At 35.8% G+C, this 72,089-nt stretch overlaps 1 protein-coding gene, 1 long non-coding RNA gene and 3 pseudogenes across 2 annotated transcripts; 4 read left to right on the plus strand and 1 right to left on the minus strand.

The window, feature by feature from the left end:
* Positions 1-4,961: 4,961 nt before the first annotated feature.
* On the minus strand, positions 4,962-5,883 carry LOC146882204 (uncharacterized). Its single transcript, XM_085667323.1, has 2 exons — positions 5,628-5,883; positions 4,962-5,518 (listed from the first exon to the last, which is right to left on the minus strand). The coding sequence occupies exons 1-2, from the start codon at positions 5,881-5,883 to the stop codon at positions 4,962-4,964; spliced, it is 813 nt and encodes a 270-aa protein (XP_085523449.1).
* Positions 5,884-9,798: 3,915 nt separating this feature from the next.
* LOC146882205 (uncharacterized) lies at positions 9,799-17,513 on the plus strand (annotated as a pseudogene).
* A 17,846-nt stretch (positions 17,514-35,359) lies between these two features.
* Positions 35,360-42,539, plus strand: LOC146882206 (uncharacterized; annotated as a pseudogene).
* Positions 42,540-42,662: 123 nt separating this feature from the next.
* Positions 42,663-43,979, plus strand: LOC146882207 (uncharacterized; annotated as a pseudogene).
* Positions 43,980-43,985: 6 nt separating this feature from the next.
* LOC146882208 (uncharacterized) lies at positions 43,986-45,366 on the plus strand. The gene is made up of 4 exons (XR_014985063.1): positions 43,986-44,124; positions 44,211-44,414; positions 45,072-45,188; positions 45,278-45,366. It is a non-coding gene; the product is annotated as an uncharacterized LOC146882208 (long non-coding RNA).
* Positions 45,367-72,089: the final 26,723 nt, after the last annotated feature.

A 72,089-nucleotide genomic window follows, 5' to 3' on the forward strand; every position in this document is an offset into this window, starting at 1 on the left:
TTCTTTTTTTATATTCATAGAGTTCTAAACTTCTTGGGTTGATTCCATTGTAATTTCTTAATTGGATTCTGAGGTTAGATCAATTAATTTCTTTGTTCTTTTTATTATTGTTGAGGTTTTAATTCATCTATGTCTTTTATCTTTGAATCACGTAACAAGTAATGATTTTAAATCTATATGCATGTTGATCATATGAGTTCAAGGGTTTTTAAATTTAATTTAGACTTTACTTTGATTTTATTTAGAAACTTTCATGAGATTAAATGAGTTTTTACCAATAATTGAGACTTTACTTTGGTTAAAGGTATTTACTCTAACAAAAAGTAATCGAGACTTTACTTTGATTAATTAAGCTTTTTATTTGGTGAGAAGATAAAAGAATAGACATGATTAGGCATAGTAAAATTTGATTGAGACTGTACTTTGGTTGAATTTACTATGGATAATCTAAAAGTTCTCACTTTTAATTGAGACTGTACTTTGGTTAAAAGTGAGAACGCCAACAAATTAATTAAGACTTTACATTGATTAATTTGTAAATCTATAACAATAATTAATTGAGCAATAATCTTTAGATAACCGATGATGAATCTATTTTGAAAAAGCAATGGAATCAATCTATTTTCTTTACTATTGCTTTTATTTCTTTTTATCTTTTCTATTTCTTTCTTTGTTTATCTTAATCCTTTCGTATTTTTATTATTTTATTTCACTAACCGTTTTGTATAGATTTTATAAGAACTAACTTGTTAAAAATCAATTCCATGTTCGTTGGGAGACGACTTTGGGTTACTTTACCCTTACTATTTTGTTGACTACTTTCTTAACAATACGAAAGTTGTTATAGATAAGTATTATTAATTTGATCGTGTCAACGACAGTGTTATCACTTGTCCATTGGTTTGTGGGTGTTAAACAGAGTTAGTTACATGTTTGATGCCTAGGCCAGTATAGAATTTAGTAAGTTCTTTGTCTATGAACTGTCGGCCATTGGTGGTGATGATTGTGTGTGGGATGCCATACCGGCATATGATATCCTTCCAAAAGAATTGTTGGACTTGTTGGGCTGTAATGGTGGCTAATGGTTTGGCTTTTATCCACTTGGTGAAGTAGTCGATGGCTATTATCAAGAACTTTACTTGACCTTTGCCGGGGGAGAAAGGGCTGAGGATGTTCATTCCCCACTTTGCGAAGGGCCACGGGAATAATATAGAGTGTAGCTGCTCCTGTTTTTGGTGGATGAGGTTTCCATGTTTCTGGCATGGTATGCATTTTTTGACGAAGTCGTGGCAGTCTACCTCCATGGTCGGCCAAAAGTAACCGGTGCGAAGGATTCTAGTAGTCATGGTGCGTACGTCGGAATGATAGCCACATATGCCTTCATGTAGCTCTTTAATGATGTACTGATCTTGTTATGCAGTGACGCATTTGAGAAGTGGTTGGCCGTATCCGCGTTTGTACTGATCTTGTTATGTGTTGGATGCGGACTTGTTCGAAGGCGGACTGGACGACTTTCCGGACTAGGTGATAGTATTACAGGAGGGTAGGGTCTTTGATCTGGAACTCGTCATTTAAATGGCCTACGCTAAGCTTGGAATCAGTTTTGCACATTAGTGACTTGACACCAACCTCACAGGCCAAGGATAAGCCGGCGAGGATGCCTTCGTACTCGGCTTGGTTGTTAGACGTCTTGAAAGATAAATAGAGGGATTTTTCGATGAGGATATCACTAGGGCCTTCTAGTACGATGTCGGCACCTGCCCCCTTTGGGTTTGACGAACCCTCAACATAAAGTGTCCATTGGTCCTCTTCAGGAGTACGTTGGAGATCGTTGACAAAGTCTAGAAGGCATTGAGCTTTGATGGGCCGTGAGGTTCGTAGCGGATGTTGAATTCGAATAACTCAACGGCCCAGGACGACATCCGCCCCACAAGGTCTGGTTTCTGCAATATCTTCTGGATCAGGTAGTCGGTTTTGACAAGGATGTTATGATTTTGGAAATATGGGCGTAGGCGGCGGGCTGCGTGTACCAGCGATAGGGCTAATTTTTCCACCATTTGGTACCTGGTTTTGGGATCTTGTAGGGTTCTGCTGACGAAGTAAACAGGATGTTGGGTGCCACCGACATCTTGAACCAGCGCGGCGCTTATGGTTTGATATGTGGCGGTGATATAGACCAATAAGGGTTGATGAGTATTCAGTTTTTGGAGGATGGGTGGTGAGGTGAGGGTGGTTTTAAGCTTCTGGAATACTTGTTCACAATCATCATTCATGTGAACTTGGCGGATTTTTTGAGCAGTTGAATGAGGGGTTGGGTTTGTTCGGCTGGTTCAAACCCAACTATGACTACTAGAATCCTTCGCACTGGTACTGGCCACAACCTATCTGTACTAAGTAAGGAGGGCAATCTGTCTGACCCATCCGTACTGGCCACAACCAGCACACTCACACCGAAAACACTCGCCAACCCGAGCTCAAGTCAAGGGTTCCTCGTGTTCATCCGCCATCCCGAGTTCAACTCGAGGGATGCCATTCCGAGCTCAACTCGAGGAATGTACATGCTTAACCCCTATCTCGAGCTCAACTCAAGGGATACGTTCCGAGCTCAACTCAAGGAACCCAGTAATCTTACCTTTGAGGCTTCACCAAAAGCCTTGTAGATCACCCTACAAACTCCAATACTTAGGACTTACAGCAGCCAAATCGCCTAGCGGGGGACACGTACCGTTAGGCGCTATCCGCTTCCAGACCGCTTGGCGGGGGACACGTACCGCCAAGCGCCAAACGCCTCAAAATAATTACACAATTTACAACAACCGCCTGGCGAAATCATCCCCATCGCCAGGTGGACGCTGCTTCAGAGACCACTGTTCCCGCCGCTATCGCCTGGCAGAACCTCCCCCTCCGCTAGGTGCCACCGAGTCCAGAACCCCACTGATCCCTTGCTATCGCCTGGCGGTTCAATATCCCCGGCAGGCGCCATACCAGTATTACGAGCTGTATTGATCTTCCTACACTTATCCATTTTTAAAATCCATTGGCATGCACACTCACTTAAATAAATAATAGGATTCCCTTATCGTCCTGTGTGATTTTACCTGATTTCACTCTCATGTGATTTCTCCACTCCATCATAGACAGGGTTGGTTTCCTCAAACTCTCCATACTCATCTCATATATAATTTCTGCACCTCTTAAAAGCTTATGACTAACATCTCCATCAATGGGTGGTAACCTATTAGGTCCATCCTTGCCATACCACTACTATATCATACATTGTAATCTATTACACTATGGGTTTCTTATACGAATGTTGCTACTCTCGCTAATTCAATCCTCAATTTAGCTAGCTAAAATTAGTGAAACTTGTACTAACCTATGTCAAGTATTTCAACCCAACCAATTTAAGATCACAGATTTCCCGTCACATATTTGTTCTCATTTTCTTCCCTTTCTAAGTTACTCATCAGCTCCCAAGTTATTACCAAAAATGATATTTTCACTTTTTGTTCAATGTTGTCCCTCTTCATGGTTACCATAATATTCAGATCAGACCCAACATCCCCAAACATCTCAATCTGGTTTCTGCTCTCACGTCATCGCCTAGTCGGCACTCTATAGGCCGTCAGGCGGCACACCAGTTTTGGAACCTATATCCAGTTCTGTTGCGTCAGCTATCCTATTCCCGCACTCTTCCCTTTCTCACACATGTTTCAGTCTGATGCCCCCATGTTTCAACCTGGAGCCTAATAACAATAGTACATTGATTAACTCTAACCATTTTCAGGTTAGATTACAGTTCAATTTCACAATAATTACCCATCTCTTTCAATTTTCCTAACCTGTTAACCCTAACATATAGTTTATATTGTTCCATTCATTTCCTCCCGTAACTACATTAATTTCAATGAATCACTGCGTCAAATCATCCTTTAAGAGCTAACCCGTGATTTTCCCCCGATCAAAATCATGCCAGAACGTGCAGAACAGTGGAAATCAAATCACAGATTCGCGCCGCCTGGCAGATTAAAGAATACCGCCAGACCCTTCATCCAAAAACAACCCAGAACTGATACAGGCTTTGAGTCGCCTGGCGGTACAAGGCCTCACCGCTAGGCACTGCATCCAGCAACACAAAAAACACATGTAAAAATGGATGAGCCGCTTGGCGGCTATGTATAGCCCATTAGGCGGTTTCTGGAAAATTTCCAGAATTTCAGCAGAAACACAGCGCAAGTAACAACCATACATAATTTACGTATAATGATCATTCAATTCAAACCACAACATCAGATTAACGTAAGAAGCTCCCCTGACCTGGATCCTTTAGTTTAAACCTTGACAATTGGGAAATTCTCCTTTGATCACCAACCCTCCTTGGTTCCTCTCTATTCAGCCCCTCAACTCTCACTCAAACCTCACACAATTCCAGAATTTTCGTGCTCTCTCTATAGGTATATTTTCCAGCTTGCCAAAACCCTTCCCTTTACCTCACGTTGGCCTTTTAATGGTGATGTTTATTGCCATTCATGGACCCCTTTATGATCCGTTTTTCAGCCTCCCCCCCCTTGGCTGCCATTTCTCTAGGGTTTACGTTAACCCTTCACCTTCATGCCAAAACCAAAAATTACAAAAAAATGTTCAATTTAGGTTCACCAAGATTTGAACCCCTCACCATGCCAAAGCTAAATCAATACCAAACCATCAGACCAATTCATATTTCATGCTAACAATCACGACCCAATTATCATATTATTTCACAACATGATTATCATATATTTAAAATAAAAATAAATAATAACACAAAATGGCATACATAGGACTCAAACCCAAGTCCTCTCACATAATCAAAGTACTCTCAACCACTTGAGCTAGTACTTTTCCACATCATCCCACTCATAATTTAATGTCATAATTAATTCTCCCACCCGTATTTATTAATTAATTATTTAATTAATTAATTAAATTCCACGGGTCTTACAGGTTGCTCCTGCGTTTTTGAGACCAAATGGCATGACCTTGTAGAAGTAGTTGGCGTCGTCTGTGATGAAGGTGGTTTTGTTCATATCGGATGAGGCCATGAGAATTTGGTTATAACCGGAGTATGCATCAAAAAAATTGAGGACCTTGTTACTAACTACTACGTCGTCAAGTCGGTTAATATTGGGTAAGGGGTAGGTGTCTCTAGGACAGGCTTTGTTAAGATCCGTGTAATCAACACACATTCGCCACTTTCCATTGGATTTCTTGACCAGAACCACGTTAGAGAGCCAAGTGGTGTAGTGGGCTTCTTCGATAAACCTCGCTTTTAGCAATTTCTCGGCCTCAACCTTGGCCGCGAGGCATCGTTCTTCACCAAGTTTACGTTTTTTCTTGGAGACATACCGAGCCTCCTTGTAAATGGACAACTTTTGGGATGCCACGTGAGGGTCAACTCCAAGTAAGTCAGCAGTTGACCAAGCAAAGAGGTCCGTGTTATTGACAAGGGTGGGTGTTAGGATGTCACGTTGTTCAAGTTCTAACCAATACCGAGTTTGATAGTGCGGCCATTAAGGAGCTCTAGGGGGTGGTTTCTTCAACAGGTTCGAGGCAGATATCCCAGCCCACTCTAGGGTGTAGATCGTCACCAGATAAGGCGATCTCAAAGTCGGGAGGTCGCTCAATATGATTGGTTTGAAGGATGGGAAGCTGTGGGCGTAGGCTGGCGATGTAGCATTCGCGTGCAAGGCGTTGGTCGCCATGAATGGTGAGGATGTCGCTAGATGGGGAGGGGAACTTCATAGCCAGATAAGGTGTGGAGACAACAGCGCCAAGAGTGTTGAGTGAAGGGCGGCCGAGGAGGACATTATAAGATGTAGGTGCGTCGACGATAAGGAAGCGCATATGAATTGTTTTAGTCTGGGCGCCATCGCGAAAAACGGTGTGGAGGTCAATGTAGCCGCGGGTGGAAACTTTTCCCAAGAGAATCCATATATTGGTTCATCGTTTGGGACCATGGCGGTGTCAAGGAGTTGGAGTTTCTGATACGTAGCCCAATAGACAATGTCGACGGAGCTGCCTTGGTCGACGAGGACTTTCTTGACGGCATAGTTTTCTATCTCAACGGTGATGACCATAGGGTGATCTTACTGGTGATCAAGGTCATGAAAATTGTCGTCTGTGAAGGTTGTGAGGGGCATGTGACGTCTGTGATGAGAATGGGTGATGTGGTTGATGGATTGGATATGGCGGAGGTGTCTTTTCTTGGCGGATGAGGTGGATCCGCCACTAGCAAAGCCACCAAAGATTGTGTTAATAGTGTCGCATAGGGGAGGGTGGGCAGAGGTGACGTCGGTGCGAGCCGGTTGGGGGTCAAGGTTTGCGGGTTGGCTTGGGTGTTTGTCATGGCGAGAGTCACGGGAGGCGTCGATGGTCAGAACGAGGTTGGTGATTGGATCGGGGAGGGTGGTCTTCTCTGCGGACAAAACAGCGGAAATGGTTAGCACGAACCAATTCTTCAATTTTATCTTAGAATGCTTTACATTCCTCTGTGGTGTGGTCGTGATTTCGATGATAGCGGCAGTATTTAGTCATGTCAACGTTGGGAGGAGTGGTCGTCATGTGTGGTGGTGGGATGAGGTCGGCCTGTAAGGCCTCGTCAAGGAGACGGGATCTAGGGACATTTAGAGGGGCATATCTGCTGAAGTGGGGTAGTCGGGGTTCTTGGGGTTTCAGGTCAGGTCAGGAAGGTTGTGGAGGGGGGGTTGCTGTGGATGGTGTGTAGTCATTGCAGAATTTTGTTTGGAGAGTTTGCATTTCCTCCATGCAGACTGATGAGTTCAAATTTTTGCCCTCATTTAATATTTAAATTTGGGGATTTAATTGAATTTTCTGTGCTTAAAGATTGATTTAATTAGGATTTGTGATTATTAGATTTATTTTGTAAGTTTGGTAAAAGTGGCATAAAAATTGATTTTAGTTGCATAAAATATTATTGGATATTCTAACGTTTGTTAATGCAGCTGGAATTTATTTTTGGTCAATTAATAGTGTGATTTTAAAATATTCAAAGTTACAAAATAAGTCCAAAATCAAGAAATTCTGAAAAAGAATAAATCAGGAGCTAAATGCACCCCCAGTTTTTACTTGCACACTCCTTTTAAAGTGGACCACCAAAAACCTGTTCTGCACCCCTAGTTTTCACTAAGTTGCACCCCTCCTACCACTTAAACTCCACTAAACCAGATCATGCCATGTGGCAATCCCCATCTTTTAAGATTAGCCAACCATAAGCTGCCACGTGTCATAATCCTCCACTCACCAAATTGACCACTCAGATCTTGCCACGTCATCATCTCCTCCATCTCACACATGAAACCCTAACCCTAGTTTCCCTACCACCCTCCACATAGCCGCCGCCGCCAACCTCGCTGGCCACCACGCAACTGCAGTAGTGCCGCCCCTGCTCTGCCACCACCGTCCCTGCACTACGCCGTCAACGCCTTCACTACACCAGAAGCGGCGCGACCACCATCATTTTCTCGCCTCCATCGCAGCTCCACCACAACACCACCGCGAGGACGCATTCAACCACCACCGCGCCTCCGTCTTCTCCACAGCGCATCCTCATCGCCAAGCCGGAAACCACCGCGACGAGCACCACATCCTTCGCGTACCACCAGCAGTGAGGAACAGATCGGAATCGCGCAAGCTCCGCCGCACCACGCACCACCATCTGCGCGAACCAGCGCCGTCACGCCGCAACAACCTTGCTCCGCCATCTTCTTCCTCGCGCACAACCATAACAGCGTCGCCGGAGAAGAAGAAGAAGCCAACCGCCATTGCCATCAGCCGCGCAACAAGGGGAGGAAGGAGGAAGGGGCAGAAACCCTAATTCTGGAGAGAGAGTACTCTGCGTCACGTGTCAGCGTCTGATAGGACAGTCAAACTGGTCAACTGGTCAACTCTGGTCAACTGGTCAAAGTCAACAGTTAATTCTGGTCAATTTTGTAAAAATGCTTAAATGCGAAGGGCAGAATTGGAAATTGGACAGGAATTAAGTTGCTAATTAATTAAATAAAAATAAAAGATTTTAGCAACTGACAGATAAAGCCCAAAGTCCAGTGGAAGCCTATATAAAGAGACTTAAGGGAGCAGAAACGGGGACGGACATTTTTTTTACAGCTGACAGCTTAGACACTTAGAACTCTCTGGTTTTGGCAGATACCGTCTCCACCACATCTCTCATTCTTTCTTTTATTTTCTTTCCTTTATTTCATCATGTATTCCATCAAAGCCATGGAGGGCTAAGCTTTAAGGGTTGATTCCACTGTAATTTCTTAAATGGATTCTGAGGTTAGATGAATTTATATATTTTGTTATTTTGATTATTGTTGTGGTTTTTGTTTATCTATGTCCTTTGCTTCTTAATCGAATAGAAAATAATGATTTTAAATCTACATACATGCTAATCATATGAGTTAAAAGGTTTTTAAATTAAATTGAGACTTTACTTTGATTTTGTTTAGAAATTTTCATTTGATTAAATAAGTTTTTGCCAATAATTGAGACTTTAATTTAATTAGAGGTAATTACTTTAACTAAAATTAGTCAAGACTTTACTTTGATTAATTAAGTTTTCTATTTGGTAAAGAAACAAAGGAATAGACATGATTAGGCATAGTAAAATTAATTGAGACTATACTTTGATTAAATTTACTATGGACAATCTAACAATTCTCACTTTTAATTGAGACTGTACTTTGATTAAAAGTGAGGATGCCAACAAATGAATTGAGTCTTTACATTGATCTATTTGTAAATCAACAATAATAATTAATTTAACAATAATCTCTAGATAACCAATGAAGAATCTTATTTAGAAAAAGCAGTGGAATTGACCTATTTACTATTACTGTGTTTACAATCTTCCGTGTCATTTTCTTTGCATATCAAAACCCCCCTATTTTTATAGTTGCTAGTTTTAAATTGCATTTTTGAGAATCAGATATTTGAGATCAATTCCGTATTCGTTGTGAGACGACTCAGGGTTATCTTAACCCTAACTATTTTCTTCACTACAAACTGGCAATACTGAAGTTGCTAAAGTAGTGGTAATTTGATCGCCTAACGACAGCGATATCAAATTTGGCGCCGTTGCCGGGGAATACGGTTAGTATTTCTTTTATTTTGATTCTGTTTTTATTTATTTATTTATTTATTTTATTTATTTTTATTTTTATTTTACGCATATACGTTTGATATAGTTTGTTATTTTGTAGTATCTAGTTTTCTGTTAATATACTCCAAGTAAAGTTCTATTTTTGTTTTGATTAAGAATTTCTTTTAAGAAATTTTTGAGACTAGTTTGGAAAACTCTATCTAGGAAAGACTTGGTATTTAAGTTGTCCATTGTGACGCACCTCTCTTTCCTGGGAGTAGACCCAACGACATCTTAACTCATTTCTTTCTTGAAATCTTTCTCCAAAACAAGAATAGGAAGAAAAAAAAACACACAGGGAAACACTTTCAGGTGGACTTGCATAGTGCATGACTCGGGCCAATCCGGGTCAATTTTATCAACTTTATTCAGAACTTGAAAGGAACTTGCGTAAATCACGTAGGAGACTTGAACTCAGGTGTTCTACTGAAGGAGCACCATCATCATCTGAACCTACCACTGAAAGTGTACCGCTAGAATCACCTCCGGTGATTAACATATCTTCTGATCCATCACCTGAACCAGAAATTCAAGAAGATAGAATGGAAGAAAGAACAATAAGAGAGTTGGCTTTACCGGATGCAGCAATTACTCAAAACATGTGCATCCAATATCCAGATGGAGAATGTGAGCTTAAGTCTGGGTTAATCCATCTTTTACCCAAATTCCATGGATTAGCAGGAGAAGACCCGTACCATCATTTGAAGGAATTTCATGTTGTTTGTTCATCCATGAGACCTACAATAGTGACAGAGGAACATATCAAGCTTAAGGCTTTTCCATTCTCACTGCAAGATGCCGCTAAGAATTGGTTATACTGCCTTCCGCCAGGATCCATCAATACCTGGGAGACTCTGAAAAGATTAATTCTGGAAAAGTTTTTTCCAGCATCTAGAGTTGCTGCTATTCGCAAAGATATTTATGGGATAAGGCAACAAGAAAGAGAAAGTCTTCACGAGTATTGGGAAAGATTCAAAAAGTTATGTGCTTCATGTCCTCATCACCAAATAAACGAGCATCTCCTCATTCAATACTTTTATGAGGGATTGAGTATCATGGATAGACAAATGATAGATGCTGCAAGTGGAGGGTCATTAGTGGACAAAACGCCAACAAATGCAAGACAATTGATTGAAACTATGGCGTCAAACCATCAACAATTTTCCACAAGGAGTAATTCTATAACTCTATTGAAGGGAACCCATGGAGTAGAAGCTTCATATGTTGCAGATCACAAGAAATTAGAAGGGAAGTTGGATGACTTAGCAGCCATGGTAAGGACCTTGACAGACTTACAGAAAAAGCCTATCCCTTCTACTTTATGTGGAATTTGTGCTTCTACTAATCATCCTACAGAGGCTTGTTCTATGTTAAAAGAGACAGGGACGTTAGACAATGAACAACCTCAGGCATATGCTGCAAACATCTATGGCAATAATAGACCACCTCGGCAGCAATACAACCATGATTTGTCCTCCAACAAGTACAACCCAGATTGGAAGGAATATCCCAGCCAGAAATGGGGAAATCAACAGCTTCAACACCAACAAGTCTATGTTCCACCTCAACAGAGGCAACAACCACAACCAGCGGCAACCTCTGGTGATTCAAACATGGAGGCAATGATGAAAATGATGGCTGACATGATGAAGGGACAAATCAATGAGTTGAAACAAACGATGGAAGCAACCAATCAGAATTTGCAAAATCAGATTGGACAAATGGCAAATGAGTTAAATCAGATGAAGTCTCAACAAGGCTCAAGCAATTTGCCTGCACAAACTGTAATCAACCCGAGAAATGTAAGTGCTATTACTTTAAGATCGGGTAAGCAAATACAAGGTCTTGGGGATGCCCAAGAAGATGAAGATAAGGACAATGAAGTTGTACCTAATGATGAAAGAGGAAGATCAGATGAAGCAACACAAGTAACATCTGAGATGCCTACACCCAGTGATAACTCCAAGTTGGTATCCCCTAATACTTCCTCTGAAAATCCTTCTCCTTATTCTCCTCCTCCTCCCTATCCAAACCGTTTGAAACCAAAAACTAAAAAGATGGAGGAGTTAGACAAAGAAATCCTGAATACTTTCAAGAAAGTGGAGATAAACATTCCTTTGTTGGATGCTGTGAGACAAATTCCTAAATACGCCAAGTTTCTCAAAGAATTATGTACACATAAAAGGCGTATTATGGACAAAGAGGTAGTGAACATGGGAAGAAACGTCTCTAGCTTAATCAAGAAGCCTGTAGTCAGAATGCCGCAAAAGTGTAAGGATCCAGGTATGTTTTCTGTTCCCTGCATCATAGGAAGTACTAAGTTTGATAATGCTATGTTAGATTTAGGAGCTTCCATTAATGTAATGCCTTTATCTGTTTTTACTTCACTTCATCTTGGACATCTTAAGTCTACTGGTGTGGTCATTCAATTGGCCAACCGTAGCACAGTTAACCCTGCAGGTGTGCTAGAAGATGTGCTTGTCCGTGTGGACAAGTTAATTTTTCCTGCAGATTTCTACATCTTGGATATGAAGGATGATGAAGGAATGAGTTCAACCACAATCATCTTGGGAAGACCATTCATGATGACAGCACGTACCAAGATAGACGTGCATGCAGGATCCTTGACTATGGAGATAGGAGATGAGAAGGTGCAGTTCAACGTGCTAGAAGCCATGAAGCACCCAATTGAAGACCATTCTTTGTTTTGTATTGATTTATTGAGTAATGTAGTGAACAATTATGCTTTTGGACTTTTGGACGTTTTATCTGGTTTTTCTTCTTCTTTGGATTTTTCTTTTTCGAATGTTTCGGGCTCAATTTTAGACGAAAGAGAAAATTATAAAACAGGTGATGTTGAGGACGCGGTGTCACTATTTGATACCTCTGTGGCGTCCAAGTGTGATGCTGAAGTGGCTGAAATTACCTTAGGCAATAAAATGTTGCCATCTGTGGAACAGCCACCCACTTTGGAGTTGAAACCTTTACCATCTCATTTGAAATATGTTTATCTTGAAAGGGATGGGAAACTCCCTGTTATTATATCTGCCTTGCTTACTGACGACCAGGAACAAAAGCTATTGCAGGTTATCAAAGATCACAAGCGAGCAATAGGCTGGACTTTGGCAGATATTCCTGGTATTAGTCCTTCTTTCTGCATGCACAGAATACTCTTGGAGGAGGATGCTAAGCCAGTAAGGCAACCTCAGAGGAGATTGAATCCTCAGCTGATGGAGGTTGTGAAGAAAGAAGTCACCAAGTTGCTACAAGCAGGTATTATATATCCCATTTCTGACAGCACTTGGGTGAGTCCTGTACATGTGGTCCCCAAGAAATCTGGGATCACAGTGGTCAAGAATGAGAAGAACGAGTTGATTCCTACTCGTATTCAGAATAGCTGGAGGGTCTGTATTGATTATAGAAGACTAAACCAGGCTACCAGGAAGGACCACTTTCCTTTACCATTCATGGACCAGATGTTAGATCGATTGGCAGGTAAGTCTCATTACTGTTTTCTTGATGGATTCTCTGGGTATTTTCAAATTTTATTGCCCTAGAGGATCAACATAAGACTACTTTTACTTGTCCATTCGGTACATATGCTTATAGGAAAATGCCATTTGGCCTTTGCAATGCTCCTGGAACATTTCAGCGATGTATGATGAGTATTTTTACAGATTTGTTGGAGCATTGTATTGAGGTTTTTATGGATGATTTTAGTGTATATGGTTCATCTTTTGATCATTGCTTGTCTAATCTTGCTAGAGTCTTGGAGAGATGTGAAGAAACTAACCTTGTTCTAAATTTTGAAAAATGTCATTTTATGGTGGAACAAGGTATAGTTTTAGGTCACGTTGTTTCCAAGAATGGTATATCTGTAGATCCTGCTAAAATTGATATTATTTCACAATTGCCTTACCCCTCTTCTGTGAAAGAGGTTCGATCTTTTCTTGGACATGCAGGATTTTACAGGAGGTTTATCAAGGACTTCAGCAAGATAGCCAACCCTCTCTCCAACTTGTTGCAAAAGGATGTAGTATTTGACTTTGGAGAGAGGTGCAAAGATGCATTTGATACATTGAAAAAGGCGCTTACCACCACTCCTATCATCCAGCCACCTGACTGGACATTACCGTTCGAGTTGATGTGTGATGCATCAAACTTTGCAGTAGGAGCGGTGCTTGCACAAAAAGATGGGAAGCTATCACATGTGATATATTATGCTTCCAGAACGTTGGACACAGCGCAGGCTAACTACACCACGACTGAGAAGGAATTATTGGCTGTTGTGTTTGCCTTGGACAAATTCAGACCGTATATACTTGGTTCCAAGGTAATTGTTTATACTGATCATGCAGCATTAAAATTCCTTCTGAAGAAAGCAGATTCGAAACCAAGGTTGATCAGATGGATGCTACTGCTCCAAGAGTTTGACATTGAGATTCTAGACAGAAGTGGAGCACATAACTTAGTAGCCGATCATCTTAGCAGAATTGAAAATGGAGAAGATAACATTCCTATTAAGGATGACTTTCCTGATGAAGTCCTCCTAGCATTGACTGCTGTGAAAGGTATGTTTCCTGAACCTTGGTTTGCTGACATTGTTAATTATTTGGTTGTTTCTGCTATTCCTCCTTCTTTCTCCAAATATGAAAGAATCAAGCTAAAAAGTGAGGCAAAATACTACATCTGGGAAGACCCAATCTTATGGCGCATTGGTAGTGACCAAGTCATAAGGAGGTGTGTTCCAGATATCGAGATACCTCATGTGCTTGAGTTCTGTCATTCGTCTCCTTTTGGTGGACATTATGGCACACAACGAATAGGTAGGAAGGTGTTGGATTGTGGATTATATTGGCCTACCGTTTTTAAAGATGCACAGAGGGTATATGAAAATTGTGAGCAGTGCCAAAGGGCAGCCAGATCCATTATAAGAAGGGATGAAATGCCTCAACAACCCATGCTATATTGTGAGGTATTTGATATTTGGGGTATTGATTTTATGGGTCCTTTTCCTCCTTCTTTTGGGTTTTCATATATTTTGCTTGTTGTAGACTATGTCTCCAAATGGGTGGAAGCCATAGCTACAAGGACTAATGATTCTCGAGTTGTTATGAGTTTTGTCAGGTCTAACATTTTCTGCAGATTTGGGATACCACGAGCCATCATCAGTGACCAGGGGACTCATTTCTGTAATAGGCTACTTGAGAACATGTTGAAGAAGTATGGGGTGACACATCACATTGCTACACAATATCACCCCCAAACCAATGGGCAAGCAGAGATCTCTAACAGAGAGATTAAAAAGATACTAGAGAAAGTAGTGAAGCCTAGTCGAAAGGATTGGGCAACAAGATTGGATGATGCACTTTGGGCACACAGGATAGCCTACAAAACACCTATAGGTATGTCACCTTTCAGGGTGGTTTTTGGAAAGGCTTGTCATCTACCTGTGGAGATTGAACATCGGGCCTATTGGGTCGTGAAAGCATGCAACTTGGATTTGGAAGAAGCAGGAAATGAGCGAAAGCTTCAGTTGCAAGAACTAGAGGAGATTAGGCTAGCAGCTATGAAAATTCAAAGTTCTACAAAGAGAAAACCAAGAAGTTCCATGACCAAAAGCTTGTGGCTAGAAAGGATTTCAAGGTAGGCCAGAAGGTGTTACTATACAAATCCAAGCTTGGTCACATGAGTGGTAAGTTGCGTTCTACTTGGGAAGGACCATACATTGTTACAGAAGTCTTCCCTTATGGAGCAGTGGAGATCAAGGAAGAATCCTCAACAAGAACTTTTAAAGTTAATGGGCATCGTCTTCGAATATTCAATGAAAATCAAGATATGCTGAACAAGACGATGGATGGGATGAACTTGACTTCTCCCTCATACCTTCCACCTTGAGGAGGTAAGTAGACTTCATACTTTTTCTTTGCATTTTATACATATTGAATACATTGAGGACAATGCATGGATAAAGTGTGGGGGTGTGGGGAGATTTCCCCCTTTTCTGTTTTTGTTTTCTATTTGTTTTGTTTTTCCTTTTCTAATTTTGTTTTCTGTTTGTTTTTATTAAAAAAAAAAAGTTTCTGTTTTCAATAAAACATATTGACATTGGATTTTTGGATTTGATTTACTAATTGGAACGGTCATAATTCTGGGAAAATAAAAGTCATGTGTTATGAGTGGATTGTTGTCTGTGATTTACTGATTGAGTTGATTTGAGAGTTTCTGGAATAAATCTTTTGTGAAAGAGTTTTTGACCTTGTGAGTTTTGAGCTTTATTGTAAGGATGAACTACCGTGTCTCATGCCTATTTTTCTTGTGTGATTTGCTCATGTCTTGTCGGTACTCAAATGTTTAGCTTGATTATGTTGTTTTGCATCTTAGGTGAACATGCATGATTTGATATGATTGAGGCATTTCTTGTTTTTAGCTACTTGGCCAAATAAGCTAACCATAACATTGATCCATTGGTAGCCCCTTGAGCTTAAACCTCTTTTTCTTGTTTTGAGCATATTGCATAACCTTGAAAAGAAAAAGACCATGTTTGTCCTTAGGGAGAAAGAAGGAGCTAGTGGATTATGTTGAGATTGGTTGAGGAATAAAGTGTGGGGGTGTGTATTTCCCCCACAAAGTTGTAAAAATGGCAAAAAGGAAAATAATTGTTGATGACAGAGTGTTGAAATGAAAAATGATTGTTGTCTGAAAAAGAGAAACAAAGGATAAAAGAGAAAAAAAAAAGAAGAAGTAAAGAATGATTGTTTTTGAAACCGTGCTCTATAAATCTTTCTTCCTTACTATTTCCAAAACACATAAATCCTAAAGTTTTTCCTACCTTTGCCTTGGCCTCATTATAACCTGTTAAAAGTCCTCATGATTTTTGAATGCATGTTTTCTGAAAGCTGTGAATATTAGAGTCTTGCTAAGCATTGAGAGTGTTTACTTGCATGGGTATTTTGAGTGAAAACACAAGCCAAAACACTTGAGCGAATCTTGGTGAGAAAATATATATTTAACTTGAGTGTTTCTCTTTCATAGTTGATTATCTTGTAAACTCAAAAGATTAACTCATGTGTAAAAAACAGAATTTTATCCATTTGTTTGTGCATGACAACATGATTTCTAGAAGATTGATTTGTTTCCATTTGTATTCATTTCTTTAATCCACTGAAAATATGGAATAAAAGACCTCAGAATAAAGTTTTGAAATTCTTCAATTTTGCCCAGGAGTGCAAAAGGATAAGTGTGGGTGTGTGATGAGTTCAAATTTTTGCCCTCATTTAATATTTAAATTTGGGGATTTAATTGAATTTTCTGTGCTTAAAGATTGATTTAATTAGGATTTGTGATTATTGGATTTATTTTGTAAGTTTGGTAAAAGTGGCATAAAAATTGATTTTAGTTGCATAAAATATTATTGGATATTCTAACGTTTGTTAATGCAGCTGGAATTTATTTTTGGTCAATTAATAGTGTGATTTTAAAATATTCAAAGTTACAAAATAAGTCCAACATCAAGAAATTCTGAAAAAGAATAAATCAGGAGCTAAATGCACCCCCAGTTTTTACTTGCACACTCCTTTTAAAATGGACCACCAAAAACCTGTTCTGCACCGCCAGTTTTCACTAAGTTGCACCCCTCCTACCACTTAAACTCCACTAAACCAGATCATGCCATGTGGCAATCCCCACCTTTTAAGATTAGCCAACCATAAGCTGCCACGTGTCATAATCCTCCACTCACCAAATTGACCACTCAGATCTTGCCATGTCATCATCTCCTCCATCTCACACATGAAACCCTAACCCTAGTTTCCCTACCACCCTCCACACAGCCGCCGCCGCCAACCTCGCTGGCCACCACGCAACTGCAGCAGTGCCGCCACTGCTCCGCCACCACCGTCCCTGCACTACGCCGTCAACGCCTTCACTGCACCAGAAGCGGCGCGACCACCATCGTTTTCTCGCCTCCATCGCAGCTCCACCACAACACCACCGCGAGGACGCATTCAACCACCACCGCGCCTCCGTCTTCTCCGCAGCGCATCCTCATCGCCAAGCCGGAAACCACCGCGACGAGCACCACATCCTTCGCGTACCACCAGCAGTAAGGAACAGATCGGAATCGCGCAAGCTCCGCCGCACCACGCACCACCATCTGCGCGAACCAGCGCCGTCACGCCGCAACAACCTTGCTCCGCCATCTTCTTCCTCGCGCACAACCATAACAGCGTCGCCGGAGAAGAAGAAGAAGCCAGCCGCCATTGCCGTCAGCCGCGCAACCAAGGGAGGAATGAGGAAGGGGCAGAAACCCTAATTCTGGAGAGAGAATACTCTGCGTCACGTGTCAGCGTCTGATAGGACAGTCAAACTGGTCAACTGGTCAACTCTGGTCAACTGGTCAAAGTCAGCAGTCAATTCTGGTCAATTTTGTAAAAATGCTTAAATACGAATGGCAGAATTGGAAATTGGACAGGAATTAAGTTGCTAATTAATTAAATAAAAATAAAAGATTTTAGCAACTGACAAATAAAGCCCAAAGTCCAGTGGAAGCCTATATAAAGAGACTTAAGGGAGCAGAAACGGGGACGGACATTTTTTTTACAGCTGACAGCTTAGACACTTAGAACTCTCTGGTTTTGGCAGATACCGTCTCCACCACATCTCTCATTCTTTCTTTTATTTTCTTTCCTTTATTTCATCATGTATTCCATCAAAGCCATGGAGGGCTAAGCTTTAAGGGTTGATTCCACTGTAATTTCTTAAATGGATTCTGAGGTTAGATGAATTTATATATTTTGTTATTTTGATTATTGTTGTGGTTTTTGTTTATCTATGTCCTTTGCTTCTTAATCGAATAGAAAATAATGATTTTAAATCTACATACATGCTAATCATATGAGTTAAAAGGTTTTTAAATTAAATTGAGACTTTACTTTGATTTTGTTTAGAAATTTTCATTTGATTAAATAAGTTTTTGCCAATAATTGAGACTTTAATTTAATTAGAGGTAATTACTTTAACTAAAATTAGTCAAGACTTCACTTTGATTAATTAAGTTTTCTATTTGGTAAAGAAACAAAGGAATAGACATGATTAGGCATAGTAAAATTAATTGAGACTATACTTTGATTAAATTTACTATGGACAATCTAACAATTCTCACTTTTAATTGAGACTGTACTTTGATTAAAAGTGAGGATGCCAACAAATGAATTGAGTCTTTACATTGATCTATTTGTAAATCAACAACAATAATTAATTTAACAATAATCTCTAGATAACAAATGAAGAATCTTATTTAGAAAAAGCAGTGGAATTGACCTATTTACTATTACTGTGTTTACAATCTTCCGTGTCATTTTCTTTGCATATCAAAACCCCCATATTTTTATAGTTGCTAGTTTTAAATTGCATTTTTGAGAATCAGATATTTGAGATCAATTCCGTATTCGTTGTGAGACGACTCAGGGTTATCTTAACCCTAACTATTTTCTTCACTACAAACTGGCAATACTGAAGTTGCTAAAGTAGTGGTAATTTGATCGCCTAACGACAGCGATATCACAAACGTAGTCGGCGGCGCAGAGTTTCAACTCATGTATGGAGGCGGGTTGGTGGAGGTAGACGTTGTTGGCGAAGGGGTCGGGTTTGAGAGTGAGGGCCATGCACTAAGTATCATTTCTTGGTTTAGGTGTGGAGTGCGAAGGGCAGCCTTACTGAAATGGTCAATGAAAGGCCAAAGCGTCTCGTCTTGTTCCTGTCTAACGCTGAGAAGTGAGATTATTGTAGTTTGATGCGGGCGGCTGCCGGCGAAGTGAGTGGTGAACATGTGGGAGAGGGTGTCGAAGCAGTCAATGGAGTATGGCGGAAGGGTGGTAAACCATTCGAGGGTAGGGCCTTTAAGGGTGGTAGGAAAGGCCTTGCAGAAAACAACATCATGGGAGGTGTAGAGGGCAACGTGGATGATGTAGACCTTGAGGTGTTCGTCTGGGTCAGTCTCGCCGGTGTAGCGTTCCAGTGTGAAAGGTTCCCACTAGGCAGGGAGGGGAGTGTTGGTGATGAAATCGGTGAAAGGATGGCAACGCCTAGGTTGAGCACATGGTAGTGGGTGAGGAAGGATGAGATGGTGAATGAGGGTGGGAAAAGTGGAAGTGAAGTTGTGAGAGGGGATATGGGTGGTAGGGAGGGTATGAGGGTTGTTATAAGGTGGGATATGAATAGCGTGTGGGGTGGTAGGCATGTTATAGGGCGGGATGTGGGTGGTGGGTAGGGTGGTGGCGAGGGTAGGACCCGTAGTATTTCCTGGGAGGGTGGAATGGAAGTGTGTATGATGGGTTGAGAGGATGGGAGTTTGTTAAGTGGTGGTGAAGGTGTGCGGGGTAGGATTGTACTCGCTTTCTTCTTTAGTGGGATGGAAAGTTGGGAACCCTGCGGCATCAGATGTTTCCTTTGCCTTTCCCTTTTTAGTGGGATCGACCTTAATCTTTCGCCTTAGGCGTGAGTTCTCCTGCCGTATTGCCTCCATCTCCTCAGCATTGCACTTCTTCAAATCAGCTAGTTCCTGTTGCATCTTGGCTTGACCGTCTAGGATGGCAGCCAAGGTGATGTTAGCAGGTCCTAAAGGACCTGCTTCAGCCAGTTTGTTAACTCCTGCTATGCTGCGGGTAGAAACCATCTTCAGAAAAATGCGGGTTGGTCCGTAAGGTATTATCTCGTGTCCCACGGTGGGTGCCAATTGTTCTTGCAAAGAACAAATAAGATATGTCAGACACAAGCGTTACCTTACTCTGGTCTGCAATCTCCTCACTAGGTTTCCTCCCGACCGGTACATGTCGCCTGTGGATATCTCGGTGTGAATTGGTTTGGACCCGAGGGTGGTTACCTGCAGAAGAGACTCTGATGCTCAAGTCAGCAAAATCCATAGAAAGTCAAATCTCGTAATTAGGAGAGTAATGAATGCGTACCTTTAATTCGTGGGGTCCATGCATATTTATAGATTATTAATTATGTTTGGCCACTTCATGGGCTGGGCCCCTGTTTAGGCTGTAGGTAGGCTTGGGCCTTAGCCTAGGTCCCTTAGTTCGATTATCGTGGGTCGTTTGGGTCTTATCATTGATGTTCTGAAATTGTCAAGTTCTTGCTTAGTTTCCTAAAGTTATCGGCCTAGACCGGTTACTCTTTAGCGACTTAGACAGGTTGCTCTTTTAGCGGCTTAGGCCGCTGTTGCTCTTTTTATATGGTGATTGTTATTATTTGGCTAGGCTGGCTAGGTGTGGTACAATGGTCATTCAATGTTTGTCTTATGATGGTTTTTCGGCCCTCCCTTGGCTGCTAGGGTTTTATGGCTTCATATTCATGCGAACATAATTCTAGCAAAAGAAAGTTTAATGTGGGACTACCAAGATTCGAACCCATAACCATGCCAATGTCCAAACCAATGCACAACCGTTTAACCAATTCATGTTTCGTGATACTTCACATAATTCTATAATTATGTTATCACTCCTCATGACCCAGCACATTATTAAAATAATAATAATAATTTAAATAACACATAAATAGCATACATGGGACTAGAACACAAGTCCATTCACACTAACCAAGTACTCTCAACCATTTGAGCTAGTACTTTTCCACAACATACATGTTTGAATTAAATGCCATAAAGGATACCATTAACCGCATTTATTAATTAATTAATTATTTAATTAATTAAATTTTGTGGGTCTTACACAGTGGATAGGAATATGATTGAGCAAAACGTACATTATCATGAGATCAGCTTCACTGCACTGGGCATGATTTGTACCATGGGGACATAAAATCCAAACAATGAGATAGTGAAGAAGAAGTTCATCAACTTTTAGAGGACATGCTAGCAATTGTCTGCCTATTTCTTGATCAGGCTTTCTTAGAAAAGACCTATAAGGCAAAAATTATGTTAAACCCTTCAATACCTACAGTTAGGATTGGAGAGGTGCCATCGTGAATGGGAAATTGAGCAACATTTTCCCAGATATCATCATCCAGAATGATATATACTCCTTTCACCTTGGTAAACCCCACTCCATCTCTGAATTTGTAATTGTAGTAAAAGGCTTGTACTAAGTCAAGATAATAGGTACCCTGCATTTTTGTGAATAATTTCACCCCTTGTTCAGCAAGTAAAACAGGAATTACAAAGCAACGGTTGACAAACCATTGGGATTTGTTAAATTTGGGAGTGATGAGAGGCTTGTCTTTCCATAGGATGATAAATTCAGATCTTCTCTCTTCATCTGAAATCCATCCTTCAATGGAAGCAGTGCGACATGCAGTTGAAGGTTGGGTGGCACGAGATGTAGTTCTTCTACGGGTAGGAATCTTCTTGCGAGATGCTTCAGCCATCATCAATGTTGAGGAGAAGGGAGGCTTGAAGGTTTTTGAGAAAATATAGGGTTCTTGAGTTTATGAGGTGTGAAAAAGGGTTAATAGTGACCAAAATGGCTTGCATTTGTAAGGAAAGTCCTCCAATGCTAGATACATTAGTCTTTCTTCCTTTAAAGAATTCATAAGGGGTAATTTTCAAGATAGGCCTAATAAGCATTCTATTAAGTACATAACAAGTCGTGCTCACAACATCAGCCCAAAAATATTTAGGCACTTCATATTCATTCAACATTGTGCGAGCTAGTTCCTCTAAGGATCTATTTTTCCTTTCTACAACTCCATTTTGTTGAGGAGTTCTAGGTGCAGAAAAATTATGCATAATCCCATTTTCTTCACAAAACTTTTCAAACAATTCATTTTGAAATTACCCTCCATGATCACTTCTCAAAACTTTAATTTTCAAATCTTTTTCATTTGAATTACTTTTGCAAATTTCTTAAAAGCTTTAAAAGCCTCACTTTTTAATATGAGAAAGAAAGTCCAAGTATATCTTGAGTAATCATCAACAATAATAAGAGCATAGTAATTTTCCCCAAAGCTTTTTATCCTAGAAGGACCAAACAAATCCATATGCAAAAGTTCTAATGGCTTTGATGTAGAAATCACATTTTTTGAATGAAATGATGATTTTACTTGTTTTCATTTTTGACACGCAGCACATAGTTTATCTTTTTCAAACTTTATTTTTGGCAATCTAATTATTAATTCTTTATAGATTAGTTTGTTTAAATGTTGCATATGAATATAAGCAGCTTGTTTATACCACAACCATGGATTTTCTTCTATAACAACCAAACAAGTTATATCATTAGATGATGCATTATCAAGATCAATCAAGTAGATGTTATTGTGTCTCATACCTTTCAAGGCGATTTCCTTAGAGTCCTTTTGATGAATGGTGCAGTAGTCACTCTCAAAGATGACTTTGAGTCCTTTATCACATAATTGACTTATATTGAGAAGATTGTGCTTTAGTCCTTCCACAAATAGCACAACCTTGATCTCCAATGTATTTCCTCCATCGACATCACTCGTTCCAAGTATTTTTCCCTTGTTGTTATCCCCATATGTAACAAATCCTTGTTCCTTTCTTTTAAAGTTTTTAAACTTCCTTTTATCTCCAGTCATGTGCCTTGAACAACCATTGTCAAGATACCACATTGATTTCCTGGATTTAGAAGTCATTTGCAAAATAAGAAAACAATTTATTTAGGTCCCCAACAACTTGTTTGGGTCCTTGGGGTTAGAAAAAAAATATCTACCTATGAACAGGCACCCAATGATATTTCCCATTTGGAACAACAAAATGTTTAATGTTGCACTTGTTTGGAGTATGACCCTTTTTCATACAACAAAAATAAGTAGCAGTACATGCATATGCATTCATAGAGTAAGCAATTCCTCTTTCTACCCAGACTCTACGAGTTCTTTTAGTTTTACTTTTCTTATTACAATTATGAGCATGCATGTTCTTATTTGAATTTTTCTTAAGAGAAACCTTTTTAGAATTTTTAATTTCTAATGCATCTTCAAGATGTTTTTCCAAAATACATATATCAAACATGTAACTTTTACAGGAAGCACATTCAACAATTTCTTTTTCTTTGTTTTCTAAATTTGAAATTTTGTTCTTTAAAATTTCTTCTTCCTCAAGAGAATTTTCAAATTTGTTTTGTAATTCTTTAAACTCATATTTTAATTTCCTATGAGCAGTATCTAATATGCTAGATTTAACAAGCAATTGTTGAAATGCATCATAAAGATCATCATAATCATTTTCATTGCAAGTAGAACTTACCTCATTGTCAGAGACATCATGATCAGCCAACAAACATAACTTTGCTTCTTCCTCATCAGAATCACTAGCGTTTGATGTACTTTAAGCATTATCTTCCCATGCTATGTATGCTTTCTTTTTAAAAGAATTTTCTGCCCTTCTTTTCTTCACTTTTCTTTGAATTTGGGCAATCAGCCTTGACATGTCCATTTTCTCCACATCCATAGCACTTGAAGTTTGAGGATGATCCTTGATTTTCCTTCTTATTGCTTTTGAATTGATTTTTACCTTTGGCCTTCATGAATTTTCTAAACTTTTTAATCATTAGACTCATATTCTCATCATGATTAGAGTCTTCTTCTTCTTTGTGCTTTTTGCCTTTTTTGACCTCATACTTAAAGGCAATATTTTTCTTTCTTCCAAGATCTTCTTCTTCATTTAATCTACCCAGTTCAAGCTCATGGTCCCTTAGTTTTCCAAATAGAGCCGCCATTGTCATCGTTGCAAGATTTTGTGACTTCGTTATGGTTGTCACCTTTGGTTGCCAAGTCCTACTCAAGGATTTAAGAATTTTTAAATTTAATTCATCAGTGTCAAAAGTGTTACCTAGACTCGTGAGACGATTATCAATGTGTGTGAATCGTTTCTACAAATCATAGATGGTTTCTCCTTGTTGCATATGAAACATTTCGTATTCTTGAATCAACAAGTTGTTGCATGCCCTTTTTACATCGTCTGTTCCTTCATGAGTCACTCGCAAAATTGCCCACATATCACGTGAACTAGTGCAGACTAAGATCCTGTAAAACTCATCAAGGGTCAAAGTAGATGAAATAATATTTCTAGCTTTAACATCGTACTAAGCTCGTCTATTTTCATCTGCAGTCCATTGTGAGAATGGCTTTGGTTCATGCACTCCATTAACAACATTAACAGGCACAAATGGACCATTTAAGACAGCATCCCAAATACCCCTATCAACACATTCCAAAAATATTTGCATTCTAACTTTTCAAAAGGGATAATTTTCTCCAGTAAAAAGAGGAGGTTTGTTGATAGACGCACACTCAGCGAAAGTTTGGTTTTGCCAAACCATTGTCGAAAAATTTGAAAAACTATCAAAGCAAGCTCTAATACCAATTGTTGGTATCACGCAGCGGAATGTTTAGCTTTTCAACAAAAACCAAGAGGGGTGAATTGGTTTTTAATATTAAAATTAATACTTAAAGATTTTTCTAAAAATTTACCGATTAATTTAATATTAGTTCCTTTAAATTCAACAATAGATATAATAAAGAGATAGGGATGAAGATTTAACACAAGTTGTTAATCTCTTCAAATAAATAGATTAATCTCTTCAAAAGATCCTACATTTAGTTGTTAATCTCTTCAAATAAATAGATTAACTCAATCACTAACAAATATCATATTACAATCAGATAACAAGATAATAGGGAAAAGAAAACACCTCTCTTGAAGGCACAAGAGATGAACAACCTTTCTCTGAATCACACAGAGAACTTGACCTAGCTTTCCTAGCAACAACAACAGCACTAAATCTCCTAAAAACCCTCTTAGAAAAAGTTATCGCTTTACCCACACTAGGTTTTTCAAAGCTCTTTTGAGAACCCTCTGAGAACTCTCTTTGTAGTCACAGCTAGCACTCTAGCTTCTCAAAAAGGTAAGTTTTGAAGTAGCTCTACAGTTCCTTAAATAAGGGTTTCAAAAATTAGGTCAAAAATTGAACAGTCACGTTCAAACTGACAGGGATAATCGATTATCACTAGAGATAATCGATTATTCCAATGTGTTTTCTGAAAATAAAAACTTTGAGCAAATAATTGATTATCTGGGATGATAATCGATTATTCCAGTGTGTTTCTAAAAAATTTAACTCAACTTAGGATAATCTATTATCCTAAGTGATAATCGATTATCACATTGGTTTTTACAAAAATGGAAGAGTTACGGTCTGGTTGTTGATTCTAAGCTATTCTAAGCACCTTAAAAAATTTTACAAGATAACTTTAAACATAAAACACTTGTATTCATATTGTCTTCCAAATGGCTTTTAAGTTTCTTTATCATCATCAAAATCTTGCTTCAACATTAGCTTGTCTTATGCTTTTCCCAACACAACTTCTATCACAAAAAGTTTCCTTCAAGCCTCTCCTACCATTGTAACAATGGTCATACACCCAACGATGGTGGTTGGAAACTTCAGCCATGTTTTGTGGTAGTGAAAGAACATGGGACTTAAGTAATAAACCCATTACTACTTAAGTCAAACATGAAAAGAAACCTTTGATTACCAATTTCTATTTCATATCTTACAAACCTTCAATGGTAAGATACGTTAGAAGATAAGAGTAACAAAGTGCAGTAGAAAAGAATGAGAAGAAATTGAGGAAAGAGGTTTAAATTGATAAAAATTGTGTGCAATTGGGAGCTAGTATACGAACTTTTCAGCATTTAGTATTAATTGTAGTCTTATTTGAGTGTTTTAAACTTGTAAAAAGTAGTATACATACTAGAATTTGAGTTTTATGTAGATTTTAGAATATGAGTTGATCCATAGCTTTATTTGACTACTTTAAACTAGGTTTCACAATTGATTTACACTTTCTTATATAGATTTAGTGCAATTAAAATTTTATACATTTCTAGAGTAGTTTTAAACTAGTGCCTTAGCTCTAGATACTGAAATTATGCTATACTTACTCAATTTTAGGAAGTAAATAGATAAAGTAGGATTTATAGAGTAGTTTTAGTTTTAGGTTACTTTAGGGAGGATTTCTAGGTTTGGATAGGCTACATACTTTTCAGCAATAAGTGGACTAATTCTAGTGTTATTTGACTATTTTAAACTTGGATGAATTAGTCTACATAGATTAAGGTTTCTTGTTTAATGTTCTCCTATTACTCTGCTATAATTAGTTTTTAAGTAGTGTAGTTTCTAAATTATTATAGGCAGATTTAATGTTCCTAAAATTTAGTTTAGTTTCTTAGCACTTATAATGTCTTTACATAGTTTCTTATCTTTTTCCAAATTCTAGCTTAGTTTTGATATTAGTTTCATACCTAAGTTTGGTTTTAGAGTAAAGTTTAGTTTAGAGTTAAGTTTAGTTTAGAGTTTATGAGTTAGTTTTATAGTTTACATAATCATTAGTTAGCATATACGACCCCTAGGCTTAGCACATAGAATTAGCTTAGTTAATGAATCTAGTGCATTCAATTATGTCTAGTTTTCATTCCATTAGGTGAATAAAAGACTAACTCGTATTTGGTAACTTGTGTGCAGGATAAAACATTCTGAATAATGGTTGAAAGTTGATTGGAAATCTGAATTCGTGGCATCCAGCAGCTGCGCACAAAGATGAAGCAAAATTTAAGAGAATTTCTAGAATGGAAGTTTGAGCTTAAGGTTCACTTTCAAATATGAAGGCTTGATTGGTGATACGAGAGTCGGAAGCCCTCAAGAACACTAAAAGGGATTGGAATATAGCAAAAATGTCATGAAATCAACACCCATTCCACAAAACATAGTTAGTTTAGTTAGCTTTTGGTATTGACTCTTAGGTATTTTTAACTAGAGTAGCTAGTTGACAACTAGGTGTGTTATTAGCTGTATAAAACACTCAAAACAGAAAGCAAATCATCAATTTAACAATTCACACTAGCTTTAACACACAAACCAAAGACATCAAAGCTTCTTCAAAACAATATGTTCATAGCTCATACTAGAATCACCAAAATTGAATCACCTAGACTACCCAATTGAAGTCTAATTCGAGAATAGTCTTTCTCCAATTAATCACAACCAATTTGGCACCTAACAAATCAAATAAACCAAAATTTCTCAGCTAGGCACAACATTTCCAATTCTAAAGTGCAATTAGAAACAAACATAATTAATAAGTAAATCTGCAACAATTCAGACAAAGCAACAAACATGTGACAAATTAAATTTATACAAAGACAAAAAGAATTTATGTGCGGCAGGTTTCCATAAATCTGCCAAACTAGGGAGTGGAGAACTCCATAAATCTGCCAAAATCACCTTATAAATCTTTAAACAAGTTAGAAACAATTTGATTAAATTATGTGCAGCAGAAGTTAATCAAACCTTGCTATTAAGCATTCCCTAAGCCCCAAGTGAATAAATCTACCCTAAGTCTATCTCAAACACTAACACTTTAAATGCATGACCACCCTAATAAACACATGCACTAAACACTACTAGGCAGTATCAACATTTTACAACCGAACTTAGCAAATGCATAAAAAGTAGAGCATTACAAAATCTGAAGTGGGTGACCGTGATGCACATGAGCCAAAAACAACCATAACATAACCTATATGTTTTAGCAGCCTATATGAATTATCCACAAGCTAGATGCAACCACAAGAATTCATTCATAACCAAACAACCATCACATAAGAAACACAAGCTAAGAACGGTTACAATCTCAGAATTTAAGAATAGAACACAAATTTGGCAGTGGGTGCATTCTCAAACATTGCCACTTACCTTCCTCGACGATGCAACCATAAAATCAGCAGCCTCTCTCGCAACCCCAGTCACGCGAACATCCTAGCCTCCCTTGGTAGTGATTCGCAGCTCTGATGTTCTCAACCTACAAAAAACTTTAGGATTCAGACGAGATGGATTGGATGGCCAAAAGAAGAAGAAAAACACTCACCAACAATTTCTCCGTCCGTCAACAATGTGTCAGCGTGAAGATTGTACCGATGGTAGGGATTACTGAGAGTAGAAAGTGCGAGTAGCGTTGAGGGTGCTGGCGCTAGTGACACTTTCGTTCTGATCGGATCGCCAACAGTAGGCAAGCTTCTTCTAGGAGGGGCGAGAGGCTGGGGTGAGAGAAGGCAAAGAATTGGGAGAGGGGTGAGAATTGTGATGTTAGGGGAAAACGATCTGATTTAGGGGAGGGAATCTGAAATGTTTAAGTTTTTTCTCGATTGACATACCGAAGGATTTACCGACGAATATGGTCGTTAGTAAAGGTCAACTCCTTTATCGACGATACTACCAACATATCAATGGTCCACTATATATTCTCACTGAATTATCGACGGATACATCCGTTGGTAAATTCAGCATACACATCCGTCGTTAAAGAAAAATTTTTGAGGGAATTTGTTCCGTCGGTAAGTATTCGCCGGTAATACTATGTTTTTTTGTAGTGTTGGGACTTACAAGGATAAGGTATTATGTGATGTAGTGCCTATGGAAGCAACCCACATTCTTCTTGGTAGGCCATGGCATTTTGACAAAGGTTTTTCTTGATGGTCATACCACATTAGCTCTCATCATACTTTAATCTGACTTGTATTGGGTGATGTGTTGACTCGGTCTTTCAATTAATAATTTCACATGCATTATGTCATAAAGACAAGATTTCTCAATTTTACTAGGTAAGTGTGCCTAATAATGCAACTTTCATCAGACATCAATCTGATTTGTATTGGGAGATGGATTGCCTCAATCTTCTAATCAATAATTTCACATGCACTCTGACACATAGACTGGACTTATCAACTTTATTTGTTAATCATGTCAAACATGTTCAAGAACCCAACCTCATAAATCCTAAAATAGCTCCCCTATAAATACTAACATTGTACAAAACAGTTCAACCACAACCTATCACATTGTTACTTTGCCTAATAAATCCAACCACTCCTTTCTCTCTAAACATCAATAGATGGAGAACTTTGGCATAAACGAGGCATAAAACTATTCAAATTCCTACCTCACAACCTTATTTACAAATGGGGAAATCACAGAATGTGAAGATGGTTTGTAGTTTCACTATCAAAGTTCAAAACTTTTTCAAATACCAAAAACTAAACATTCAACCTCCTTTAGGAAAAAATATGCACAACTCTATGAATTCAAACCAACTCATCTAGCAACAAATTGTACTTTCGAAGGCCCACAATGAATGAATAAGGAGTCATTACGTATGATGTTACTCAAATAGTAACAGATCATGACGTCTTACAAAAGATTATTTGTAAGTTTTACGTTTACTAGTCCACTAAATCAAACTCTTTAGCCTCTTACGTGAACCCAAACCCCGTCGTGCGTTCACCAACAATAGTTTATTTCGGAACACCTCTTAATGGGGCAACCATCGTGGAAAGTCCATGTGGTTATGGTCTCACTTGAAAATCAGATACCCCCATCTCAATCCGACACAATTGCACATTTAATGAACTTTTAGAAAAAGTAAAACAAAAATTAAATTGTGGAGACCGTAAAAATGTCACTGAAATTAACTACAGTCGTTTAGGAAGGGTAGTTAATAACCACCTTGTTCATGATAAGGTACAAATCAAATATGATATTGATGTTTCACGAATAATCAACCGTTGGAAAAAATTCAACGTCTAGACGCATTCATGTTACGTTCCCACAATTGAAAATGCATTGAATTGTTCATCCAAATAAGAGATATACACCTACTAAAGAATATGAAGATATTGAATCCTACAACTATATTAACGAAAAAGCGGTTATAAAATATAGACAAATGTTATAGTCTATTTGTTTGATTTTATTGTTTTAAGTGAAGTCAATTAGGTCTATTTGCTTTCCAATAATTATTTTTAATTTTCATTTTGCTGTTAAATATATTCACAGTTAGTCTAAAAGTATTTTATTTCTTGAATTTCTAATTCATTCCATCTTTACGTACTCACTATATTTCTATAGTATATGTTTTTTTGCATTCTATTACTAATATATACATACCTATAACCACTCAAAAAATTTAAGTATATAATCAAAATACAAATAATTCATTTCTTCACATTGCAATTATTAAAATAATAACATTAAATATATTTAATGAATTATATCTTTACATTTAATTAATGAAATAAAACCTTAAAATAAACAAAACCAATTATCTTTTCCTTCAAAACATGATTTCAACATAAAATTATTTCATCATTACTTCACTTATTTTTTCGTCAACTATAAATTATTCTTTAACCATAAAAATATATATTTGTCAAATTTAATTAAAATCAATTTTCTTAAAGAATCTCTGTAACGTCCCATTTAAGTATTAAAATAATTAAATGAAAACATTGCACAAAATAATATAAGAAGTTGAGTCAAAGAGTATAACGTCACTCCTTACAAATATCTAAGGAACTAAAAATGAGATATTGAGGCACACCACGATGCCAATACAAAATAGAGTTCAAGGGTCAACAATATTTAAAATAATTGCCCAAGAGGTAGACAAATACATGGGCTACAATCCTAAAGAAAACTCAGACAAGCAGGATTTGATCCAAGATGAACTAGGCAGCAGAATCTCCATCACCCTCACGATCACGAGGAGTTCTCGCATCTGCTCACATCAATAAATTGATAATCATCGCAAAGAGAGAAAACCACACACATAACATAAAAACAAGCAGAAAGGGTAAGCTAGAGTAGAAAATGGTTTATCATACAGTTACATGCACTTTCATAATCCAAGATGCATATTTCAACCAATCATGTTATGACTTACACACAATACACTAAGACTCAAGATACGATTCATCCAGATACATATAATTAGTCAAATTCAATTGATGCTTGCACTTGTGGTGGCCTTTACAGCTCTACCGAGCTATTTGTTACAGTGTTTCATTCCCCTACGCACAAGGTTAGCCTTAAAGTGTTCCAAACCTCCTGCTACTCTCACCACTTGAGTCAATAGGCTCTACGTGAGACTAACTGACTCTTTAGAGTGTCAGGACAAAATCCCTACCTTGAATCCTCACTAAATTATATAAATGAGGCACCACCATGAACTCGCACTAACAACGGTCATGGAATTACGTTCTGACCAAATGAGGCACCACCACGCAACCAACATGGAATTACGTCTTGACTAATGAGGCACCACCATGACATCTCACCTAGAGTTCCATGAAATTACGTCCTGACAAATGAGGCACCACCATGAAACTATCATGGAATTACGTGCTGACCACACCAACATCATGTTCCATCAATCAATATAACATTATTGCTCATACCAATTCCATGTCACTTTTATAACCAACCATCCCATACTCATTACATGCCAAGATCATGCCAAACTCATCATTCACAACATAGAAGCCATTTTACTCATGCATATTCACTCATCTCATGCTTTAACATAGAAATCCAACTTAACAACACATTATGCAAACGATTTTGGAATTTTAGAAATAAAACTACAGCTTGTGTAAAGCTCCAAAAATTTTGTATTTATATTCAAATTAAATATGATTGAATCAAGATCTAAATGAAACAAGAGCCGACTTAATTGAATAACTATAAAGAAAGTTATGCATCAAACAAGCAACAAAGGTCAATGTTGTCAACAACCAAACTATAGTGATCTTGCGATAAACACTACTCTCACCACAGAGCTCCGATTCAAGATCAGACCGGTCAAAGTTAAGAACTCTGTGTTAAGGATCCGCTGTTAAAATATCAGCTCGATCCAACGGTTAACAAAGTATGAACCTTCATTTTACAAAAAGTGTGCAGTGTTGTCAACAATCAAACTACAGTGACCTTGCGATAAAACCTACTCTCACTACAGAGCTCCAATTCAAGATTGGACCAGTCAAAGTCAACAATAATGTGTTAAGGATCAGCTGTTAAAAAAATGAAGGACCAGTAGGAACCTTCATTTTATGAAAAGTGTGCAGTGTAGAAAAAAAATAGCGTCACATCAATCAAACATACTCATTCGAGAATGAAAAAAAATACACTGTATTTCAAAGAAAAAGGAGTTCTAGCTTCCCTTACTTGGAAAAAAAGCTAGCCCAAGACGCCGACACCTAAGCCAACGAGCACAACCGCTCCGGGAGCATATTCCAGAGCTGGGAACAGTGGCAGCAATGTGGGAATCACAAAACAGAGCTTAGAAAAAGAGAGGGTACGGGTTGAGAAGCAACTTACGTGAAATAAAATGGGTTTCTTCTAGCTCAAAGAAGGGTGGGAGCCAAACCCTAGCAGAGCTCACAAAGCAGCAAAGGGAGATGGGATGGGAAACTATTTTTCTGAAAAGTGCAGAAAGAGAGGGGTTAGGGCTGGTTTAGGGGTTTTCGGCACCCTTTGGACTAGCCTTAGGCCTAACTGATTAAGGCATGCCCTTAAATATAAGGAGCAGAAAAAGTGAGTCTTACAATCTCATTTATTATTCTTAATTTACTACACATATATTAATCATTTTTTTATTAAACAACAACTTTTTTACTTAATTATTTTTTCCTTTATTTATTAAATTTAATTTTAATAACTTTAATTTATTAAACAACAACTTTAATTTCTAATTTCAAGTCAATGCACTAATTATCGCTACTTTACAAAGTTTAAAAAAAAAAGCTTAAATTACTTAACCATATACTTATCCATTTACCCTTTCATAATTTACTTTCTTTTTGCCATCTTCCAATTTTAAATAAGTCAAAAATAAAAGAAAAACAACTCAAAACTCAAACCGAATTTCGGGTATTTCGACCAACTAGTTCACCAATCACGTTTAGAATTCGGTTCCCGATAAACTGAATTCTGACTTGTAAATCAAAATTGTAACACCCCTGGCCCGCCAGACCATGTCAGGTTACTGCAGCCCAATGCACCCCAACCCCTCACCCTTCTCCGTCCATTCATACTGGGTGGGTTGTTGCCAGTGGGAATCGAACCCCCAACCTGACCTTTAACACCTCTGGCACACCAGCAGATGCTACCAGTTGTGCTGCAGCGCAACTGGTAGCATCTGCTGGTGTGCCAGAGGTGTTAAAGGTCAGGTTGGGGGTTCGATTCCCACTGGCAACAACCCACCCAGTATGAATGGACGGAGAAGGGTGAGGGGTTGGGGTGCATTGGGCTGCAGTAACCTGACATGGTCTGGCGGGCCAGGGGTGTTACAAAATGCTACCAGTTGCGCTGAGCACAACTGGTAGCATCTGCTGGTGTGCCAGAGGTGTTAAAGGTCAGGTTGGGGGTTCGATTCCCACTGGCAACAACCCACCCAGTATGAATGGACGGAGAAGGGTGAGGGGTTGGGGTGCATTGGGCTGCAGTAACCTGACATGGTCTGGCGGGCCAGGGGTGTTACAAAAATCGTGTTACATGTGTAAATATGGTGCACAATAGGCTATATAGGTAAATAAAAAGGAAATTTGTGCTATGGCTTCAAAAATTGAAAATTAATTAAAACAAAAAAAAATTGGGGACCAATTTAAATATATTAATGATAAATGAATCAAAAGCGTATTTATATCCTATGAACCAGGTAAGGGAAGCTAGAACTCCTTTTTCTTTGAAATATAGTGTATTTATTTTCGTTTTGGAATGGGTATGTTTGATTGATGTGGCGCTACTCTTTTTCTATATTGCACACTTTTCATAAAATAAAGATTCCTACTACGTTAACCGTTGGATCGAGCTGAAATGTTACCAGTTGATCCTTAACACAAAATTCTTGACTTTGATCCTTAACGGTACGCATTCATTACTCTCCTAATCACCAGATTTGACTTTCTATGAGATTTTGTTGACTAGAGCTTCAGAGTCTCTTCTACCGGTAACCCCCCTCGGGTCCAAACCGATTACACCGAGATATCCATAGGCGACATGTATCAGCCGGGAAGAAGCCTGTTGAGGAGATGGCGAACCAGAGTAAGGTAATACTTGTGTCTAACATATCTTATTTGTTCTTTGCACGAACAATATATATATATATATATATATATATATATATATATATATATATATATACACACTAATAATCATGTTTCTGGCCAATTCTTTATATCAATTGCAGCTTGTATCCAAGATGTTGCATTATGTTTGGCTTGTCTCCATATTTCACAGTAAAGTTCCTTAAGTGAGGCGCGTAAGGTAGATAATTCTTCTTTAGTTATTGGTGATGTTCTCATTCCTCCAACATTTGAATGCATACATAACATAGCTTAACTTGTCTTTGTTGATTAAAGACTCTATTAAATTGTTCTTATATACTAAAAGCAGGGAAGGCCCTAAATTCTAAAAAGGCTAAGATACGGGTCCAATTCAACGACGTTCCTGGTTATATTTTCAAGTGTTCTCTCTTTAACATGCTTTGGCTTGTCATGCATCTTTTGTTTGTTGCACTCTACATCAATCTTGAAAGTGAAAGTGGATTCAGATATAGTAAAGAATGTCATTATTTTGAAATATAAGATGATATGAGGTGACCTGGAAAACCAGAGTAGAAATAAAAGAAAAGGTTGTGAATATAAAAATGAATATCCATACGAGATTTTTTGTCATTTACTAAATAAACATTAGACAGGTAGAGGAAATGAGGTTGACATTTTTTTACAATGCAAAGGGGATAAGTATAAGGAAAAAGTGGGTGAGAGTGATAGGTTGGCGATGGAGGCTTGCAGTCCCTCAGTCGGCTTCACATTTTCACTATTGCTTTTATTCTTTATTTTCTTTAAAGAACGGTGAAAAGTAAGGAACAATCCATTTATTTATCATATATCCAGTCTATTTAGAAGAACGAAAATTATACTTGACATCTTTTTTAGAAGTGATTAAATTGAATCTTACTAATAAAGTTTTATTTTTTAAAATTATGTGTATAAATATATTACCTCGAGTCTTATTATCTCTTGGATAAGAAAAGGAACTAAAACTTTGTTTTAGTTTATGCTTTTCCAATTTAGTTATTTTTTGTTGCAGTTTTAGTGAATGTTTATGAGCTAGAAACATTTTAGCTTAATTTTGTTTTAAGTCATAAGTGAACCATTGTTTAACTTCTATTTTATAGATTATTAATCACTTAACAATACTATAACTTTAATTCATGTAATACTATTTTCAATTATTAATTGCTTAATGAAACTATAATTTCTTATGTATTACATTAAAGGTGATGGATAAGGAGTGGAGTAAATTTCCAGGGATTAGTAATGAGTATATAAAGGGTTTTGAATCATTTCTTGATTTTGCTTACACAAGAGGAAAACCTCAAGGACGTGAGATTTTATGCCAATGAGCTAAATGTAAAAATTGTATTTGGGCTAGACTACACGTGATCTACGAACATTTAATTATCAGTGGATTTCTAGAAGGGTTTTGGGTTCACCATGGAGAAGAAATACCTTCGCCTACTAGTAAAGATGAAGACATGGTAGATGATGAAGATTCACACGATGATATTAATGCCTTATTATATGACACATTTAGAAATGTAGTAGAAGCAAAAGAAGACAAAGAGGGTCCTAACGATGAAGCTAGAAAGTTCTACCAATTGATTAATGAAGCAAATCAAGAACTCTACCTTGCATGTGAAATGTAACACCCAAATTTTGGGATATCACGGATAGTTAGAAAACAAACGCAATTGACAAAAAAGAATTATCATTGAAAATATACTAATAAAAAAACTTTTAATTTATTTTAAATTACATAATTCCAAACATCACTTTGTCAAAAACTTCCAATAACATTTGCGGATAAAAGAAAATTACATAATTTTTAGTATCCCATTTAAAACAACTAAATATATTATAAAACCTCTCGAGTTCATCCCACCCTCTCGTCATGCCAAGATTATCTACAATATCATCTTCTCCCGTATAACACACACGTTATACGATCATCGCACATGCATCAAACACACAAACAAACAAATAGGGGTAAGCTAACCATAAACAATGATATATAAAAGAATTTCATAAATAAAACATGACAAATAATATTCAACATCCCATTCAAGTAACACTTAAGCATTATGATCACAATCAATCTTTGGTTTGAACACACAACCCCCAAAATCCAAACAATCATATCAAATCAAACATAGCATCACATTCATCTAAAATCTTCACACATAGTGATTATAATCAAGCTTTGCTTTTCCATGGCCTCTTACCCCACAACAACATCTAGTTTCCTAGAACAGATGGTTCGATGTGTCCCACTTGAAGCAACGCAAAACACTCGCAACATTCAACACATGAGAATTTTAGATTTCCAACAAAATTCATCCCATCACATCATGCTTGGGAATTAAAGTTCCATCAGAGCCCATCAACTTTTCAAACAATATATTCAAGCAACAAACTCAATAAGTGCTTTGCAACCCCAACAAAACAACAAATAGCTAAAGCACAAAGCCACCATTTTACTTGTATAACCATGCAACTAGAATATTACATGTAACCAAGAAAAAGACATAGAATTGACATTGCAATTATAGGTATATAACCCAACTTCAATAAGATAACCATCACATGATATAAGGTACAAAGTAAAGCCAAAACACACACTCATTCCACCAACCAAGTCTATGCACAACCAACAATCTATCACATGATTCATTCACCATTCATACATCCCACTACCTTCCATCTTTTACGTAAATCGCTGCACTCACAATTTAAAAGTGATACAATTCCTTCTTTTCTTACAACCTAAACGTCTGTACGCAATGGCTACAAAGTAAGAAGTGAAACTGCAATGTTGCACCTAAAAATACTAGGATAAATGGCCAAAAGCTACTACCTAAAACTGCCCACAAACATAAAAAAAATATAAAGAATAAAGAGAATGATGTCATACCTTCATTCTCTCACTAATAAGGTGTATGAAACATGTTTTGAAATCCAACGAGTTACCCACACCACCACCATTAAAATATAAGTATATGACAAATAAAATAAAACCATGAAAACAAAAAAGAAAAGGACTAGTTTTATGGAAAACCGAAAGAACACATGAAAGCACAAACTTTGGTCAAACACTTAAAACCATACATTGCATCATGCACATGCATCAAGCCATGTTAATGTCCTCCTACCAACTTAAAACAAGTTGTAAAACACCAATTTATAAGAACCATGCATTTACGTAAATGTTGCAACCCAAAATCTCACAAAGAAGGAAAAGTAAGTTTATATGTGGGTTCCATCAAACTAAAGATGTACTACGTAAAAGAGAGAAAACAAAGCTATTAAGTGGGTTCTATAAATCAATAGTGGACTAAAACCCTTGCCTTTTGGTGGTCAATATTCAACCAACAGCATGCATGTGATAAGATTCTAAAGCCTTTACGTAAAGTTGTACCTCTAACTTAAAAAAACATACCTCTACATGTGGTCCCACCCAAAGACTAAAGAATGGAAGAAAAAGTATGTGGTCCCACATTTTAAACAAGCTTTCTTAAGTAAAAAGAGTAAGAACCAAAAAGTTATGGAAAAGGTGTGTCGCTACAACAAGAGAATCATGGTTACAACCCCATTTTAATTTAACAAATTTACACAAGTTATCCCTAGGCTAGCATTGCTGCAACTTAAACCCTTATATATATGTTATTGCTTTAAAAGAAAAACTCAACCTGAAACGTGGGAGGAGAGAAGAAGGGAAGAAAGCACTTTGTAATCACTATGGACTCCTTACACTCTCACGCTTTCATTTATCCATATTTGTGGTAACAGATATTGAAAAGATAAATATAATTTTAGTCAAAGATAAATATAATGTGGCCCATTTAGTTACGTGGTTAAGGAATAAATGAAAACAAACAAACAATTAAACTCATACTTTGCATCATAGTGAACAAACATGAATACATATGCATATGTTAATAATGTATGCACTGCACCACAACAAACAGAGTAAACGTTATTTGCATCTCGTGGGTCCTTTCCAAGCATCAAAGCAATATATATATATAAAATCACAATTTGGAAACCAAAAGTTGTACAACCATATGCTATAAGAAAAGTGGAGAATGCATGCACCCAACATTAAAGCTTGATACATTTACGTGGTTACAGAATGAAACCTGTTAGGAAAAAAAAACTTGAATTCTCTATGACGCAAATGGCTGCAACAATTATGTAAACACACTATAAGAGAAAAACCTAATTATAGCTATCCAAACACATATGCAATACCCGCACTACCCAAACTTATGGGTTTCACGTACCCAATATATAAGATAACCATTATACAAGATAACCAATGTACAGAAATACCAAAAAACATCAAGCATATTAGTGTGTGGATACGTCAGAGGAAACAATGAGAAGCATGGATTAGACCACACAAAAAAATCAGGAAGAAAATAAGCAAATTTAACTTCCCCGACCTCGTGAAGTTCTTCCAAACATCTACTTCGTTGTCTCATTTCACTTCTCCATGGCTTCTCTCGATCTCTTTCTCTCTAAATTCTCGTTCTATCTCTCTCCAAATGTAACACCCCATTTAAATAAATACTTTAATTTAAATGAAATGCCACACAGATAGAATATAAGAAGAAAGTCCTAGAGTACAATGTTACTCCATACAATATCCAGAATTTATACTAGAAGAAACCAAGGCACACCACGATGCCAAATACGAACAAAATACAAAGTTCAACGGTACTAAAAATGAAGTTTGAAGGACAAGCAAATATATGGCTATAACCCTAAAATAAAACCCAAAGCAGGAGAATCCAGCCCAGGTGGGCTACACAGCGGAACCATCACCTCCCTGTTGGCCACGAGTGTTTCTCGCCTCTACTCACACCAATACATTGATGATCATCGCAAAAAGAGAAGACCCCACATACAGGACATACAACAAACAACAGAAGGGTAATTTAGAGCCAAAAAATAGTTTTATCATGCAATCATATACACCTTCACAACCAATTTTACATACATCACCCAAGCATATTATGACCTCCCAAACAATACACTAAGACTTGACACGACTCATCTAGATACATATAATTTAGTCGGATTCAGCAGATGCTTGCACTTGTGGTGGATTACGCCCGAGCTAAGTGTTATAAGTGTTACAATGTCTCAATCCCCCCCACACAAGGTTAGCCCTTAATGAGTTTCAGGCCTCCTGCTACTCTCACCATGAGAGTCAATCTGCTCTATGTGAGACTAACTGAGTCCTTAGAGCGTCAGGATGCAGCCTTACCTTGAATCCTTACCGAATTATATAGATGGGGCACCACCACGAACTCCCACTAACATGGATCATGGAATTACGTCCCGACCACTGAAGCACCACCATGAGGTCTCACCTAGAGGCTCACGGATTTACGTCCTGACCACATACCAATCATATTCAAACAAACTAGTAATATTTATCATGCATATAAACCTCATGCCAAACTTTAAAATCAAACCACATTCATATTCCATGTTGAATCCATTCCAACTCATCCTTCCCAATCCACGAATATACAATTGTATCTCATACCAATTTCATGCCACTTTGATTACCTACCATCTCATTTGTTTCACATACCGAGATCGCACTAACACATCAACCCAATTCATAATTTACAAATATTCCATGCATTTCACAAGCCTCACACTCTATATAGAGTAAGTCAATCAATCAGACAATCAATAATAATCAAGTGAGGAAAAATAGTGTGGCCTGCAGCAGATCTCGCTCAAGCTAGGAGCCCTCGCTCAAGCGAGAGGAGTGCCCTCGCTCAAGCTGCAGGCTCTCACTTAAGCGAGGCCATCTCGCTTGAGCGAGATGATCCTTTGCTCTAAAACTTGGTTTCTCGCCTAAGTGAGTACTTAACTGAAAGCCCCTGGGCGAGCCTCTTCTAATCTCGCCTAGGCAAGACGAGCTCGCTTGGGCGAAAATAACAGTTCACTCTCACTATTAGACATTTGAAAAATTCGAGATTCATCCAAAATAGTATACCAAGAATGTTCATTTCAAAGCAAGCACCATACAATCACTAGAGATACATAACAAAACCCAATCACATGCAAAACACGCTCAAAACAAGAATCTATAGCTTCCCTTACCTGGAAATAGCTAGAAGAATACCCCGACCCCATGCTAGTGCATATGACAAACCTCGGAGCAGATTTACGAACTGGAAAAATGGCAAAACAGGTTCCAAAACCGGTTACTAGGGTGAAACCCTAACTAGAATCATGACCACGGAGCCAGAACAATGAAGGTACAAATAGAGTATCAACTTACTTGGACAGAAAAATTGTTGAATGAACTTGGAAACGAACGGGATCCAAAACCCTAGCAGAGAGTCGTAGTCGCTCAAAGATGAAGTACGAAAGAAATGTTTTTCTGAAAATGAGATGAATGGGTGGGTTACGGAAAATTAGGGTCTTAGGCTCCCTATAGGCCAACCCTTAGGCCCATTAGATTTTGGGGCTGAAATAAGATGGCCTTACACCAAAACCCTAATGTTTAAAACTAAATTTATCTCTTATTTTTCTTAGCCTTTTCTATTTATATTCACAAAATAGTATATTGGATTTGGTCATTTCCTCCAACTTGTGCTAAGAGTAACAATTTGCGGAAAAATAAAACAGAAACGAAGTGTAGGGTATGTTGTTTTCATCATCCGAATATATTGGCAGCAAGGAGAAAATAAAAGAATGAAATAAGCACTACAACATGCACTTCACGTATTAGAAACAAACTTGAGGAGAGAGAAAAACTAAAGAATTTCTCGTGGGCCCACTAAAAGAGAAGTGAGAAAAATAAAATAAACACTAAAGGCTACGCATGGTTTGAACACAGTCCCTATTACACCCAACATTTACAACCAACCACCAAGCTATAAGTTTCCTTAATAAAAATGATGCACCAATAAATTATAAACGTATAAGGTCCACATGCTTTAATTGAATAATAAAATAATTAAAATAAACTACATGAGGATGTGGAGATTCGAACCTCACACCTGTACACATTGCACACCATTTCCAGCACTAGGCTACATGCCATCACAAGATAAAAGGTGCATAATAGGTATAAAACCACTTCTTTTGGACAAACCATAATTAATTAAATTAAATAAACAACAACTTAGATCACTCAATTAATAAAATAAATACAACAATTACCAAAATCACTCAGATAATAATTATTCCATATTTAATAAATTTATAACCTAATTAAATTAAATAAATCAACAATCTTAATCAAGTCATTAATTCTTTTCCATGTGTTTTCCTTTAGTCTAATTTTTCCCGGGTCTTACATGAAAGCTTCTCTACTTTATCTTTCATCATTCGGCTATATTTATTAAAGTGTCTTCATGGTTGGAACAATTCTTCATTCACTGACCTCTTACAATTACTAAAAGAGGTCATGCCTAACTTGAATATTCCTAAATCTTTTAACAAAACAAAGATTATGATTACTAATTTAGGTCTTGATTATAAGAAGATTCATGCATGTCCAAAAGATTGTATGTTATTTTGGAAAGAGAGTGAAAATTTATATGCTTGTAGTATCTGTAAATCTTCACGATGAAAGGAATTTTCTAAAGTCAATTCTGAGGTTGAGGGCCCAAAATATAGCATAGAGTTCTTGCCAAAGTATTGCGACACTTTCCATTGATTCCTAGACTTCAAAGATTGTTTATGTGTTCAAAGATTGTTGAGTCAATGATGTGGCATGAAGAAGAACGAGTAAAGGATGCGAAAATGAGACATCCTATTGATGGTGTAGCTTGGAAGAGCTTTGATGGCCTTCATGAAAATTCTTCTACTGACTCGCGCAATGTAAGACTTGGTCTGGCTAGTGATGGCTTTAATCCATTTAGAACCATGAGCATATCATATAGCACGTGGCTTGTCATGGTGGTCGTGTACAACCTTCCACCTGGGTTGTGCATGAAACCTGAATATACAATGTTATCATTGTTTATTCCTAGACCACAATCAATAGGTAATGATATTGATGTGTACCTTCAACAGCTGATCCAGGAGCTGAAAGAGTTATGGGAGTTGGGAGTACAAACCTATGATGCTTCAAAAAATGAGACATTTCAAATGCGTACAACTTTTCTATGGATAATCAATGATTACCCCGGATATGCTATGTTGTTTGGTTGGAGCACAAAAGGAAGATTAGCTTGTGCATATTGCAATTATGACACTAATTCATCCTACCTAAAACATAGCCATAAGTTGTGCTATTTGGATCATCGTGTCTTTTTACCAATGAACCATACTTGGAGATTTAATAAGAAGTCTTTTAATGGAAAACAAGAATTGAGGTCTACACCATACATGCTAGAAGGGACAAAAATTCTAGAGGTATTATAAGATTTTGTCAATGAATTTGGAAAGAATGGAAAAAAGTCAAGTAATGGTCCATGGAAAACGAGATCAATCTTTTTTTAGTTGCCTTACTGGACAACAAATAAATTACGTCATAATTTTGATGTGATGCACATTGAGAAAAACATATGTGATATTATTTTGGGGACCCTTTTTCGATATTCAAGGGAAGACAAAGGATCATGTTAATGCACGTTATGATTTGCAGAATATGGGAACAAGAAATGATTTTCATCCAAGAGAGATTGGTAAAGGTCAGGTGGAGTACTCACCAGCCTATTTTACGATGAATGCTCATGAGAAATCTACCTTTTGTGGTATTTTTAAGACTGCCAAATTACCAGATGGAAGTGTATCAAATATTTCAAAATGTGTGCATGTCAATTATAGGAAAATATCTGGTTATAAGAGTCATGATGCACATTTCATGTTGCATTACTTATTACTAGTGGCAACAAAAAGCACTATGTCAGGTACAATGGCTGAACCTCTAATTCGATTTAGGTCATTCTTTCGCTCTATACGTCAAAAGGTTATACAGTTGCAAGATATGGATTACTTGGAAGTAGAAGTAGTACAAATACTTTGTCAGTTAGAGATGATTTTTCCACCTAGTTTTTTTGACATAATGGTTCACTTACCTATTCATTTGCCAAATGAAGTGAGATTGGGTGGACCTGTTCAATTTCGCTGGATGTATCCCATTGAAAGATATTTATGTAGATTGAAAAGTTATGTTCGTAATAAAGCTTATCCAGAAGGTTTTATTGCTGAAGGGTATTTGGCTGAAGAAGCTTTAACTTTTTATTCAAGATATTTGCATGGAGGTGTACAAACAAGGACAAACAGAGAAGGTCGCAATTATGACCACAATGATTTATGTGAAGTAGATGAAATTGATTATTTCTCAAGTTTAGGTCGTCCTATAGTGGGGAAAGTAACGGTAAACCTTTTTCTATAGATTTGACATCAAAAGCTCAAGCTCATCGATACCTCATTCAATTGTGATGAAATTGACATTTACATTAGGTATGATAACAATTCATTGTCTTTTTACATATCATCATATACACTTTTAGTTCTAACTAATAATATATTTATTGTCGTTTTTGTAGAGAGTTTGATGAGAGTGTTAATATGCGAACTAAAAGAAAAAAGTGGGCAAAGGTAAAAACTCAAAGTCAAGAATTTAGTGAATGGTTTAAAACTCGAGCTTTGAAAGATGATGTATCATGTCAAATAAGAGAGTTCTCGAGAGGGCCAAATAATGTGGCAAAGAGGTTTTTGGGTAACCTCATTAATGGATATAGATTTCATACTATGAAGCGAGATGCCAAACACAAAACTCAAAATTCTGGTGTGACATTGGTTTCATTAACTTCGAGTTTTACAAGTACAAAGGATGATAATCCAAAACTTGAATCTTATTGGTCCTAATGACAAAGTTGTGTCTGACTTGAGCTATTTTCTTGGGACCATAGCTAGGAATTCAAACTTTTGTCCATTGATTTATACAAACTTCAAAGCCTTGGTCAAATATCACAAAGATCGCATATGGAAATATGTCATGGTATTTAAATAAACTCATGTCTAATGATTTAATACATATGACATACTAATTCCTTCATGTTTTTCTTTTGTCTAATAATTCCTCAGGAAAAATTCATTATTTCTCACTATAGAGAGAAAGCAATATTTGGTCGCATAAATGATGCTTGGAGGCAGTACAAATGTTATATCAAGAGACACCATTTTGTAAGATATTCCACTATGAAAGAGGGACTGAAAAATCATCCAGTGCACATTCCTGAAGACCATTTTAAGCAATTGATTGTTTATTGGAAAAATACTACGATCCAAGTATACAACTATTGACTTATTTGGTTTATTGAATTTATTGACTGATACGGATAATGAATGGATAATGCCAACCAAGAGATTTGATCTAGGTTGTAATGTCGAAGGCCACTTTTTTAAGCATAATATTAATGCTTTTAGTATATTGTTGCCACTGATTTTAATATATTGATACCACTGCAACTGCCACTAATTTTAATATATTAATGCTACTGTAATTGTCACTGATTTTAATATATTGATGCTATTGCAACTACCACTAATTTTAATATATTGATGCTACTGCAATTGTCATTGATTTTAATATATTGATGTTACTCCAACTACAAGTGATTTTAATATAGTGATGTCAAAATACAAAGCATTAGTGAAAAAAATACAATCAGTAGGAGAAAGCAAAAGTATATGCACCGAATGCAACCAATAAACTTTGCAAGAGTTCGAGCTGAATTGGTATAATATTTCTTATTTCTCTCTCATCTTCTCTAGATAATGTAAGATATATTGTCACCAATATTGATATTTGAGAAAATACTTAAATGATTGCTTTTTGTATGATGGATGCATTGTCATTTATAATGAGACTTTGAGAATTTTGTTATATTACTTGTTAGAATGAGATTCTCATTAGTTGAAGGCTTTAATTTTCAATTCATATAGAGTGTTGGGAAAAAGGATGGAGAAGAAGTCAGTAGAGTTGAAATGTTTATAAAAACTCGCCAAGGTCGTCCTTGTAGGAAAGGAAAAGTAGTGGACAAAGAAACATTGGATACTATTGTAAGTTTATTTTAATTTATGATATTTGTTTGAGTGGTTCATTTTTTTAATCATGAACTTTGATGTATATACATATACATATGTTTCAGTCTAAGCTTGAAGGATCTATGCAAAACTCATCAACTGAAAATGTGGAAAAAACTTTTAAATCAATGTTTGGAAAAGAAATGCCTGGTCGAGTTTGTTGATATGGAAGGACTATGACCCATCATTATTTAAAAGAAATCAAGAAATTATTGTAATTAAAAAAGGATATGATATGAAAATAGATGGGATGGAAAAAAGGATTAAAGGTTTGGAAACAATGATGACACTCATACTTAAGTAACAAAACCCTAATTTGAATGAGGACGATATAGAACATATGATGTCATTAGCTTTTGGGAAAGAAAATAGTGTCATTGCTCCACGTTCATCTGCTTCCACTCATGTTCCTTGTTCTGACCAGGTATAATAGCATGCTAACAATTTGTATTCAATGTTATAATTTGGGTACTTTGTATTTATCTTATTTCATTTACATATTAGATCATATTTTGAAAAGCTTGATCAATTTTTGTTTATTTTTTTTAGGTTGATCAAGAACCTCAAGAAAATACTATAGAGTAAATGGAAGAATGATTGATTGAAGAACCTCAAGATTTTACATTACAAATGTTATAATTCTTTTGTTATCTTTTAACTCTTTTAGTTTTAATACTTACAACACTTTTAGTTTTAGCATACATCGGACTACACATATGTTACTTTTAACTTTTAGTTTTAATGCTTATGAACTCTTATCAGTTATTATGTATATTACGTATACTACATGTTTTGTAAAATTATTATTATGTTACATAAATCATTAACACAAAATAATATAAGAATTGCTTAAATGAATAATTATAATTTTAAAACTATCGATCTTAATGTACATTTATATTTTAAATCAATTTAAAAATATGTTGTCTAAACATCAAGCAACATTTCAAGTTTGTTGTCTAAAAACAATAAGCAAAAATTAAAATGTATTGTCTATACACAACAAGCCACATTAGAAAAGTGTTCTCTAAAGGATGATAAGAGGTATAACCTTTACATATGACAACATTTAAAAATATGTTGTCTAAATATGAAGCAACATTTTAAGTGTGTTGTCTAAAAACAATAAGCAACATTAAAAATGTGTTGCCTATAAACAAAAAACAACATTCAAAATGTGTTGACTATAAAGAATATGCAAAATTTAAAATGTGTGGCCTATTCTAACACTATAAGGCAACAGTTTTGTAAATTGTGTGGTCTTTAGTACAAAAACTGTTGCCTATAACCTAAGCCCATAGCGATATCCTCCACATCTACAAAATTGTTGCCAAAGTGTTGCCTATAGTTTAGGCCACACTTTTTTAACTTCAACCAACACTTTTTACCTATTGCTTAAAGTGAAAAATGGTGTAGTGATACCCTTACTAGCTATTTAAATGAGTTACTTTTACTTTCTTTGAAATTTATGAATGTTATATATTGATTTTATTTGGATATATGGTTAAAATATGTGGTTAAATATATTTTTTTATAAATACCCATGGGTATCCGTGGCGGGTAGGGTATGGATACATGCGGGTATCTATGGATATTAAAAAAATATGTAGGTATCCGTGGATATTAAAAAAATATGCAGGTATCCGCATAACGGATAGCCATATGGATATGGGGACAGGTACGAAGTATATATTTATCTAGCGGGTAGGGTACGAGAGAACTACTATCTGTACCCTACCCACCTCGTTGACATCCCTACACACAACTACAAAATTTACTCCTTTTGAACCTATATATCAAGTGCCTATTCCAGCTATCACTACTAAAAAAACACATATTTTCTACCAATTTTGTTTTGAACTTTATTTTTTTGTAAAAAATACTTACAAATTTTGTTAGGAAAAAAATTGTAAAAAATTGCTGCCAATTATTTTGAAAGATATTTTGTATAAAACACTTTTCATAAAAAAATTGTAGGAAATACTTGCGAATTTTATAATTTTGTAGGAAAAAATTATCCACGAAGGAATTGACTGTTAATTAAAACTCTTATAAAAAAAGGCAAAAAAAAAAGTCTTGTCTTGCAAATTTTTTTAACAAATTTGTAAGAAAACTCTCATGACAAATGAAAATTTTAGTAATGCATGGTTTATATTGACAATTCTATGATTAGCAGTTACTTATATTATGAAAACTAGGAAAGAAATTTTAAAGTTGTTAAAAGAAAATTTACTAAAGGTTGAATAAAAGGTTAACTAAGCATAATTAGAGGCAAATCCTAGAGTACTCATGGATAAGGCTTTTAAATCGAAAGCTTTTAAACAAAAACAAAGTTAAACTTAGTAAAAATGTAAATTAGATGGATTTCGAATATGAAAATTCATGTGACACTTGTAAATCCATTAAGATTCTTAAGGTGATAATGTTTTAAACAGGGAGATAATGTTGTATGAAAAAAAAATTCAAAGATATCCTAGAAATCAAAAGAGTACTCAAAAGGCAAGAAAATTACAACAAAATTTCGTCTGAAAAACAAGTTGCAAAACAAATGCAAGCAACCATAGATTTAACTATAGATTTTATGTATTAATGACGGAAATTTTTGTCACAAGTTGGCTCTCAAGGTGTTTTGATGCTTTTGTATATGGCCTCTGGTTGAACTCTCAATTATGTTTTTCTCTAGAGTGTTACACTCCTCAAGTTGTTCTTCTTTTCCTCTTAAAGTCACCGCAAAAGTAATTTTAATAATTCTTTATCCGACCCATAAAATGCTACCTTAGGAAGAGGTGAGTTCTCATGAAACAAATGAATAGTTAAGCATTTCCAATTCTATTCAAGAGTAAGAAGAAATAATAAATAAAAAAATAATTTGAAACGGGACAACTTTTAAATGAAATAATATAGATGGTAAAACTCAAAGGAATTTACAAGAAAAGAAAAGTAAAAGAATAAAGTAAGTTTAGAAGAAGAGGCTCAAAAGGAAACTAGTGAATAGGTCTAGATTATGAGTGTTAACACAAAATTAAAGCAAGTTGAATCTAGAACATGTAAAACACATGCAACTGCAATTTTCTATTAGAAACTAAAAACAAATTTTCACTCAAATATTCACAATACAATTTAAGTCATAAAACAACTAGAAAAACAAGCAAGTGCATTTAAAAGCGTAGAATATAATGTGAGTTATCTTATTCTTTTGGCTTAGATTTGTATATGGTTCAGCCTATATTATTTTGCTCTTTTTATGATTTTTTTTCTTGTTTTTTTAAGCTTATAAGGTCATGCATTTCATTTTTCTCCATCCATTTTTGCAAACAACTCATAATATATGCTCAAATTCAACTCCAAATCAACTGAAAAGTGCATGTATCATGTTCAAGCAAGTGGTTCAAGTTAAAAATTGAAGGAAAGTGGAATAAAATGTCAATCTATTGCAAGTATTTAAGGAGAAAGATTTTAAAACTTTGACTAAGAACTACAAGCTAAGAAGATCACTACTTGAAGAAAGAGACTTCTTCTCTAAGGTTGCATCTCATTTCAAATTTAATTTCATGTGCATGTGCATGTGCATTAGTGACCTTCTCTTCTATAAAACAGAGTCCTAGAGCTCTTTGTAGAGTTTACTCTTGAAATTTCTAATAGAATGTTTGTGTTGAGATCACTCCACTCTTCTATTATTTTGAGAGCACCTAAGCTAGAGGCTTACAACATTTCCTCTAGCCACCTTCCACTAGTATAGTTTCTAGTCTAGTTCTCCTTTCACAACTCCAAATTCCATTGCTATAAGAGTCTTAAACACTTGTCTCCATGCCATTTTCTGCAACCTATAGAGTTCCTAACCAAAGAGAACAAGAAGATTAAAAAAAATAACATATCGATTCTCATTCCTTTACAAGAGGGGTTAAGGGATCTTATTTATAGATGCATAAGACCCTTGATTCATATCCTAAGGAATGTAGGACTTCAAAAAAAGAAAAATTGGGTTGAAGTATGGTTGAATAAGAGGAGTTCAATGCATATTCCTTAACCAAACAAGACCATTACAATTTTACACTAAAAGTGACTTATTTTCCTTAATGTGAGACTTTTATCTTATATTATCCTTCCTCTAGTATTTGGCTAAGAAATTGAGTTTTTCTGTTTCTTTGGCCAATTTCTTTCTAGCGCTAAATAAGACCCAATTTAGACCGAAAGAAAGTTCACTTATATCTTTACAAAATCCTTCAAAGATTACAAGAAAAATATTCTTATACAATTTGTACAAGACTAAGTAGAAGGAATAAAATCCCACTAATCTACTCTTCAAGTAGATCTTGCTCGATGAGGTTTATCTTCTTCTATCCTCTTAGCCAATATTGCTTTACATCACACTCTAAAAGAGGTTCCTTTCCAAAACATTACCATGTAAAAAGTTACACAATACTAAAATTGGTCACTTTTATCATTATGTTAATTTATATGAAAAATAAAGTTCATATATTTAGGAAACTCAAAATAGATTTATAAGACACTAAAATGGCGTTATAAACTTTAACTTTACTCCAAAATGTTATCTTGTTAAGATAGCATCGTTTTCAACTTTCTTTTTAATCAAAATGATTCTCAGAAACATTGATTTGCAAGTTGAATGTAAAATTTAGATCGAGAAATTTCATTGTTCCTCAACAATTTTGATAAACTTAAAAAATATGATTATAGAAAGTTGTTAGACGTCAAATATGTGATACATAATCTAAGATTTTAGATATTCAAATAAATCAATTTTTATCCGATCAACCAAATGATGATATTATCCAAAATCAAATACAAATTACATTTTTTTTTCTTTTAATTTCAATATTTTCAATTTGAGTAAAATATCAATTTTCATATTATACAAACTAACTTCAACTTATAAGATAGTTAATTTCAATAAAACAATTAGATTTTAAGAAAATAATTATCATGTTTATCTTAACATGAATTTCATTTTTTTTGACTAAATATAAAGACAATGTTGGAACTTATTTTTGAATTGAGATAAATGAATTGATGAAACTAAAATGAGATAGAATATTGGAAGATGATTTGTAGAAGATGTGACTATTATTAGAATCAAATGCATTAACTTTTAAAAAGAATTTAACTAAAATAAGAAGGAAATGTGAATTGTTGCTGAAAAGTTAATTAACAATTATTAACACGATAAAAATTATTTATCCATAAATGGAAATTATGAAAATAATCATGGAAACATAAAACTGAAGAACAAGTGTTTGTGTGTGTATGTGTTTGTATTTGTGCTTGTGTATGTGTATGTGTATGTGTGTTCTTTTTTGTATGTGTTTGTGTGTGCGTATGTGTATGTGTTTGTGTTTGTTCTTGTATATGAGTTTGTGCTTGTATGTGTTTGTGTTAATGTTTTGTGGCACACCGACATACTTGGCATAGTGCAAAACCCACCAAACTCAAAATTTTTGTGCACAAAAACTTTTACCGTAGTTATTTGGGGACATTTTGAGACCATTCCAACCACCAAATCTCAAAAACTAAGAATTTCAATTTTTCTCAAAACTTGGCATCAAGCTAGTTTGCTAAGTCCACTACAACAAAATTGTAAATTAGCAAGGGAAATTAGTAAGGGAATATATTTCTCACTAATTTTTCTCTATTTAGCGAGAGATCAGTGACAAAAAAAATTATGTAGCTAATTAGCGAGGGAAATTAGTGAGGGAATATATTTCTCATTATTTTCTCGCTATTTAACGAGAGATAATTACAAAAAAATTCCTTAGCAAATTTGCAAAGGAAATTATTTTTCACAAATTTCTCGCTATTTAGTTAGGGATCAACGACAAGAAAATTTCGTAGCAAATTTGTGAGAGAAATTAACGAGATAAATTATTTCTCATTAATTTTAGCTATTAAGCGAGGAATCATAGATAAATTAATTAAAATCACTATATATAATTAAGAAAATATCTATTTAGTCTTAAAAAAAATTTTCAAAATAATCATTTGCAAATAAATAATCGCTCGCCCTTCGTAAACATTTGAGACATCACAACATGAAATTAGTCGTTGCTTTAGACGTTCTGCAACCCCAATTTAGGTATGAAAAAAAAAACAAGACAAGGGTTTTTGACATTCAAGTTAGATAGATAGAATAAAACAACTAAAATTTCATATCTATTTTCTTTGTCTAACTTTTTAAGTTTTTTCTTAACTTTTTTATTTCTCTTTTTCCAATATATTTCCATTTGAATCTTGATACAGAAATATAGAAAAATAAAATAACAAATAAATAAAGTAAAAGATTTTTTTGATAAATTTAAATGTATTTCTGGTTTTTTCCTTCCGTGAAAATTGGAACCATGTTACATTATCACGTAAGATAGTGTTTAAGGGGAAAAAATTAGTGAAATAAACTAAGACATTTTTTGTTACTTTTAATTTTAGACTAATATTTTTAAAACGAGTGTAAAAAAATAAAAAAACAAGTACTTGTTTATTTGAAATATAATTTTATATTTGAATAAACTACGTAAACGTTATTATATTTGTAACATCTCATTTATTTAATAAAGCTAAATAAAGGATATGTCACACAATATAACATAAGAAGCAAGAAAAATAGAGTATAATGTCGCTCCTACAGATATCTCAATTACTTAAAGGACGAATAAAAGAGGCACACCACGATGCCAGGTACAAAGTAGAGTAATAATGACGTAAGCAAAATCCCAGAGAAAGCAATACATGGGCCTTAGCCCTAACTGAAAAGCCCAAAGGTAGAAGTCAATCCAAAAGCCAAGCAGCGTAACCATCACCTTCCTGTTGACCACGAGTGTTCCTCGCATCTGCTCACATCAACAAGTTGATGATCATCGCAAAAGAGAGTACCACACAGCAGAACACACAACAATAACTGAAGGGTAAGCTAGAGCCAAAAGTGGTTTTATCATGCAAATAGATATACTTCCACAATCAATTATACACACGTCATCCAATCATGTTACGACTCCTCAAACAATACACTAAGACACGACTCGACTCATCTGGATACATATAATGTGGTCAGATTCAGTGGATGCTCGCACTTGTGGTGGATACCTCTGCTCACCCCCGAGCTATGTGTTACAAGTGTTACAAGTGTTGCAACAAATCAATTCCCTCACACAGAAGGTTAGCCTTAATGAATTTCAGGCTTCCTGCTACTCTCACCATAGGAGTCAGTCCGCTCTAAGTGAGACTAACCGACTCCTTAGAGTGTTAGGATGCAATCCTTACCTTGAATCCTTACCAAATTATATAGATGGGGCACCACCATGGACACCCACTAACAGGGGCCATGGAATTACGTCCCGACCACTAAAGCACTACCCTGGAATCTCACCTAGAGATCCCAAGGATTTACGTACTGACCACATACTATACATATTCAATCAATCATGAAATATTCACCACACGTGTCAATGTCATATTAATCTTTGTAATCATCCCTCATTTGTATCTCATATTTAGTCAACCACAACTCATCCTTCCCACAGCCATGAAAATGGAATCGTACATCATGCCAATACCATGCCAAAGGACATCATTCATTTTCCATGAATCCATCCATATTTCATATCCACTCCATAACCAACTCATCATGTTAAATTCTTTGAACCAATCCCATACAAACATCATGCTCACATCATGCCAAAATTCATGAATCATAATTTCCATCTCATTTATACAAGGTCACTCAATTCATACAGTTCGAACTCAAGGTAAAGCATATTAAGCCAAACAAACATGAAAGGAACAGATCTATAGTGAAGTCCCGTACCAGTCTCGCCCAAGCCACAGGGTCTCGCTTAGGCGAGACTGTCATCAGGGAACCCTGCGAGACTCACGGATTCTCGCTTAAGCGAGCCGCTACTCGCTTGAGCGAGAATACCCCTCGCCCAAAAAGAGCCTCCTCGCTTGAGCTACACATGAAGCACATACCTCAAACCCCCACGTGTCCTCACTTAGGCAAGCTTCTCTCGCCTGAGCGAGACGATATCTCGCTCAAACGAAAGCTCCTCGCCTGTGCGAGAGCTCAAGCGCGAGTTTGGGTCTGTTTCTACAAGTCTCGCCTAGGCGAGGCTGGGTCGCTTGGGCGAGAGTGTCGGGTCTCGCCATTTTTCATCCTGCAACAGCCATATTTTCACATCCAAACAATAATGCCAACCATACCAGACATTCATAGCAACATATAAGCTCAAAAAATCATGAAACACAAGCAAGATAACACCCATCGCACCAAACAAGAGGGTTCTAGCTTCCCTTACCTGGACGAATGTTAGCAGAAGGTACAAGCACCCATTAGAGGATTACTACAGATCCAAGAACTGATTTGCAAGCTGGAATACTAACACTAGAACAAAAAACGAGATTACTAAAAGAGCTCTAGTTGGAACTACAACAACAGAGCTAGAAAAGAGGAAGTATTAGTTGGGGATTGACTTACGGGTAATAAATGGAGTTCTCCTAGCTCAACGAAGAATGGGAGCCAAACCCTAGCATTGCTCTTTTGGAGGGAGAAGAGAGAGTGAGACTGTTGTTTTTCTGATAAGTGTAGAGAATGAGAAGAATAAGGCTGGTTTAGCGGTTTTGGGTACCCTATGGGCCAGCGTTTAGGCCCAAAAGTTAAGGCCATGCCCTTTAACATAAGACCAAAAAAGTGGGTCTTACAATATTTATGTATATCAACTAAGTGTTTAAGTTAACAAACCAAAATAAAAATATGTATTTACAAATTTTGTCATTGGATTCCTATTTTTTTTAATTTCTGAACATTAAAATACGAAAATATAAAACAAAAAAGTCATATATTCTCATAATTTATAAACATCTTTTCGCCAATAACAATGTAAATAAAAAGTGAAAGACTTCAACATTTTACTTTTACGTGTAGTTATTTCGGTAGTAATTATAAGTATTTTATAATAATTATTATTAACAATTGAATACGATGATATCACTAAAATCTTCATAAACTAATTTTGAAAGCAAAAATATCTATTTATTAAGAATAAGAAAAAGTTATGAAACATTGTAAAACCCTCTTTTTCTACATTGCGCACTTTTCATAAAATGAACATTATTACTTCGTTAACCGTTGGATCACACTGATATTTTAACAGTTGATCCTTAACACATAGTTCTTGACTTTCACCACTCAGATCTTTAATCGGAGCTCTGTAGTGAGAGCAGTTTTTATCTCAAGGTCACTATAGTTTGGTTGTTGACAACAATGCACACTTTTTATAAAATGAACGTTACTACTTCGTTAACCGTTGGATCAAGCTTATATTTTAACAGCTGATCCTTAACACGTAGTTCTTGACTTTATCCGGTCGGATCTTTAATCGAAGCTCTGTAGTGAGAGCAGTTTTTATCGCAAGCTCACTGTAGTTTAGTTGTTGACAACATTGACCTTGTTGCTTGTTTGGTTTACAACTTTCTTTATGGTTATTCAATTAAGTTGGTTCTTGTTTCATTTGGTTCTTGATTCAAGCATATTTAATTTGAATATAAATACAAAAATTTTCTGAGCTTTACACAAGTTGCAATTTTATTTCTAAAATCCCTAAATCGTTTGCATAATGTGATGTTAAGTTGGATTGCTATGTTAAAGCATGAGATGAGTGAATATGCATGAGTAAAAGGGTGTATAAGTTGTGAATGATGAGCTTGGATAAATCTTGGCATGTGATTTCAATGAAATGGTTGGTATCAAAATGGCATGGTATTGGTATGAGGTGAAATTCTATATTCATGGATTGGGAATGATGAGTTGGAATGGATTCAACATCAAATATGAATGAGGATTTAGTTATAAAGGTTGGCATGAGAGTTATGTGCATGATAAATCTTTCTTTATTGATTGAGTATGATTGGTCTGTGTCAGTGCGTAATGCCTTGGAATCTCTAGGTGATATTTCAGGGTCGTGCTTTAGTGGTCGGGACGTAATTCCATGGCCCCTGTTAGTGGGTGTCCCTGGTGGTGCCCCATCTATATAGTCTGGTAAGCATTCAAGGTAAGGTTGCATCCTGACACTCTAAGGAGTTATTTAGTCTCACTTAGAGCGGACCGACTCTTGTGGTGAGAGTAGTAGGAGGCCTGAAACTCATTAAGGGCTAACCTTGTGTGTGAGAGAATTGATTCATTGTAACACTTGTAACACTTGTAACACATAGCTCGGGGGTGAGCAGAGGTATCCACCACAAGTGCAAGCATCCGCTGAATCCGACCAGGTTATATGTATCCGGATGAGTCCAGTCGAGTCTTAGTGTATTGATTTGAAAGTCATAACATGATTGGGTGTTGTATGTATATTGGACTGTGAAAGTATACTTGATTGCATGATGAAAATCTTTTTGGCTTTAGCTTACCCTTTGCTTGTTTGATTGCTTGTATGTTGTTCTTCTACTTTTGCGATGATCATCAATTTATTGATGGGAGCAGACGTGAGAGGAAATCGTGGTCAACAGGGGAGAGATGAATCCGCTGCATAGTCTTCCTGGGCTGGACTTCATGTTCTTCTTGGGCTTTTCTTTAGGGCTATGGCCCATATATTGTCTGGCCTTTGGGCTTCTCTTTTTGAAAACTTTGTCGTTATTCCTCTATGTTTTATTTTGGCATCGTGGTGTGCCTTGGTTATTGTACGAAGTTGTGATTGTACTCCAGGACTGCTTAACATATTATTCTACGTGACGTTTCCTTTTAATTTGGTTTATTAATTAAATGGGACGTTACAAACATAATAATTGTTCACTTTACTTCCAATATGTTTTGGTAAAGCACAAGGTATTCACTATCTTTTCTTTAAAAATCATGTTCATGTTCTGCATAGAATCAATAGAAGGAAGTGATGAGCGCAAATATGGTTGCGGCTACCGCGATTTCTCAACTCGGATGCTTCTCCACTGTCACCGTAGCATACACCTCCATCGTCCACTGTAGCATACACCTTTGCGCAAAAAGGTCTTTCTCTTTATTAGATATGTATAAGTCATGAGAAAGAAAAATATTAATAAAAGGTATTTGATGAAAGCAACTCAATAAGAGCTTGTTTATTGATTTATTAAAACCTTGTTCAATATATAGAGTACAATGTCTCATCATATAAAGGGAAAAATAAAACCTAATAAAATAAAATATTTGATAATAATAAAAGAGAATCAAATATATGATATCTCTATCAATATAAATAATAGCAGAAGATATATAATATCTTTATCACCCCTCTCAAGGTGGGCATGAAGATTGTAAAGTCCCAATTTGGAAGTAACAACTTCGAAAGTAGAAGAATGTAACGACTTGGTAAACATATCAGCAAGTTGACGCGTAAAAGGAACATGGAGAATGTGAATAAGGTCATCAACAAGCTTTTGTTGAATAATATGACAATCAATTTCTATATTCTTGGTTCTCTCATGAAAATTGGGATTCTTGGCAATATGAATAGCGAAATTGTTGTCACAAAAGGTAGTGTAAGGAGTGGGAACAGAAAAAATGCAAATCTTAAAAAAGGTATTGAATCCATTGTAGTTCACATGTCAGGGATGCTAAGATGCGATACTCAGCCTCAGAAGAAGATCGTGAAACAAAGGTTTGTTTCTTAGACTTCCAAGCAACCAAAGAGGTACCTAAGAAAACACAACATCTAGAAACAGAGTGTCGAGTAGTGGTACATGTTGCCCAATAAGAATTAGAAAACGCCTGAATTTTAAGAGAGGTGTTGGATTTATACAAAAGGCCATAGGCATGAGCATGTTTTAAGTATCGAATGATTCGTAATGCCTACTGCATATGCTGTTGGACACCAAAACTAATATCAGGCTTGGTGTTAGTCAAGTAAAGTAATCGTCCAATCAAATGCCGAAAGGAAGAAGGATCTAGTAGAAGAGCACCCTCGTCGGCATGATAATGCCTACTACATATGTGGTTCAAGTGGAGAAGAAACAAATTGGTTGAGTTGTTGGACAACAAAACTAATATCAGGCTTGGTGTTAGTCAAGTAAAGTAATCGTCCAATCAAATGTCGAAAGGAAGAAGGATCTGGTAGAAGAGCTCCCTCGTCGGCATGAAGTTTGATAGAAGGATTAAATGGCGTTGGTGCAGGTTTACATCCAAGCATCCCTGGCTCTGAAATAAGGTCCAAACAATATTTTCTTTGGTTCAAAACTAATCCATCAAGAGAACGAGTAACTTCTAGGCCCAAAAATTATTTGAGAGGGCCAAGATCTTTAATATGAAATGTAGAATGAAGATGAGCTTTTACAACATTAATTTCAACAATGTTATTACTAGTGAGAACCATATCATCGACATAAACCAATAAAACAGTAATATCAGAGGCCAATTTTTTCAGAAATAGAGAGTGGCCAACAAAGCTTTGTGTGTAGCCAAGAAGAAGCAGCTCTGAAGTTAATTTTTGATTCCAATTACGATTGGCTTGTTTTAAACCATATAGAGACTTGTTAAGCTTACAAACAAGATTTGGCTAAGGAAAAGAAAGACCAAGTGGAGGTTTCATATAGATCTCTTCATGTAAATATCCATGGAGAAAAGCATTGTCAACATCCAACTAATGAATAAACTAATCATTATTAGTGGCTAATGCTAAAAGGATGCGTACAGTAATAAGTTTGACAACATGGGAGATGGTTTTGAAATAATCAAGCCCCTTAGATTCAATAAAACACTTAGCCACAAATCGTGCTTAAACCTATCAACTTTTCCATCTGGTTTATGTTTGAGTTTGTAAACCCAGCGACAACCAATTGGTGTGATGCTAGAAGGAGGAGGAACTAAAGTCCAAGTCTGATTTCTATTGAGAGCATATAACTCAATATCCATAGCCTGTTTCCAACAGTCATGTTGAACAGCTTCTTTGAAGGAGAAAGGTTTAGCTTGGGCAGAAATATTATGACAAAAGGCAGTATGTTCAGGAGAAGAATTATCATAAGAAACAAATAAATGCATTAGATAAGGTGTGGAAAAAGTAAAGCATGAAGTGGAAGCAACACCACAATAATATTGATCTAAGTATCGAGGCCTATTTTTCACTCTATGAGAAGTTCTAAGATCAAGATCAATAGCTTCAGCATTATCAGAAACAAGACTAGGAACTAGTTCCGTAGTAAGGTCAGTGGCATGTGAAACAAGTAAAGCAGGAAAATCATACATGTTATTATCACAAGAATGAGAATCATCAAATGAAGCAGTATAGTTATCAAATGGCAAAGAGAATGAGTAAGGAAAAATATTTTCATGTAAGATAACATTCCTAGTCACAAAAATAGACTTGGAGTGAAGATCATATAAAACATATCCTTTTGTTCCAGATTTATAACCAAGGAAAACACATTTTAAGCTTCGGGAATCCAATTTTGTTCTTCTAGTAGTGGCGAAACTGGCATAAGTCAAACAACCAAAAACTTTTAGATTAGAAAAATCGGGCTTAATAGAATAAACCAATTCATAAGGAGATCGATTATTGAGAAAAGGAGTGGGTAACCTATTAATAAAATGAACAGCCAATTTAAGCGAATAAGACCAGAAAATGTTTGGTATTTTTTCTGGAAAAAGAAGAGCACAACACACATTGAGAAGATGTTGGTGCTTCCTCTCAACAATCTCGTTTTATTGAGGAGTTGCGACACAAGAAGTTTTTTGGAAAATACCCTTACTATTATAGAAATCATTAAGAAGAAACTCTTTTCCATTATCGGAACATATTTTCTTAAGCTTGCAAGAAAACTAATTTTCTGGCAAAGAAATAAAATCTTGAAGAGGTCTGACTTCAGTTTTATTTTTAAGAAAAAGAGTCCAAGTAAATATGCTATAGTCATCAACTATAGTTAAATACTTGTATGCATCAATGGAAGAGATAGAAATCGGGGCCCAACTATCAACATGGATAAGTTCAAAAAATTGAAGAGATTTACTAGTGCTTGAAGAATATTTCAGACGTTTTTGTTTGGCAAAAGCACAAGCATCACAAATAATAGTAGAAGGAGAAGAAATATCAGGATGATCAAAAGCAAGAAGCTTTAAAATGTTATCAGATGGATGACAAAGTCTCATATGCCACAAGTTACAAGGATTAGCATTATTAATGAGAGTAGAATGTGGTAAGAAATATTTGTGTTATATATACTTAAGTTACATCTGTCTTGAAAACTATCTAAGAGATAAAACAAGCCTTGATGATTCCTAGTTGTTCCAATCATTTGGAAGGTATTAGGCTGCACAATAAGACAAGTATTTTGAGAGAAAACCATAAAACAATTAGTAGAATTAAGCAATTTTGGAATAGAAATGAGTTGAACCGAAAATTCAAGAACAAAAAACGTGTTACGAAGGATAAGATTGCCTAAGACAATGGTACTTGAGAATTTAGCAATGATAAAGTCTTGGTTGGGTAATTGTATAGAAATAGGAGAAATAGGTTTGAGATTTTGAAATAAAGATTTAAAAGGACAAATATGATCAGAAGCACCACTATCTAAAATCCAAGAAGAAAAGGGAAAAACAAAACTTGTGGGTTTGGTACTACATTGATGAACAATAGTTATGGGAGAAGAATCATTTTGAGATGGCTAAGGCGAGAAGAGCTTCATACTACTCTTTAGAGATACCAAATTGAGCTTCAGCTTTGTCATCCTTCCTAGTACAAAGATCGGCATGAGATGAGGCGGTATCAACCATACTAGTATAGAGCGTGGAAGAAGGAGGATGGACTTTGATATTTTGGTGATAGCCTCAAGGCAAGCCATGCTTAATCCAGTAGTTACCAGAGGTTTGATTGGTTCGATGACAATGGTCACAATACTTGGGATTGTGACCACTAGACTGAGCAAAGCGTCCCCGTCCACGATTGCCAAAGAAACCACCGCAAAAATGTTGCCCATGTCGCTCATGAAAGGCAAGATTGGCAATAGACTCTTGAGAAGTAGAATAAAAAGTAGTCTTAAGTAGCCTTAAATTGTCGTTCTTGTTGAAGAATCAAAGAGAAATTTTTCGCCATCGCATGAAATAAACAAGAAAGGAGAAAATGCGTTTTATGGTGATTTAAATTTGATACCATATTAGATATGTATAAGCCATGAGAAGGAAAAATATTAACAAGAGGTATTTGATGAAAACAACTCAATGAGAACTTGCTTACTAATTTATTAGAACCTTGTTTAATATATAGAGTACAATGTCCCATCATATAAAGGGAAAAGTAAAACCTAATAAAACAGAATATTTGATAATAATAAAAGAGAATCAAATATATGATATCTCCATCAATATAAATAATAGCTGAAGATATATAATATCTTTATCACTCTTTTTTTTTTATTTCCAAATAGTTTACTACCACTGTCATTGTAACTTGTTTCGTGGTAAGAACAATTGTGTGCATCAGGCTCACGAATGTATTAGGTATTGTGTAGATCTAAGGCGTTGTTTGCTAAATCACATGTTATCAAGCAAAGTTTGAAGTAGTCGTCATTGCAACAAATTAAAAAAAATTTATTTTAACATATGTCAAAATAATGTTGGGGAACGTGCATTGATACTTGTAGGTTGGGAGATAGGATATGGAGAGGAAGGATGCTTTTCTTTTCCAAACATTCCAGCCATAGTAGATTTATTTTATGAAGTTTAGTTCATTAGCTTTGATGAAATGAAAGAAGTAAGTTGAAATAACTATTGGATGGTTGTGGACTTGGTAAAATGCTTATACCACCTTATTTTCTGTGGGGAAATGCTTTGTATCAGTAAGAAAAACTAGAGGAGGATATGCAATACATGAAACCTTACAAACTTATGTTTCTTGCGCTCTTCAACTTAGTTCTTTACTATTCTTAGTCCATGGAATTTTTGTTCTTCATTTCTACGAGTTTTTATCTCTTTTAGCTTTGAATTAGATACTATAAATATGTGTATGAGGAGAAAGTTAGATCAAAATATGCACTTAAAAGGATACAATTAATTGCAATGGTAGAGGTACAAAAAAGTAATTACACTTTAAAGAACGTTATTAGCAATATAGTTTGAAAAGGTAAAATATTTTATTATCTTACATAGCTTTTCCTATTCCATATGAATTAATTGCTCAAGGAAAACCTTTCCATTGTAAATAAATACTTGAAAGAGTACAAGCTTACTCTATGGTTAAATGAGTATTCTTTTATTCTTTCTCTATTGAAGGAGGTGTCCAACACTTCCTTCGATGAGTGCTCTCATCACACTTTCTTTCACTGTTTGAGTCCATCTGAAATGAGAAAACCATGTTTCAAATTCCACATTGTACAAGGATTTATAATTCATAAAAAAGGAGAATATGGCTGTAGCAGTTTGATATATGATGATATGTTGTAAGCTATTACGCTTACCCTAATTATCTTGTCTTTTGAATCATGCATCTCTTCATTTTCATTGTAGTCACACCTCCCTTCAAACATTTGAAGCCTCTTGCACAGACCTGAGATTGAATGCTCACAATGGACTATAAACACTTAAGAGTACTCATAGCTTGGCATCTTACTGCTCTACCATGAATGATAGCTTGTAGTTTCATCATTCCCTTCAATACCCTCAAAGCCTTCTTGATTGTAATTTCTTATCAGTTAGTGAATTGGAGAACACAATGGCAGAGAATAAAGTAAGTTGAATTTGGTTTCTTCTTTCACTTATTAGGATTCATTTCTATCATTACTAGTACTTTTTTTTTCTAATTTTAGTTAAATTAAGTTCATATTTTCCCTCATCTGAGGACCGAAGGAGAAGTTTCTTTTAAAATGGCCTAAACATATTCTGTTTTTTCTTTCTTAATTAATTTGAACCAATGAGTTCTCTTGCTCTTTTAGCCTTCCCAATCAATTTCCTCCTTTTATCCTTAAGAAAAAAAGTTCTTTGTCTCATGAGTGTCAACACCCAATTTTGTCCGGGTGAATAAATTTATTTTTGAAAAAAATAATAAAAAAAAGGTTTTTTTAGTTAATGGAAAATTAAAAAAAATGTGAAACAAAATTTTCTTCAAAAAGATTTTCAAACATCAACTTTAGAAAAAATAAGAAAAAAGAGAGAAAAAAAAAAGAAGAAAAAAAAGGAGGAAGAGCCCAATTTGTTATTAATTTTCATGAGCCCAATAACTCAAATATTTTCTACCTTTGTTCCTGATAGAGAAATTAATTATATAATAATAATTAGAAGCAATATCTCTTCAAATGGTAAGAATCAATATTATTAATTGGGATTAATTTTGTGCTCTGATTTGTTATTGATGATGATTGATTTTGTGCTCTGATTTGCTGCGATTTGATACTCATAATTTGTTACTATCACGACCAATTCCTTCCTTATATTGTCCGTTACAATTAAGGCTGAGATTGCATTGACATTGCAAGTTGTGAATATAAATACGCACTCTGTCATGACCAGAAAAAAAATTCTCTACACTACTCTAATTCTTTCCCATCACCACTCTCATATACACACCTCTTTTTAATCTCTCTTTAAAAAAACATATTGAAGGAGGTAGAAAAAAGAAAAAAAAAAACATTCTCTACGCTCTCTCTTTCTCTCATTACCATCCACACAGACACCTTTCATCTTTATCTCTCTAGAAAAAAACAAAAATATTAGAAAAGGAGGCAAAGAATAAGAAAAAGAGAAAAGGTGAGGAGATATTGAACATTTTTTAAGGTACGTAACTACTAGTTCATTTTTTTTCTTTTGATTTATTTTTATCAATTTTTTATTATTCTTTTTAAATCATTAAATTTTTTTTTCCCATTTTTTTGGTGTCTGTTCGACCGCTCGTGTTGCATGACACCTATTTTAGACTTTCGTTCCTTTTTTTTTCTAAAAAAATATATATCAATCTAAGAATAAAATATAACTTTCTTTGTTTACTCTTTTATATCTATTTGGTTGCTCACGTCGCAATGACATCCACAACTACTCTAAAATAACTTTAAAAAAATATTAAAAATTTATAAATGATTAAAAAATAAAAAAATAAAAGATTAGAAAAAAAAATTATTTGAAGTGTCTATCCAGCCGCTCGTGTCGCATGACACCAATTTTAAAATAATACTAAAATTTAAATAAAAAGATTTTCAAAATTATAAAACAAATTAAATCATTTTCAAATAATTTTCCAAATAGACTTTTTAAAAAGAACTACGTAACCCTGATTCTCCATTCACATGCTGATACGTAAGAGCGAGGATTAATCCTCGTCGGGCCCAAAAAAAAAATAGTTTTATTTTTTTGTACATTCTTTTATTACTAATTTTGGGAAAAATTAAATATTTTGAAAAACCACAAAACTTTTGCACATTTAATTAAAGGTACCGTCTTAGGACGGGCGTTGTGGGGTGTTAATACCTTCCCCACGCGTAACCGATTCCCGAACCCAAATTCTGGTTTTTTGCAGACCTTACTTTTTTTTATGGTTTTCCATAGTTTCCTATAATAACTATGGTGGCGACTCCAAAACTCTTTTTCAAATTTTATTTTTGGTTTGTCGTCTCGTCGTGATTTCGATTGCGACAATGAGAAACAAAATCTAAGTCAAAGACTTGATTTTGAGGAACAAGCTTAAGATTATTTTACCTTGTGTTGTTTTATCATTTAATGTTTTATTAAGAAATAGTTTTTTTGGTTGTGATTGTTAAGTTGGTTGCCTTTTTCTTTAAAGATTATCATATGTGCTATTGATCTGACTCAATGAACAAGGAAGAAGTGGGGCATTTAGAAAGCCAAGATGAACATGGCAAGACATTCAAAGGGATAGAGGTCGTGGTGGAGGAAGACGCGATGAAAAGTTATTTGCGAATGATTTGGATGCAGATGAAGGAATTACCCATGTTTTTTATTTTCTTGCTAACCATGTGTGTCGGGGCTTGGTGATGGAACACTATGTATATTTCTATGCCTTACTTATTAGGGGAAAGGGAGTGAACTTTTTTAGTGAAAACTTTTACACTTGACCCATGGAGTTTGGGCTTTTATTGCCTATTATTCATTTTCAATGGGTATGAAATATGGATTATGAAACAGGAGTGGTATTAATTTGTTTTAACAAGTGTATTGTGGAAGTGGCATTAATCATGTATGTTAACAATTGTTCTATTTATGATGTTTAAAAACTTGCATTATGTTCATGATTTTGAATATTTTGAATGTGGTAAAATTTGACATGTTTTATATAAATTGGTTGGCAAGATTTATTATATTATGTAATGTTGATAATTAAATGCATTTTATAAGGTACAAAAATAATAAGAGAATGAAACGTTTTGCTAGGGATTAGCAAGGGATTTGCTACAACCACTTTGCTAGGGATTAGTAAGGGATTTGCTACAAACAATTTGCTAGAGATTAGCTAAGGATTTGCTACAACTAATTTGCTAGGGATTAGCTAGGGATTTGCTAGGGATTTGCTACAACTAATTTGCTAGGGATTACCGAGGGATTTGCTACAATCACTTTGCTAGGGATTTGCTATAAACAATTTGCTAGGGATTAGTTAAGGAATTGCTACAACTAATTTGTTAGGAATTAGCTAGGGTTTGCTAGGGATTAGCTAGGAATTAGCTACAGAATAGTTCCCTTGCTAATTAGCTACCTATAATTTAGCTATGGTTCATTGTCCTCATTGTTTCCTTGCTAATCCTTCGCCAAATCATTTTGCGAAGGATTAACGAGGGATTAGCTAGAGATTGTTCCCTCGCAAATCTAGGAATTTTTTGTAGTGTTTGTGTGTGTCTTTTATGTGTGTGTGTTTGTCTCTTTTTGTGTGTGTGTGCGCGTGTGTGTGTGTGTGTGTGTGTGTGCATGCTATGTACGTATGTGTGTGTAAGTGCATATGTGTATGTGTGTGTGTGTGTGTTTCTATGTTTGTGTCAATATGTGTGTCTATGTCTATGTTTATCTTTATGTGTGTGTCTCTATGTGTGTATATGTATCCGTGTTTATATTTGTCTGTTTGTGTTTCTCTTTGTTTGTGTGTGCCTGTCTTTTTTTGTATTTGTGTCTGTATGAGTTTGTTTGTCTTTGTGTCTTCGTTTGTGTAAGTGTGTGTTTGTGTGTGTATTTATGCCTTTATGTGTATTTGTGATTCATATTCTTTAAATGAATGAGAAATTATTAATTTGCATTATGCGATTTTTTAAAAATTAATTACTTATCTTGGTTGTTTTGTTGTTTTCATTGTGATAATAATATGTTACATAAGAATAAATTATATTTCGAATTAGATGACCGAGTAATATTGAACTAAGAAGTAATATTATTATTTTGATTATATAATATAACTAATGTAAGACCCACTTTTATTGAGTGCCCTAATGTTAAGGGCTGCCACACTGTTCGGCCTAAAGGGCTGGCCCATAGGGTGCCAAGGTCCCTTAATTGCAAGTCATTTTGAAAAATCAGTGCCCTAACTCACCCATTTTCTCTCCACAGAACCTCTACTAGGGTTTGGAGATCTACCCAAGTTCAAGTGAGCTCAACCTCCGTCTCCCGTTCACGTAAGTTAGTTCTCGAACCTAGCCTTTCTAAATTGTTTTCGTGGTTTATGTCGGGACTCACTGTGTGAATCCAATCTCCTTTGTCGTGCCACTATTTCAGTTCATAGATTTGTCCTTGGAGCTACTAGTTTCGCTGGCTTAAGAGTCGAAGTCCAATATTAGCCCTTTTCTAGGTAAGGGAAGCTAGGTTCTTTTTCGCATTTTTGAAACGTGTGGTTTGTTTTCGTTTCTATTTTATGCTTAAATGATTGGAAAACGTTAGTTTTGGTATATTTCTGAGTTAGGGGTTCAAATATTAATGAAACTATGATGTTTGACGTCATTTCTCGTATTTTGATGCGTCGCACAGTCGTTGGGCGAGTTCCTTGGCTCGCTAGGCGACAGTGTATTTTTCTGATATGCGCAGTTTTAGTAAAATTGACTTTCCCGACTCATTAACCGTTGGATTGAGCTCAAATTTTGACATGTGGTTCATAACATGCTATTTTATGGTTTGACCAATTAGATCGTCGATTAGATGTTTGTAGCTTGAGAAATGTGTCACGCATTACTGCAATGATTTTGGTTTCGTGATAATAAAATTTCTTGGGAATTTTGGTATAAGAATTATGGTTGTGGGTTGTGCTTGATTGTATGGAATTGCAAGTACTTAAACGTTGGAACTCATTTATTTGGGATGAATACTATTTTGTGATATATGTATGTCTTGGTATGCATTTATAAAGTATGAGATGAATGAATTTTCATGAGTGATGTGATTCATGGATTGTGAATGATGAACTTGGATAAATCTTGGCATGCGATTTCAATGAAATGGTTGGTTATATATGTGGTCATTAATTCGGTATGAACAATAATGTTACATTGATGGCATGGTATTGGTATGAGGTGAAGTTCTATATCCCCGAATTGAGAAGAATGGGATGGTATGAAATCAACATGGAATAAGAATGAGGATGAGTTACAAAGGATGGCGTGAGGTGTTAAATGCATGATCAATATTATTTGTCTGTTTGGAATGTGATTGGTAAGTTGTCAGTACGTAAGTTCATGAGTCTCTGGGTGAGACTTCCTGGTTGTGCTTCAGTGGTCGGGACGTAATTTTATTGCCCTTGTTAGTGGTTGTCCATGGTGGTGCCCCATCTATATAACTTGGTAAGGATTCAAGGTAAGGATTGCATCCTGACACTCTAAGGAGTCAGTTAGTCTCACTTAGAGCGGAATGACTCCTGTGGTGAGAGTAGCAGGAGGCCTGAAACTGATCAAGGTCTAACCTTGTGTGTGAGGGAATTGATTCTTTGTAACACTTGTAACACATAGCTCGGGGGTGAGTAGAGGTATCCACCACAAGTGCAAGCATCCGCTGAATTCGACCAGGTTATATGTATCCAGATGAGTCGAGTCGAGTCTTAGTGTATTGATTTGAAGGTCATAGCATGCTTGGATGATCTGTGTATATTGGACTGTGAAAGTATATCTGATTGCATGATGAAATATTTTTTGCTCTAGCTTACCCTTTGCTTGTTTGATTGCCTTGTATGTTGTTCTTCTACCTTTGCGATGATCATCAATTTATTGATGGGAGCAGATGCGAGAGGTACTCGTGGTCAACAAGAGAGATGACTCCACTGCATAGTCTACTTGGGCTGGACCTCACGTTTTATTTGGGCTTTTCTTTAGGGCTAAGGCCCGTGTATTGTATTGTCCCTAAGGCTTTATTTTGAATATTGGTTATCTCTTACTCCTTTTGGGTTGTAGACATTGTAGTGAACTTTAGTATTTTCTTTTAAGTACCTTGAATAACTGTAAGGAGTGACCTTATACTCCGCGACTTGGCTCTTTATATTATCCGGTGTAAGATTTCATTTAATTATGTTATTATTTAAATGGGATGTTACAACTAATAATAAGTAAGGATATTTTTTATATGTTGAGTTAAATGTCTATTACCGAATCTCATGGATAAAATGTATCCTTCTTCTTTAACATTTCTTAAATTTTTAGTGAGAGAACCATATTTTTTCATTTTAATGCATCTTTCACTTTAATTTTTTCAATACTTTAACTTTGTTTTTATTATTATTATTATTATTATTATTATTATTATTATTGTTATTATTATTATTATTATTTTAACTAATCTTCTTTTAGAAATAAAAAACTATCTCAAAAAAATCTACCTATGATATTGACAAATGAACTTCAATACTACACTTAATTAATTGAATCCCATAATCGCTCTTTTTTTCTTTATCTTCTACATTTCACAATCCCTATTTACAACACCCCTTATTTAAACTTTGTTTTTTTTTCTGAACAAAAATGTTATTTTATTTAATAAACTCTATTATATTATATTGATAAATAAAATGTACAGAGCGGGATCTCTCAGTAGAAAAAAAAAAGTATAGTTTTTTAAAATTAAAAAATGGTACAATTTGAGTATCTTTTTACGATAAAGTACTTTACTCTCATTTTAGGTTGCGTATATGAAGAGTTGTTTCTCGAAGCCGCCCTGGAAAACGTCTAGCTTTTTCACCGCAAATCTTAGTGAGTTTAGATAAATTATATATGAGTAGGTCTCAACAAACCTCCAGAAAAATTAAGACAAAAAAATAAAAAATTTAAATAAAATATTTCAAACGCTTAAATTAATTTATAAGTAAACTAATTTGTCAAGGTCAGCCAACAGTAAATAACTAAAATCTTTGACACTTTTTGTTCGACAATTTACGTTGATCACATTATTTTTACCCAATACTTTTGTTTAAAATTAATCAACGTAGCAATTTTTTTCTTGTTTTATTTTGTTTCAAGTCTATAAATAACAAAGTTATGTATATTTTGTTTCATGTCTGTTAATTATGATTATATCTTTTTAGTATTGATGTGTTTATTTTAAGAATAATTTTAGTCTTGAAAAAAACATTTTCTGAATAATTTTAAAAAAGTTGTATGTCAAGTTTGATATCGTTAAAGAAAACCTTTTTTCGGTATAAAAATGTTTATTATAATATAGGTTAAAAAAATTAATAAAAAAATTATTTCTCCTCATTCCTCATTTTTCATTTTACATTAATAATTCTTAAGTGGAAAAATAATATTCAATTTCTTCTATAGTTATTATTTGTTGGAATACAGAATGAAATGAAAATATATCTCGAAACTTCTGAAACTTCTCATCATAAAGTCAGACAAAACAAACATTAAAACCTTTGGAAAGGGAAGTAAATATAAAATAAGAAATCTAAGTGTTTTTTTGTGTGAGTGACGTGACACGGTAATTTAATCACAATTCAAAAACCCAGATTTATTGACTTTCTATAACTACCTTAATATTTACATATCAACCATAATAACTTCTATGCGTTGATATTCTTAATTTCTTTTAGAATAAAAGTGTAAACAAAAAATATTAAGCCTTTTATTTTGATTTTAGAAACTTAACCCCAACTTATCCACCTAATTAAATAATACTTTCTTATATATATTTTTTTATATTAAGAGTAATCCTTTATGTAGTAAGAAATAACAACGTCTTCACAATTTTTATTTCAATTTCAGTGTTGATTGTCGTTAATTATAACTGATTTAATAACTAATTGCAATTTGGCATAAATTTCTGTTTCTTCTTCTCTTTCATTTTTTTATAACTAATTTATATCATAAATCCAATTGCCTGATCAAAATGTTTCAGTTTGAATTACATATACTTATACAACAAAAGTCTAAACTGATCCAAATTAATTATAATATCAAATAAAACTCAAAACCAAGTCCAATCAAATCCACGCCCCTATTTATCATACAAATATTTTTAAAGAAATTATAAGCATTTTTTGCAAGACGAAATAGAACTATTACGTTAATAATTTTCTCATAATTCTTAACGTAACAGTGTATTAAATATTAAAGACGTAACTAAAATAAGTAGTGTTTGTAAATTCAAGTGTTTGTTGATATATTTATTTATGTGTTCATTCTAAAATTCTTATATCACAATCAAAGTTGTATATAAAGAGTCGGTCCACCAAAACTTGAATTTTGTCAGATTAAAGATTTAATATATCAATTCATTTTAACTTATTTTTTTTAACTCGTGACGAAAATTGGAGTGACACTAGTGTAGTTTTGAAATTTTAACTCACGTTGTAGGTTGTAGGTAAGGCTCGTTTATTCTGTCTCTTTTGTTTTAAGGGCTGTCCAATCTTGTGGGTTTAGGGACTGGTCCAAAGGGGAAGGATCAGACCTAATTTGCGCTAACTCTAAGCTTATGCTCTTTTTCGTAAAATAGAAACTCTTATGTCTCCTTGAGCTGTTGTCGTCACCTCTGCTAGGGTTTGGAATCACCATAGCCAAGCGAGCTCAATCTCGTTCTTCTACTCCGCGTAAGTCCCTCCCAACTCGGGCTTTGTCCATTTTGTCTCTTCTCTGTGAGTTCCGCTAGAGCTTGTCCTAGGAGATTTGTTCTAACCTTGTCCCTCTGGTTTTCAGCTCTCAAGTTACTCTTTGATCTACTACTTTCCACCATTCGAGTATTGGAGCTCTAGCTAACATTTCCCAGGTACGGGAAGCTAGACTACTCATTTGTGTATGATAAAGTATGTGGTTTGTTTCATCTGTTGCGTGCATAAAAAAATATTGAATGTATATGGAATCGTGTTTGAATGATTGGTGTGGGGTGTACTGTTTCTGGATTGCAGATGTTGAACAGTGGAAGGAACCTGTTATTTTCGCCCAGGCGAGCTTATCTCGCCTAAGCGAGATTAACAAGTCCTCGCCTAGGAGTTTTTTCTCGAATACTCGCCCAGGTGAGCGAATTATGTTTTGAGCGAAAGACCATCTCGCTCAGGCGAGATGGCCTCGCCTAAGCGAGCCTTCGCGAAACTCCCAGGCCCCTTGACGCAGTCTCGCCTAAGCAAGAGCCTACAGCTTGAGCGAGGGCACCCCCCTCGCCTAAGCGAAGGCCTCTAGCTTGAGCGAGACCCGCTGCAGGTCGCGCTGTTATTCTTTGTTTGGTAGCTAGGCCATGTTTGAGGTGGTTGGTACAAAAGGGACATGGTTATGGTGTGATGATACAAATTGGTATTCGTGATCCAAAAATGGTGAGATGGTCTTGATTCCAGCATTGTATATGAATGAGTATGATTTATAAGACCTCAGGTTATATGCATGATAAGTGTTCCTTTGTTGTTGATTATGATGTGGTCCGTGTCAGTGCGTAATTCCTTGGAGTCTCTAGGTGAGACTTGTTAGGGTCGTGCTTTAGTGGCCGGGACGTAATTTCATGGCCCCTATTAGTGGGTGTCTATGGTGGTGCCCCATCTGTATAACTAGGTAAGGATTCAAGGTAAGGTTGCATCCTAACACTCTAAGGAGTCAGTTAGTCTCACCTAGAGCGGACTGACTCCTGTGGTGAGAGTAGCAGGACCCCTGGAATTCATTAAAGGCTAATCTTGTGGTGAGGAAAATTGATTCATTGTAATACTTCTAACACATAGCTCGGGGGTGAGCAGAGGTATCCATCACAAGTGCGAGCATCCGCTGAATCCGACCAGGTTATATGTATCCGGATGAGTCGAGTCGTGTCATAGTGTATTGTTTGAGAAGTCATAACATGTTTGGTTGATATGTGGGTATGGTATGGTGAATATATATTTGATTGTATGGATGAAATCTTTTGTGCATTAGCTTACCCTACTTTCGTTGTTGTGTGTTATGCTGTGTGGTACTCTCTTTCGCGATGATCATCAACTTGTTGGTGTGAGCAGATGCAAGGTGTAAAACCTGTGAAATTTAATTAATTAAATAAATAATTAATTAATAAATGCGGGTGGTTGAAGCCTTTATGGCATTTAATAGTGATTGATGTGATGTGGAAAAGTACTAGCTCAAGTGGTTGAGAGTACTATGATTGTGTAAGAGGACATGGGTTTGAGTTCTAAGTATGCCAATTATGTGTTATTTAATTATTAGTATTTTTAGTAATATGTATAATCATGTTAAGTGATAATATAATCATAGAATTATATTAATCATCACGAAACATGAATTGGTTAAATGGTTATGCATTAATTTGACATTGGCATGGGTTGGGTTCGAACCTTGGTGTACCTAAACTAAACTTTCTTTTTGCCAAAATTCCTTTGGCATGAAGGTGAAAGGGCAAGGAAAAACCCTAGCTGAATGGCAACCAAGGGAGGCTGGAGAATCAGACATAATGGTCCTTGAATGGTATTTACAAGCATCATTAAACCAAATTTGCGTTTTGGTAATTAACCTAGCATTAAGGCACCCTTAAAAAGCCAATTTTAGGTTAGA

Source organism: Vigna unguiculata, chromosome 10 (genome assembly GCF_037176805.1).
Source record: "Vigna unguiculata cultivar grain cowpea cultivar isolate G323 ecotype 2 chromosome 10, ASM3717680v1, whole genome shotgun sequence".
NCBI lineage: Eukaryota > Viridiplantae > Streptophyta > Magnoliopsida > Fabales > Fabaceae > Vigna > Vigna unguiculata.

Excerpts from the sequence above, each read along its gene's own strand:
- LOC146882204 (XM_085667323.1), bottom strand. The coding sequence starts at position 5,883 with ATGCGCTTCCTTATCGTCGACGCACCTACATCTTATAATGTCCTCCTC. Across the intron at positions 5,519-5,627 it reads CTTTGAGATCGCCTTATCTG|AACTTGAACAACGTGACATC; the intron begins GTGACGATCTAC and ends GGTATTGGTTAG.